This window comes from Pinus tabuliformis, chromosome 7 (assembly GCF_031772625.1).
Source record: "Pinus tabuliformis cultivar Carrire ecotype Pingquan chromosome 7, CPIR1, whole genome shotgun sequence".
Classification (NCBI taxonomy): domain Eukaryota; kingdom Viridiplantae; phylum Streptophyta; class Pinopsida; order Pinales; family Pinaceae; genus Pinus; species Pinus tabuliformis.
In genome coordinates, this window is record NC_142293.1 from 1,590,807,592 (window position 1) to 1,590,879,680 (window position 72,089).

Sequence of the window (72,089 nt, forward strand, 5' to 3'; positions counted from 1 at the left end):
TATCTTTCCTGGTTTCCCTGCAATACCCCTTAATTCAACTTCATTTCCTTCCGTAGAAAATTTGATGAAAAGTTCTTGAAAATTAAAAGCTATTGTACCCAAGGATTGTAGCCATTGGACTCCTAGTACAACATCCGCACCTCCCATTGGAATGGAAAGCATTGGGCTAGTCAATACATATTCTCCCATGGATAGCTTGATATTATGGCACTTTCCAGAGCAATTTATTGTTCCTCCATTTGCAATCATCACTTGACACTCTGGTACTGGATATAGGAAGCAATTCAATTCTTTTGCTACCCTACAATTAATAAAATTGTGGGTGCTTCGAGATTCAATCAACACTATTACCTTTTTCTTCTTGATTTGTCCTTCTATCTTGATGGTTTGAGGAGTGGTAATTCCCGCCAATGCATTACAAGATATGGTCAGATTTATTTGTTCTTCATCTAGGCTTTGTTCCTGGACTATATCTTCTTCGTTTGACCTTTCTTGCTCCTTTTCTTCTTCCTCTTCAAAATCTATGTAGAATAATTTCTTCTCAGCACACTTATGACCTTTAGTGTATTTGCTATCACAACTGTAACAAAGCCCTTTTGCTCTTTTTTCTTCCAATTGTTGTGGTGTCAACCTTATAGGTTCTGGAAGACTAGGGGCAACAACACTTCCATCTTTATAGTTGTGAGTGGTATGCTTCCTAGTTGCCATAATTTTGTTTTCCATTTTTCTTGCTAACTTGAATGCCTTCTCTAATGAATCAGGTTCCCAAAGGCAAACATCATGTTGGATATTATCCTTTAAAGACCCTATGAACACATCAATCCTATGCTCCTCTGGAATATCTTTTACCCTTATGTTCAATTTTTGGAACTCCTCAATGTGCTCCATTACTAAACCCTTTTGTTTGAGATTTATCAATTGGCTAAAAAAAGTGTTGCTTTTTGTATCTTCATAATGTGCTATCAATTCTTCCGTAAAAATTGCCCAAGTGATAAATTGTTTACGAGAGCAAAGCCATTGATACCATACAAACTGATTTGGTTCCAAATATACAGTTGCCATACGTACCTTTTGTGCGTTTTGCACATTATTGAGATCGAAGAATTGCTCCATCTGTAATATCCATGTGGCGGGATCCTTGCCATCAAACTTCCTCATATCGATTTTTGGAATATGGTGATTCTTCGATCCAACATTAGCGTCTATGGAATCATGATTAACATTTCTTTTGTTCTCATCATGAGTTTCCTTTACTACCTTTTCACCATTAGTGACCCTTTCTTGTAGCAACTTCTTCAATTCTTCCATGTCTGTCTTCAAATCTATCTTCAAATCATCCATCTTAGCTTCCATGCCCTTCATCTTAGATTCCATGCCATTTATCTTAGATTCCACGCCACTTATCTTAGCTTCTGTTAGCTTTTGTGAGTGTGACATTTGTTGCACTTGTTCTTGTAATTTTGATATATCATGTAGCATTTCTTCCTCTTCTTCATGAGTCATGCTAGAGCTTTCAGGTTCCTTACTAGGTGTTTGCATTTTCTTTCCTCGGGGCATCAGTTACCAATAATAATGCTTTACTATGCCCTTTGAATTCCGTTAAACCAAGCTTACACAAAAATTTAAAAAAAAACTTCACACCTTTTTTCACTTTATAGAAGCCTGATATTGAATCTAATGTATCTCTGTAATTTCAGATCATCTAGTTCTGAAATTGCTACCTGTAGTAGCCTTCTGCGTCCTCTTTCTAATGCCACAAGTCTGAGCCAAATTGGATTCTCCAAGGAAGCGTTATGTGAAATCTCCCACAGTGACTTGCTTTTAGACTGTTTCAGTAGAGCGAACTTGTACGACGTGCCACGAGTCACTGTTTCAACCTTTGAATCTGAAACACACATACAAGAAACTACAGTCCGTCCTATTTCTATAGCTTCTTATGAAATTTCAATCCGATCCCCAGAGAGAAAGTTATGACGATTTTCCCCAGGTCACCTGTTTTGAATGTAATTCAGGAATCTGCAAAAAGACCAACTTCCTCAGATCATATCTCCGCAAATATCACACGAAAAGCTCTGAAATTTGGACCCAAGGTTCAACGCGATTTCTTCTCAAACGGGTTTTTCTTGCGACTTCTGAAACGTCACAGAAAAAATTTATAGCGAAAATGCCACGATGACCTGTTTGGAGCAACGAAACCCTAGAATCCAAAGCTCTGATACCAAATGTTATGAAACCAGCTCAAGAAAAGATAGAAAAGATAGATCAACGCCTTAGAATTCAGCCTCTTCGAGGGGGAAACCTCCTTTACATTACATAAATGAACAATTCTTGGATGATACAAATGACAAAACCTCCTTTCTATATATAGGAGTCTAAGGAGTCACAATATAATCCAGCCGACCTAACAATAATAATATAGAGCCACAAAAATAACAATAGAGGGATTCTATGGGGCACAAAAATAACAATATGGGGGTAATAGGGGCACAACAATATAAATAAGGGGTATAACTACAATAGTAATGGGGTAATCACTAGTATTATAGGGACCCAACAAGTTATGTATTGAATTTTATTCAGAACAATCGTGATACCTTAGAAGAAGTTGGGCTTCTTGTGAAGAGAGGTCTAGCGAGGGTGAATCTACAAGAGGCTTCTAACCTATTGAGGGTTAGTTATTATAATAACGACGAGGGCATTAAGGCAGTGATAAGCTTTGAGAAGCTCATGAGGGAATTCGTTAAGTAGGTGCAGCGAGCTCGCTATGAGGAGTTTGTATTAACTCTTGCTCATGCATACGAAGGGTATAGATTTTATTTGCCGGCGTTCATGGACTTCCGCGGTAGAATCTACCGTGCCGGTGTATTGCATTTTCACGAGAGAGATTTGGCTCGAAGTTTAATAGTATTTGCATCAGAAGGGGAGGAGGCTTCTCTCAGAACGCGAGTAGCCAATGCTTCAGAAGGGGATCTCAGAGTGTGAGTAGCCAGTGATTCAGAAGGGGATCTCACAGCGCGAGTAGCCAGTGCTGCTGCATTCAAATTTAAGAAATTCGTATCTATAGACAAATCTATTAGCTGGTATAGCAAACACCAGAAGGAACTGATAGAATCATCAGTCAAGAAGTTTATTGACTTCGCATAGTCCGCGAGTGACCCATTTCAGTTCATGGCCCTGATTCTGTGTAACAGAAGGGAGGGTGCCACCGATAGCTTTCGTGATTTGAATGGGGTTCCAGTTACTCAAGATGCTTCTACGTCTACTTATCAAATCATGAGTTATCTATTGCTGAACCAAGAAATGGCTAGGCTCACGAATCTTCTTCCGTCTCCTTCAAGGGAAATACAGGATTTGTATGTCTATTTGAGAGAGGAACTTCGTTTCTTCTTTCGGAACAAATTGGATATTAATGATCATAAGTTTGCTATCGTAGAGTCTCGTTTAACAAGAAAGCTTGTTAAACGACTCTTCATGCCTTTGATCTATGGGAAGAATGTGATAACCATGGCTGGTGATATTCGTGAGTGTTTTGGGTCATTGCTCAATATCAAGGAATCCTACCACATTTCTCACCTTTGCCGTGACTTTTGGATAAAGAAATATCATGATATTTCTAATTTAATGAGGTTAATGAACCTCATTGGGTGGTTTTGTGCCTTCTCGGAGAAACCAGTTAAGTATTGCATACCGTTATTTACCACCATACAGGATTATATGCATAGCGAAGCTGTTCAAATTATGGTCTATGATAGGCGAGCAGATAAGAAACGTCGGGTGACTCTCAGAGTGCCTACGCATGATAGGGATAAGTGAAAGGCTCTAGTGGCTACCTGCGTCAACTTTATTCATCAGAAGGATGTCTTTATTGCGATGAAAGTGGTGGAGCATTTGACTGTTATGAATGCTCGTGTATATACGGTACACGATAATTTTATCACCACAGCTGATTCTGCGGCAGGGGTTCCTCCTATTTATACCAAAGTTTTTATGGAAATGGATCATCCACTTCGGATCATCAATTCATTTATACTGCTGAATTTGGTTAATGACTCATTCCATTTGGGTACTGACTGGGGGAATGAGCCTATTCCCGAGAAGGTTCTTAGAGAGCTATTAATAGCTATGTTGCCTGAGGATAAAAGAATAGATATGGCAAAATGGGAGAAAATATTAGAAGAAACTATTGCATGTTACGAGGTATATGTGCTTACAGTAGGCGGGATGCGTCATGCAGAGAAGTGGAATGACTTTCATTCAGCTCTCAAGAGCTGGGAGTATTTAGGGTGCAACTACAGTGTTCAGAATTAGGATGAAGGCCTTTTTCTTCAACAGATCATCATTCTCTTTAAGACTCTTCATATTATTCTCAAGCATCTCCTCATTCATCTTAATCAGACGATCTATCTGCTCATCCTTCTCTTTAAGATTCTTAAGGAGAATCTCCTTCTCTTTATTCTTATTCTCAACCATATCCTCATAAGTCTTAATTAGACGATCTATCTGCTCATCCTTCTTCTTAAACAGATCATCATTCTCTTTAAGACTCTTAAGGAGAATCTCCTTCCCTTTATTATTATTTTCAAACATCTCCTCATAAGTCTTAATTTTATCAAACAGATCCTTATTAATTTTCATTAGGCTATCCATCTACTCATTATGAAGCATTAATTCATATTTTAGAATAGTATCCCCTTGACCTTCGAAGTCCATGACATCTTTAGGTTGTGTGTGGACCAAAACATTGTTATTATCAAATAAAGGGTCCCTTTTGGACCCCATCTTGGTTCCTAGGGTCACATGCTTCACCTTCCTTTCAATCTCGAGAGTGTGCCAATTGATACTGAAGTTGCATTCCACGGTGAGATGCATAGTGAGAGAGAGATCAGCATATTAGGATTTGAACCACTCATAATCGACCAAGTGTTTACCCAGACCCTTATGCCTAATGATATACTCACCATCTGCGTCTATGCCATAAATTTTTGGTGCTAAGAAGATACCTTCCTTAACAAAGTGCTCCAGCTTTAGGTTACCCAATTCCATGGATATTTCCTCTTCTCGAAGAGGGCTTCCTAGAATGGCTGAGTCAGTATCAGTGTAATAACAGTCTTCTCTAGAAATGTATTTGTACATATGAATACGAGAACAAGCCGTAATAGCAGCGGAAATTTGTACAAAAGAGATCTTAGGAGGATTCCAATCAAGGTCCGAAACATGTGAAGCATTGCAAAGGTAATTGACTATATAGGTATGATCGCTTAGTTTATCACCCCATATAAAATTGTCTTTCTGATTCAATTCATCATATCTGGCTCTATCGCAGACCTCAGTAGTAGTACTTTTGGGATTAATCCCAAATCTACCATACAACGAGTTCATAAGGATCTTGTAAACGTAGGCCATTGCATCATTTCCACCTTTCTTTGCCTCTTGTCTCTTGGAGAAGAGGGTAGATACAAAGCTAGCGAAAGGACTTAGTTTTCCCTCGAACAAGTAGCCCCTTAGGGGTATAATCCTATAGCCCAAGTCCTGGGAAAATTTCAATTCTTCGCTAAAATATACCCCTATGAACAGCCATTCTAGGAAGCCCTCCAAGCATAGTATAAGCTCATATTATGGAAATACAAGCATTGTTAGTAACTCTAATACAGTAAGCTTAAGTATCTGTATAATAATACATGTAACCTATAAGCTTAGAGTAAGTACCATAACCTTTGATTACTCGTATCATTGGGATTACTCTATTCATTACGTATAATGTCTGAAGTAAGTTCCATAATTTAGAGAAAGAATATATAAAAATACTTGTATCCATGAGAAGGCTAACTACTGCTAATATGATCACACAACTAGTACACTATGATTACCCTTATATTCCATAATATTGCTAACATCACCTGTATTATTAATACAAACAGGTTTCACTAATCATTACCTGCATCATGATTCAGAGTTATTGAATACATATAGATTGTTACTAGTATTTAACATAATCAAAACAGCTCAAACTAATCACAGCTTATCTGCCTAACTAATATGGATATGCTTTCTAACTTTTACCTATATTACTAGTAATCACTCTTTAGTAATGGAATCAACAGATGTCTATGGTTATAAAAGCTCACCTGTTAACAATGATGTAAAGCTTAAGATAACACGTACATAACTCTAATATGATACCTATGTAACTATAACATACGTATTGCACTCATTCCTCTTTATAACTATACCCTAATAAATAACTTAGAGATATAAGAGACTAGTACTCATTTCACTTGTAACAAGTTGTGGTCATATTGAGTGAATGGTTCTACTTCTACTAGCTTGGTCCAACAATCCTTACATGCTTTTAGGTAATGATATTTACTGTATATAAAAGCACAACTTTCTTCATATTCAATACATGGGATAGCTAAACAAGTTGGAGTGATACGAGCTCTAAAAGTTCCTCAGTAAGATCTAATAGTATTCACGGGTGAGTTCATGGACTTCCGCGGTAGAATCTATCATGCCAGTGTATTATATTTTCACGAGAGAGATTTGGCTCGAAGTATAATAGTATTTGCATCAGAAGGGGAGGAGGTTTCTCTCAGAACTCAAGTAGCCAGTGCTTCAGAAGGGGATATCAGAGCACGAGTAGCCAGTGCTACTGCATTCAAATTTAAGAAATTCATATCTATAGACAAATCTATTAGCTGGTATAGCAAGCGCCAGAAGGAACTGATAGAATCATCAGACAAGAAGTTTATTGACTTCGCACAATCCACGAGTGACCCATTTCAGTTCATGGCCCTGATTCTATGTAACAGAAGAGAGGGTGCCACCGATAGCTTTCGTGATTTGAATGGGGTTCCAATTACTCAAGATGCTTCTGCATCTGCTTATCAAATCATGAGTTATCTGTTGCTGAACCAAGAAATGGCTAGGCTCACGAATATTCTTTTGTCTCCTTCAAGGAAAATACAGGATTTGTATGTCTATTTGAGAGAGGAACTTCGTTTCTTCTTTCCAAACAAATTGGATATTAATGATCATAAGTTTGCTATCATAGAGTCTCGTTTAACAAGAAAGCTTGTTAAACGACTCTTTATGCCTTTGATCTATGGGAAGAATGTGATAACCATGGATGGTGATATTCGTGAGTGTTTTGGGTCATTGCTCAATATCAAGGAATCCTACCACATTGCTCACCTTTTCCGTGACTTTTGGATAAAGAAATATCTTGATATTGCTAATTTAATGAGGTTAATGAACCTCATTGGGTGGTTCTATGCCTTCTAAGAGAAACCAGTTAAGTATAGCATACTGTTATTTACCACCGTATAGGATTATATGCGTAGCGAAGCTGTTCAAATTATGGTGTATGATAGGCGAGCAGATAAGAAACGTCGGGTGACTCTCAGAGTGCCTACGCATGATAGGGATAAGCGCAAGACTCTAGTGGCTACCTGTGTCAACTTTATTCATCAGAAGGATGCCTTTATTGCGATGAAAGTGGTGGAGCGTTTGACTGTTATGAATGCTTGTGTATATATGATACATGATAATTTCATCACCAGAGCTGATTCCATGGCAGGGGTTCCTCCTATTTATACCAAAGTGTTTATGGAAATGGATCATCCAATTCGGATCATCAATTCATTTATACTGCTGAATTTGGTTAATGACTCATTCCATTGGGGTACTGACTGGGGGAATGAGCCTATAGTAATTTCATGCACCCTTTAGGATATCATTTGTTATAAACCTCTTGGTATAAAGCTCTTGGATTAAGTCATCCTAAAGTCTTGGATCCAGGAGTGATCGAGTTACAGTCTCTAATAGAATGATGTTCATCTATAAGGGTAAGGTCAGACTATTGTAGGTGGCAACTGTAACCACGAGTAATCGGGTTACAGTCTTTGATAAGATGATGTTATCTGTAAGGAGAAGGTTAGACTATTGGAGGTGGCAACTGTATTACTTAGGTGCCATTGCAAGTCAAGAATATTTGCATGTCAGGAATATTTTTGCATTTCAGGAGTTAAGGTTTTGGCGGGGTTAAGTGTTTTTTTTTTGGATGTTGGCGGGGTTAAGGGCTGTTGGCGAGGTTCATTAGGTTATCCATCTGCTCATTATGAAGCATTAATTCATATTTTAGAATAGTGTCCCCTTGACCTCCGAATTCCATGACATCTTTAGGTTGTGTGTGGACCCAAACATTGTTATTATCAAATAAAGGGTCCCTTTTGGACACCATCTTGGTTCCTAGGGTCACATGCTTCACCTTCCTTTCAATCTCGAGAGTGTGCCAATTGATACTGAAGTTGCGTTCCATGTTGAGATGCATAGTGTGAGAGAGATCAGCGTATTGGGATTTGAACCACTCATAATCGACCAAGTGTTTACCCAGACCCTTATGCTTAACGATATACTCACCATCTGCGTCTATGCCATAACTTTTTGGTGCTAAGAAGATACCTTCCTTGACAAAGTGCTCCAGCTTTAGCTTACCCAATTCCATGGATATTTCCTCTTCTGGAAGAGGGCTTCCTAGAATGGCTAAGTCAGTATCAGTGTAATAACAGTCTTCTCTGGAAATGTATTTGTACATATGAATACGAGAACAAGTCGTAATAGCAGCGGACATTTGTACAGCAGAGATCTTAGGAGGATTCCAATCAAGGTCTGAAACATGTGAAGCATTGCAAAGGTAACTGACTATACCCACCAACAGCCCTTAATGCTGCCAACATCCAAAAAAAAGACACTTAACCCTGCCAAAACCTTAACTCCTGAAATGCAAAAATATTCCTGACATGCAAATATTCCTTACTTGCAAAGGCACCTAAGTAATACAATTTCCACCTCCAATAGTCTAACCTTCTCCTTATAGATAACATCATCCTATCAAAGACTATAACCCGATTACTCGTGGTTACAGTTGCTACCTACAATAGTCTGACCTTACCCTTACAAATGAACATCATTCTATAAGAGACTGTAACCCGATCACTCCTGGATCCAAGACTTTAGGATGACTTAATCCAAGAGCCTTATACCAAGATGTTTTTACAAAATGATATCCTAAAGGGTGCATGAAATTACTAATGACTTTTTTTTGGAGGGCTTTGTGGGATGTTTTGTTGGAAGGTGGGGTGATGGGGCACCATCAAGGCTGGCCGAAGGCTCAAGGCTCAAGGCTCAAGGCTGGCCGAAGGTTGGTCGAAGGCTCAAGGCTGGATGAAGGCTCATTTGAGCCTGCCTTGCTTTCAAATGGGGTTAGAATTACCCTCGAATCCCCATCACCCGGCAAGGCAGGATCAAATGAACCTTCAGCCAGCCTTGATGGTGCCCCATCACCCCACCTTCCAACCAAACCTCCCTCAGAGCCCTCCAAGAACCTTATCTTTTTATAGATGAGACATGTAGACTTCAACACTCAACCCAATCCTTTACCCTCCAACAGCCCTTAACCCCGCCAACATCCAAAAAAACACTTAACCCCGCCAAAACCTTAACTCCTGACATGCAAAAATATTCCTGACATGCAAATATTCCTGACTTGCAAAGGCACCTAAGTAATATAGTTGCCACCTCCAATAGTTTAACCTTCTCCTTATAGATAACATCATCCTATCAAAGACTGTAACCCGATTACTCATGGTTACAGTTTCCACCTACAATAGTCTGACCTTACCCTTACAGATGAACATCATTCTATTAGAGACTGTAACCTGATCACTCCTAGATCCAAGACTTTAGGATGACTTAATCCAAGAGATTTATACCAAGAGGTTTTTACCAAGAGACCTGTAATGACCATGTCTTAGTGGTATACCACCAAATACTATTAGATCTTCCAAGGCTATCACATAAAGCTTACCTGTACTAACTAAGCTCAAGATTACTACCCTTTTGTTACTGTATACCCATATTGAATCAAACCACATTACCTTTATATCATAGGGCATAAGTATCACCAAGCTGGTTATAAGGGTTAACCTTTACTCGGCTTAATATGTAACGCTAGTAGTAATACCATGATTAAGCTCTATGTAATATGATGCTATCTGTATAAGTAATGCCGAGTGTAACCAATACAGTAATGAATATGATGGATCTATTACTCTTATTACGTATTACTAACACCTCTTGTTACACGTTACAGAGCTATAACTAGTATAGGATGTTTATAAAATGAAGCTATGTTGAACTATGAATACCATTGGTCTCTATTCCAATACAGTACTGTTTCCATTCACTTGATATGATGTAATAACAGGAATAGCTGTAATATTGATACAAGCTAACCATATTTGCATAATTAGAGTGACTCTGGTTCATCATGCTTTATTCATTACAAAGAGAAGCTGGTTATAGCTTAAGAGTGATAAGCCATGTTGTATACATGATCCTTGGATACTAGTAAGCTTACCTTATATTCATAACAGCTTAAACACATGAACTCAGTAGTTCCAGTATAGGAAAGACTTGAATTTCTCAAATTTATGCTGTTGAGATACAATGAAAGACTAATCTATCACCCTTGTTCACTGCTTCTTCCATCCCAGCTGTCAATTTTTCTGATTACCAGTTTCTACCCTCCACAAAGGCCATCCACAGAGGGTTTTCCTATCTACAACATTCCAAAGATATCAAATATTTAAGGGTGTGCGGTAGGTTTATACCATCAAATTGCTTTGCTATGTGCAACTTTGATCCCAGTATTCTTCCGATAAAATTCAATCTTCCCATGGTTTGCAAGCTGTTGCCTTGGAATTCTAAGGTAGCTAACCCTTCAACTTTAGAATATATTGAAGGTGGGTACTTAAGCGGACTCACAGGAGACATATATAATAGATTTCGTATCTTCTCTTCTAAGAGCCTTACGCATTTCTATATTAAATTGCATTATCCACAACAGATGTACGATGTATTGAATAGAATGCAGTTACAATGCTTTGAGGTCAATAGTTATGTATTGAATTTTATTCATAACAATCGTGCTACCTTAGAAGAAGTTGGCCTTCTTGTGAAGAGAGTTCTAGCGAGGGTGAATCTACAAGAGGCTTCTAACCTATTGAGGGTTAGTTACTATTAGATCCAATAAGAATAGGTGAGGTTTTTAACATTGATTTGAGGGGTCTTAGTGGTGCTTCGGGGTTGATTGAGTCGGCGTTCTGGAATAATTTATACAAACTTATAGATGAGTTCGGCTCTGGTTATCAAGCTTCTAAGGTTAATCTCTATCACGATGAGGTCATCGAAGTATTGATGGTATATAAATCAACAACTGTTAAAGGGAGCTTTGAGGAGGATTTGGTTGGTTTACAGATGAAAATAGAGAATCTCACTCTTAATTATGATGAGGAGACTTTGTTCTGAAGTGTTCCATTTTTACTCAAACACTTAATAGGTACAGATATGATTACTGCTAAGTTATATCTAATTGAGATGTGTTGCCTGTCTGAAAAGGATTTAACTTATATTGAGAAGTTTGGGACTTATACATTAGAAGTTATCATGATTCATGTACTAGGGTTGGTGTTCAACTGTGTCCAGAGTTTACCTATCGTTAGGGTCTCTACTTTGATCCAACAGCTTGAATCTGCAGTACGAGTTCAAGCTTATCATCTGGGAATGCCGAAAGCTGCGGATCATACCAAAAGAGGGACAAAGGATCATACCAAAAAAGGGACAAAACGCAAAGTGACAAGGAGTCATTATGCTATCTAGGCTAGCTTGGTTGAATTATTAGTTGAGTGCAAATTGATTACTCTTAACACAACATTGAGCTGTACGGATGACTTCCCTGTTTCGAATAATAAGGGTAGGTTTATACCATCAAATTTCTTTGCTATGTGCAACTTTGATCCCAGTATTCTTCCGACAAAATTCAATCTTCCCATGGTTTGTGAGCCGTTGCCTTGGAATTCTATGGTAGCTAACCCTTCAACTTTTGAAGATATTGAAGGTGGGTACTTAAGTGGACTCACAGGGGACATATATAATAGATTTCGTATCTTCTCTTCTAAGAGCCTTACCCATTTCTATATTAAATTGCATTATCCATAGAAGATGTGCGATGTATTGAATAGAATGCAGTTACAATGCTTTGAGGTCAATAGTTATGTATTGAATTTTATTCAGAACAATCGTGATACCTTAGAAGAAGTTGGTCTTCTTGTGAAGAGAGGTCTAGCGAGGGTGAATCTAGAAGAGGCTTCTAACCTATTGAGGGTTAGTTACTATAATAACGACGAGGGCATTAAGGCAGTGATAAGCTTTGAGAAGCTCATGAGGGAATTCGTTAAGCGGGTGCAGCGAGCTCGCTATTCCTTGTATTTGTTGGTCGACTTGACAACTTTAGCTTCACTGTGGGGTAATTATTGTTGGGTCGCCCCCTGTCCCAGAGGTGTGGGAGTTTGGATCTGTGAACCTCGGATAAGAATCTTTTAGTAACGTCCTACCACCCCTTAGAGAAATGCGTGGGGAGCAACTTACCACTGCTAATCGAGCCAATGGGATACCGATACTTATTACTTTTCATGCCAAGAGTTGATGCATTCGATGGCTTATGGTGAGTTTGTTAACCGATGCACTTGTTTCGGGATGTTGCCGAGACAACTAGTGTATAATAGCATATATAATGCAAAATGAAAAACTGGTCCATCTTAGAAGAAAAGCGTTCCCAACATTCCCCTAGTACGACTTATGCATTCCGTTCAATCCGCAACTGCTCACATCCAAGAAAGGCATTCCCACCAAACACTGCCCCATCTTACGGAGGAAACATTGATTTATAGTCTTTTCTCAAACTAATTAGGATTCCGAGTTGGCTGGCCAGTAAGGAGTGGCCAAAAGAAACTGATGAGTATTCTGGATAGGGGCCGTTATACAACCGCCACATCTTCTGGGAGAGGTGTTCCAACCGAACCTTCTGCCCTAGTCTTAAACCTTTCACCTCTAGCATTGATAGGTTCACTTTCGATCCAATATGATCTTGACAAGGAGGGGGAGGGGCCCTAAGAAAATAGAGGAACATATTTCATGGTAAATTCACTATGGTAGGATGGTAAGATGGCCGGTATGCTGGGATGGATGGCTAGTTTCACAAGCTGGATGTATTGATTGGGAAAGAACGTTAGATGCACCCAGCTAGGGGAGGGAAAGTGAGTTAGGCAAGCAAGCCCAGAGAACTAACGTTAAGCAAGTGAGATACTATTAGACTGTGAATTCTAAGAGATATGGTCCTACCTTGAGAGCCAAAGGCTCAAGGGTAAAGGATGGGTGTGTTAGGCCACGAACAGCTTGGCGGAGGTTTTTCAAGATTTACCTAATAATTAGGCCCCACGAGGAGGGCGGAGGTTTTTCTTCCTTGATGCTTCCCTCTCAAATAAGTCACTAAGGTCGGAATGAGTGAGCGACCCCTCTCCTTGACAGTCGAGCCGATGGCAGCCTTAAGAGTCGAGCATGCTTACGCATCTTGCCCGTCCTATCCTTATCAGTATATCTTGCTTAAGCATCCTTGCTCCAGGCGTACAAGACTTGATAGCAAGCTCATAAGCCAGCCTATGCCAGCCAGCCTATGTTGCAGTAGTTTCTAGAGGCATGCATTGAGAGCCCCGTGGAATATTGTCTGAAAGGCCATTTGCGTGCGTTTTTATGGCTACTTGACACACCCAAGCTAGGGTACCAGCGTAGACCTAAGAAATAGTCTAAAAGGCCATTTACGTACGTTTTACGGCTACTTGACACACCCAAGCTGGGGAACTAGCTTAGCGGTAGAGCCAATAAGTATTCCATCTGATTCCTGGAAATTACTACTACTGAGATCTGCGATAGAGCCATATATGATGAATTGACTCAAAAAGACAATTTTATATGGGGTGATAAACTAAGCGATCATACCTATATAGTCAGTTACCTTTGCAATGCTTCACATGTTTCGGACCTTGATTGGAATCCTCCTAAGATCTCTGCTGTACAAATGTCTGCTGCTATTACGGCTTGTTCTCGTTTTCATATGTACAAATACATTTCCAGAGAAGACTGTTATTACACTGATACTGACTCAGCCATTCTAGGAAGCCCTCTTCCAGAAGAGGAAATATCCATGGAATTGGGTAAGCTAAAGCTGGAGCACTTTGTCCAGGAAGGTATCTTCTTAGCACCAAAAAGTTATGGCATAGATGCAGATGGTGAGTATATCGTTAAGCATAAGGGTCTGGGTAAACACTTGGTCGATTATGAGTGGTTCAAATCCCAATACGCTGATCTCTCTCGCACTATGCATCTCACCGTGGAACGCAACTTCAGTGTCATTTGGCACACTCTCGAGATTGAAAGGAAGGTGAAGCATGTGACCCTAGGAACCAAGATGGGGTCCAAAAGGGACCCTTTATTTGATAATAACAATTTTTGGGTCCACACACAACCTAAAGATGTCATGGACTGCGGAGGTCAAGGGGATACTATTCTAAAATATGAATTAATGCTTCATAATGAGCAGATGGATAACCTAAAGAAAATTAATAAGGAGATTTTTGATAAAATTAAGACTTATGAGGAGATGTTTGAAAATAATAATAAAGAGAAGGAGATTCTCCTTAAGAGTCTTAAAGAGAATGATGATCTGTTGAAGAAGAAGGATGAGAAGATAGATCGTCTGATTAAGACTTATGAGGATATGGATATGGTAAGCTAAAGCGTGTACATATTGATTTCTTCACTCACCCGAATCGATGGGACCTCCCGATCGACCAGGGACAATGAACGAATAGAGGAACTAGGAGTACCGGGGTATAGAGAAGTCATATCTCACACCTCCCTACCCACCTGAGCTTCTGTCCGCTTATGGCTATGGCACCCTCACGAGCAAGCAAGCTCCTCCGCCCCAACCGGGTGACAATAATGGATTCATCACCGACATTCATTGCTTGCGAGATGGTAAGCACCTAGCAGGGGCACGGATCCATCAGAGATAAAGAAGCAAGGTCGAGTGAAAGCAATCATGAAGAGGGGTCGACTGTCTATTAAGGTCCCTTTAGTCCCTTCGGATCCAGCTAATTAGTTGTTTCAATCAATCCTATTGTAGGGAGGGCCCCTGCTATTCGTTGGGCATGAAACCGGGTCGAAATGAATCACCCCGAGGATCCTTTAGTGAATTGTGTCCGATAGAACTATAGATGGTCGACGCGACCCCATCCCATATAGTATCATAAACATAAAGTTAAAAACATTAAATAACAACACACAACCTTGGCTATCATAATTTATAATCATAAAATATAAATTATGCAAATTCTAATTATTTAAAAACATATTCTCAAATAACGACAAATAAAAAACATGCTCCCAACCATGAATATAAAGATAAAGTTAAAACATCTAATAACACTACATGACCCTACTTTGGATGGGTTCAATATGGTTTTGCGTAAAGCTAAAGAGATTGATAACAAAAAGAAAACTTTATTCTGAATGGATTTAATGTTGTTTCGAGACTAGTTTTTCAATTATAAATATATTTCTATAATATATAAATTTTGTTATAATATTTAGTTTTTTTTTTAAATAATAATCATTATATTAAAGAAATGAGTTTATAATTTTTTATTATAATTTTTTTTGAATAAAATATAATTAATCATCACAATTAACCAAAATTAAAGATATTTTTTCTTAAATATTTTATTTAAACTTAATGAAAGTCTAAAAAGTTAAAAACATATTTCAAAATTATATATTGTTAATATAATGTATTAATCTAATCCTTATTATATTTTATTAAAATAATGATACCATGCTAATCTCTACTTGAGCGTCATTTATAGGGAATTTTCGCATAAATTAATTAATCTAAAACCAAAAAACGAATGAAGAATTATTGGAGCATCTGGACCTTATTCATATTCTTTAATGAATCATGGTGAAGTAAAAAACATTACATCCTAACAAACGTATCTTTTATTTCTATTTTCATAGTAATCTTCATGTTTTTAAAAATTAATCTCCATGGTGAGAGAGTTTACTTTTATCTCATTTAAACCTTGTATATCAGTAATGGATTAAATTAATATTTTTAATTTAAATTTTTGTTTATTACCGTTAACCTTGTATATTAAGGAAAGTAATATTTTTACTTTAAATTTTTGTTTATTATGGTTGGCTTAAAAGAATTTTGTAATTTTGGGTTTTTAAAAATAAAAAGATAATTAAATTAATTAAAAATATTAAGCTATTAAAATATAACAATTTTTTTATAAAATTATATTTAATTTAAAATATTATGCTTTAAAATAAAATATTATAATTTTATTTGGCTTGACTTATAAAGGATTTGAAAGTTGAATTTTATGGTTTACATAATACTTCATACACAATGGTTCACCGGGTCTTGGATAGATGGTGATCAACTGCTCTGTTAAGACACTCCTTGATGTGAAGTCATTGGTTAAATTCCTCGCCCCAATTAAAGTGATATATTGGACATGATGAAGATGTAGTCATGGCAATATTTAAAAAAAAAATTACTTCATATGCAATGACCCTAATGGGGGTTGATGAAAGGATTAATGAGGGACATGAAGACATGCCTCATCATTGCCATGTGATCGCAACCTAGAACTTTCATGATGGGTGGCATTAAATATATATGTGTGCGGGTAGGTGAATTGATGTTGTTATTGAGTCTCAGCATGGGTGGATGTGACCGTCATAGAGGGAGTGAAGCATTTGTGCAAGCCGCCAATCTATGCAAAATTCTTCAATTGAGGTTCATAGGGATAAAAATTGATGTCTCCAAGCAAGGTTGTTCTTGGTGCATCATGTGTGGTTAACGACATCTAGTTTGGGACCCTAGAGAGATTTGTAGCTAGAATTTTTGTTGGAGAGGAATCTCGCATACTTGGATTATAGGATCCATAAAACTACCTTGGTGCTCAGCTCCAATCAACCATATAGGTCTTCAAAACAAATACTTCTATACTGTGTTGTAGCAGTGTATCTGGAAGGTGGTGTGTTGTAGTAGTGTATTTGGAAGGTGGTGTTCATTAGTCAGAATGTCTTCAGGATTTAAATTTTTAGGCTAAGAGTAGCCGAGGATTACAAGAAGACCATACCCTGTGTAGTGAAATTGGTGGGTTAGTTTCTTTTGTGTGGAATTTGGGCTCTATATATTCACAGTGGGAGGATAGTCAGGGATTTAAGGGTCATTTAGACATGTTAAGTAATAGTGGGGGGCGAGACTGCTAGTGTGGAAGTCCCAAATTTATTTTAGTGAAACATTTATGTTCCAAAGCTGTGCGAGGGAGTGGTTTAACACGGTATTTCGTTGGTGGACTGAGTCTTTGTCTTTGTTCATGGAAATTTGAAATTAGTAAGGTATCTCTAGGGCTTTGTGAACTATAACTATGTTTTAAAAACGAAGTTGTCAGGACTGGGGGCAAAATCATCAGAGGAGGGTCATTGTCGTTTGTTGGTGATAATAAGGTAGTGAATTTAGGTGATCACCTTGACTGGAGGTGGTAGCCCACCACTGAGTGACTTTAGAAGTGTCATAATTCTACAGTGGGATGTTAGGGATTGGTTATGTCTTGGGCTTATGGTGTAGTGGAGGAGGACTAGTGTCGAGAATAGTGGGTTGGAGGGGTGGTGAATATGATTAAATAGAGGGGCTAAGAGATAAAAGGGACAATATGAAGAGGGTAGGGAGTGAAGCATAAAATATAATTCATGGCAGTGGAGGGAGAGGAAGTACAAGATATAGAGTTGGATGAGGGGGAAACCAAGAACTTAGATCAGTCACCCCGACATGATTTTCTTCCTGCCTCCCTAGACACCTTTATTAAAGCACAACTGTGGCAAGTCATTACACTACTAGAATAGTTGACTCAAGACATGAATGATGATCATAATGAAATGATAAATTTCATGAACAATCTACAGCATAATCAATGGAATATGCAGGATCACCTATCGCCACTCTGTAATGACCAAAGATGATTAGCTGAGCATATGGAGCAACTTGAGGGGTTGTTAGCACATGTAGAATTCCATGTCCATGGGGAATTCAAACATCCATATCCTCTGGATAATGGTCTTTATCATCCTCCTATTCACTAATGTTTTGTGGGAATCTTTTTTATCATAGGAGTAATTTGAGCATTCTAGTGTTTCTCATTCTCAGTTTTAAGAAAATTCTGACATTTTTTAAATAATTTTTGTATGGTTCTTTTGGCCAATAAATCGAATCAAAGTGAAGCTCAAAGAATATTGTTTTTTGAACAAACATTTTGTAATCTTTTAGCAACTTAATAGAATTATTTGGTTGAAACAAATACTTCAAAATAATAGCCAATTAAGTTACCCTATATGAACCATTGTTTTATAAATTTTAATTAAATTAATGTGATAAATTTTTTTTTAATTTTATCAAAACTAATATTATATTAAAACAAAAATAAACTTAAAAATTAAAAAAAATATATTACAATAAAAGTAATATTATTATGTTTATTATTTGTGTTGTATTTTCATTATTTATAAATATAGATTTAATATACTTTTATTTTTAATATTATTTAACTTTAAAAATAAAAATTTATTTATTATACAAAGAATAATAAATAAAATTTATTTTTCATAAAATTAATGAATATATTATTATTAAAACTATTTAATTTTACATTTATTTAATTTTATTTCTTTAATCAATTATTTGAAATATAATATATTATTTTTATAAAAATTATAATATTATTTTTCATAATATTTTTATAATAAAATAAACATTAATTTTCATTATAAACAAATAAATATTTAATAGAAACTTAATTTAGGAAAAGTCTTATTTAATATTTAGGTCGATAGACCTTTTTTTGAATTAGTTGATCATCTACACTTCTCATATCTGTGTAATAATTGTATACACTTTTTTAGGCCACACTGCTCTCCGCTTGACATCTACGCGCTTTTTACATTCTTGTATCTATTTGAGAACTATGCACACTTCACTTTTTTAGGCCACACGAAAACCGCTCTCATAACACTTGCTAAAAATAAGCCTCCAAGTTGTTGCGCTGAATAATGCCTGCTAAAAATAGGCCTCCAAGTTGTTGTGCTAAATAATGCCTGCTAAAAATAGGACTCCAAGTTAAATAATCGTCATGCACAAGGGACATGGTCATGGTCATGGAAGAATTGATGTATTATTCCAATAAGTTTGGACGACATGGTATTCAAGCTCCAATTTTCCAAACATAGTGGATGTGATCCGGATTTAAGCAGGAACGCAATAGATTACAGAGATAACCATAAATACAGAGATGTGATAACCATAAAAACAGAGATGCAGCGGAAATAATACTTCATTTCATTAATGGAGAATATTGAAATATGCTTACAAATAGAAATAACCCAGCGAGGGCGATGGTAGCTTATCTCTGAGAAGATATGTGTCGGCTACATGCCTCTGAACTGTTTCGAACTGTGTTACAATGAGGCTCAAGCGCCTATTTATTGTTGAGAAACAATGGAAAACCCTTCACATTCCAAAACCTAACCCTAGAAGATGAAACGCAAAATTGTGGGCCCCGTTTTTTGGGTAATTTGGTACATCAACTTCCCGGGGTCGCGAATTGGTCGTACTATCTCCGTTTGATGCGCATGATAACCCGTTGGAAAGATCTCTTCGAGGAATATGACGGAAAAGACGATTTTTAGACAGAAAAATCGCTGGCAGTGGATTTCCCAAACAAAAAACGTCGTTTAGGGCCTCAAAAGGGCTCCGGAAGTTTAGGACCCGAAAAACTGCTAAAAATAGTAAACTGTGCTATAATTAAGGAAACAGAAAAAACTGAAAGAGACAGTTGTGGGGGTCCAAATGGGATAGGTGGGTGGCCACCAACATCCACCTGGATCATTCCTCCCCCCTTAGGAGGCAATGGTCTCCATTGCATTGAGTTCCTCCCTGAGATGAGGAAGCTTCTATAGAGCTGGGTCTCTGGTGAGCTGTTCTGCAATCTCTGATGTGTCCAGAAATGGTGGGGAGCATGGTCAGCGACGGTCCACATTGAACACTTGGTGCAAGCGAAGGAATGGAGGAATGTTGTGCTTCAAAACATTGTTTCCCGTAGCCTTGTTACTAGTGTAAGGACCATGTCGAAGTAGTCTGAGTTTCTGATGGGTTCTGGTAAGGCGCTCCCTCTGCAAATGTAACCAAACTTTGTCGCCCCCCTGAAACTTGTGTGGTACCCCTCCGGGTAAGCAGAAGTTGTTCCTGTGTTCTGTCATGACCGTATCCCTCTGTTGATGCTGCTGTGTGGAGGAACCCCTTGCGGGGGTCATGGATGTAGCAACGATCTTCCCCTTACTTTGGGAGCGAACCAGACAGAAAATAAATTTCCTAGTCTGTGAGATGAGCTTGCTACCTTTCTTAGCAGTGATCAAAGAGGTGGCAGTAGGTGGGGCTACCTCCGGTATCATGTATAATGAATTATCCAAAGAAATGATGACAGCGCGAGGCCTTGACTCATACACAGCATGTCGCCTCCACAAGTATGGCTGGCCTAATAGTACATCACAAACATCCAGAGGTGTAACATCACACAATACCTCGTCTGTGAAGGGCTTGATGCTGTAGGTAAGGCGGCACTACTGGCGAACTTTGAGATCTCGTCCTTCGTGAAGCCAACCGATACTGTACGGCTGTGGGTGTGGTGTAGTTGGTAGGCCCAACCGCTTCACGACCTCTGCTGAAATGAGGTTCTTTTGGCTGCCACTGTCGACAATGAATTGCAGCGGTGAACCCTTCACCCACATTTGTGAGTGGAAAAGACGTTCCCCCTCCTCAAGATCTTCGGGCTCATTTTTCTGGATCTTGGCAGTAGCAACAGTGGCGCTGGGATCCACATCAATGATCTGCTTCCCTTTGTCATTCCCCTTGTCGGGTTCTGACTCAGAGTCTGAACATGCATCTGATTCGGAAGCCTTCAACTCGGCCACTAGCGACTGCTTGGTCCGACACTCACTTGTGTTATGAGTGGGACTCTTGTGGAACTCACACCACTTTCCTGTGTCCTTCTTCGGCTTCGTGGTGTTGTTCTTTTCTTGCGTCTTCGACAGGTTGTCTTCGGTCACCCCGCCTTGGCTTTGTCCTTTGGGTTTTGGATTTGCAGATCCAAAGCCTCGCTTCTTCTGTTTGAACTTTTGCTCGATTTTGACAGCATATCGGTATGCTGTGCCGAGTGAGGAGATGTTCAAGAACTCCATCTCTTCCTGGATGTATCTGTGTAGGCAGCCGCGGTATTTGAGTACCAGCTGCAGCTCAGAATCTTTGATACCCAATTGTGTGCGAAGGGTATGAAAAATGTTTATGAACTCCAACACATCTTGGTCTCGTCCCTGTCGCAGTGTGGTCCATTTGATGTATTTTTCCTCATAGCTTTTGACAGGGTAGTACTGCTCCTTGATGGCATCCCGGAAGTCATTCCAAGTGGGTGCGGCTGAAAACAGTGAGCCTGTACTTTCATACTTCTGTTCGCAGTATGTTTCCCACCAGTCCTTGACGTGGGGGGCTGCTTTGAGAAGAGCGAAAACAATCTTTTCCCGACTTGAAAATTCATGAACAGAAAAATACCCATCTAGCAGATTTAACCATTTATCTACGGCATTTGCGTTTATTTTACCCTCGAAGATGGGGATTTCAAAATTAACTTGTACCTTAAACGGTGTGGCGTTTCCAGAGTAGTTGTTGGAAGCCGATGCGTCACCTCTGGGTAGCCGCTGAAGGATCTGCGCAAAGCTATCCATCATCGCGTTCCTTTGCCACTCGAGGGCTTCTTCGAGCAAGATTCTGATAGGATCTCCAGCTCCCTCATCTTTCTTCTCATCCGCCATGGGAGGTCGTCGAGATTTGCGAGGCTAGTCTTGCAAAGGTTCGACCAATTCAAGCCTTAACTCCTTATATCCCGACCTCGTTGGCGACATGCAAAGAAAAACAGAGAAAAAGCAAACCTCTCTGATACCACTGATCTAGATTTAAGCAGGAACGCAATAGATTACAGAGATAACCATAAATACAGAGATGCAATAACCATAAAAACAGAGATGCAGCGGAAATAATACTTCATTTCATTAATGGAGAATACTGAAATATGCTTACAAATAGAAATAACCCAGCTAGGGCGATGGTAGCTTATCTCTGAGAAGAGATGTGTCGGCTACATGCCCTTGAACTGTTTCGAACTATGTTACAATGAGGCTCGAGGGCCTATTTATTGTTGAGAAACAATGGAAAACCCTTCACATTCCAAAACCTAACCCTAGAAGATGAAACGCGAAATTGTCGGCCCCGTTTTTTGGGTAAGTTGGTACATCAACTTCTCGGGGTCGCGAATTGGTCGTACTATCTCCGTTTGATGCGCGTGATAGCCCGTTGGAAAGATCTCTCCGAGGACTACGACGAAAAAGACGATTTTTAGACAGAAAAATCACTGGCGGTGGATTTCCCAAATGAAAAACGTCGTTTAGGGCCTCAAAATGTCTCCGAAAGTTTAGGACCCGAAAAACTACTAAAAATAGTAAACTGTGCTATAATTAAGGAAACAGAAAAAACTGAAAGAGACAGTTGTGGGGGTCCAAATGGGATAGGTGGGTGGTCACCAACATCCACCTAGATCATTCCTCCCCCCTTAGGAAGAAATGGTCTCAATTGCGTTGAGTTCCTCGCTGAGATGAGGAAGCTTCTACAGAGCTGGGTCGCTGGTGAGCTGTTCTGCAATCTCTGATGTGTCCAGAAATGGTGGTGAGCATGGTCGGCGATGGTCCACATTGAACACTTGGTGCAAGTGAAGGAATGGAGGAATGCTGTGCTTCAAAACATTGTTTCCCGTAGCCTTGTTACTAGTGTAAGTACCATGTCGAAGTGGTCTAAGTTTCTGATGGGTTCTGGTAAGGCGCTCCCTCTGCAAATGTAACCAAACTTTGTCGCCCCCCTGAAACTTGTGTGGTACCCCTCCGGGTAAGGAGAAGTTGTTCCTGTGTTCTGTCACGACTGTATCCCTCTGTTGCTGCTGCTGTGTGGAGGAACCCCTCGCGGGGGTCATGGATGTAGCAACGATCTTCCCCTTACTTTGGGAGTGAACCAGACAGAAAATAAATTTCCTAGTCTGTGAGATGAGCTTGCTGCCTTTCTTAGCAGTGATCAAAGAGGTGGCGATAGGTGGGGCTACCTCTGGTATCCTGTATAATGAATTATCCAAAGAAATGATGACAGTGCGAGGCCTTGACTCATACACAGCATGTCGCCTCCACAAATATGGTTGGCCTAATAGTACATCACAAACATCCAGAGGTGTAACATCACACAATACCTCGTCTGTGAAGGACTTGATGCTGTAGGGAAGGCAGCACTACTGGCGAACTTTGAGATCTCGTCCTTCGTGAAGCCAACCGATACTGTACGGCTGTGGGTGTGGTGTAGTTGGTAGGCCCAACCGCTTCACGACCTTTGTTGAAATGAGGTTCTTTTGGCTGCCACTGTCGATAATGAATTGCAGCGGCGAACCCTTCACCCACATCTGTGAGTGGAAAAGACGTTCCCCCTCCTCTGGATCTTCGGGCTCATTTTTCTGGATCTTGGCAGTAGCAACAGTGGCGCTGGGATCCGCATCAATGATCTGCTTCCCTTTGGCATTCCCCTTGTCGGGTTCTGACTCAGAGTCTGAACATGCATCTGATTCAGAAGCCTTCAACTCGGCCACCAGCAACTGCTTGGTCCGACACTCACTTGTGTTATGAGTGGGACTCTTGTGGAACTCACACCACTTTCCTGTGTCCTTCTTCGGCTTCGTGGTGTTGTTCTTTTCTTTCGGCTTCGACGGGTTGTCTTGGGTCACCCCGCCTTGGCTTTGTCCTTTGGTCTTTGGATTTGCAGATCCAAAGCCTCGCTTCTTCTGTTTGAACTTTTGCTCAATTTTGACAGCATATCGATATGCTGTGCCGAGTGAGGAGATGTTCAAGAACTCCATCTCTTCCTGGATGTATCTGTGTAGGCAGCCGCGGTATTTGAGTACCAGATGCAGCTCAGAATCTTTGATACCCAATTGTGTATGAAGGGTATGAAAAATGTTTGTGAACTCCGGCACATCTTGGTCTCGTCCCTGCCGCAGTGTTGTCCATTTGATGTATTTGTCCTCATAGCTTTTGACAAGGTAGTACTGCTCCTTGATGGCATCCTGGAAGTCATTCCAAGTGTTTGCGGTTGAAAACAATGAGCCTGTACTTTCATCCTTCTGTTCGCAGTATGTTTCCCACTAGTCCTTGACATGGGGGGCTGCTTTGAGAAGAGCGAAAACAATCTTTTCCCGACTTGAAAATTCATGAACAGAAAAATACCCATCTATCAGATTTAACCATTTATCTACGACATCTGCGTCTATTTGACCCTCGAAGATGGGGATTTCAAAATTAACTTGTACCTTAAACGGTGTGGCGTTTCCAGAGTAGTTGTTGGAAGCCGATGCGTCGCCTCTGGGTAGCCGCTGAAGGATCTGCGCTAAGCTATCCATCATCACATTTCTGATAGGATCTCCTGCCCCCTCGCCTTTCTTCTCATCCGCCATGGGAGGTCATCGAGATTTGCGAGGCTGGTCTTGCAAAGGTTCGACCAATTCAAGCCCTAACTCCTTATATCCCGAGCTCGTTGGGGACATGGAAAGAAAAACAGAGAAAAAGCAAACCGCTCTGATACCAATGATCTAGATTTAAGCAGGAACGCAATAGATTACAGAGATAACCATAAATACAGAGATGCGATAACCATAAAAACAGAGATGCAGCGGAAATAATACTTCATTTCATTAATGGAGAATACTGAAATATGCTTACAAATAGAAATAACCCAGCTAGGGCGATGGTAGCTTATCTCTGAGAAGAGATGTGTAAGCTACATGCCTCTGAACTGTGTTACAATGAGGCTCGAGGGCCTATTTATTGTTGAGAAACAATGGAAAACCCTTCACATTCCAAAACCTAACCCTAGAAGATGAAACGCGAAATTGTGGGCCCCGTTTTTTGGGTAAGTTGGTACATCAACTTCCCGGGGTCGCGAATTGGTTGTACTATCTCCGTTTGACGCGCATGATAGCCCGTTGGAAAGATCTCTCCGAGGAATACGACGGAAAAGATGATTTTTAGATAGAAAAATCGCTGGCGGTGGATTTCCCAAACAAAAAACGTCGTTTAGGGCCTCAAAATGGCTCCGGAAGTTTAGGACCCGAAAAACTGCTAAAAATAGTAAACTGTGCTATAATTAAGGAAACAGAAAAAACTGAAAGAGACAGTTGTGGGGGTCCAAATGGGATAGGTGGGTGGCCACCAACATCCACCTGGATCATTCCTCCCCCCTTAGGAAGCAATGGTCTCCATTGCGTTGAGTTCCTCCCTGAGATGAGGAAGCTTCTACAGAGCTGGGTCTCTGGTGAGCTGTTCTGCAATCTCTGATGTGTCCAGAAATGGTGGGGAGCATGGTCGGCGACGGTCCACATTGAACACTTGGTGCAAGCGAAGGAATGGAGGAATGTTGTGCTTCAAAACATTGTTTCCCGTAGCCTTGTTACTAGTGTAAGGACCATGTCAAAGTGGTCTGAGTTTCTGATGGGTTCTGGTAAGGCGCTCCCTCTGCAAATGTAACCAAACTTTGTCGCCCCCCTGAAACTTGTGTGGTACCCCTCCAGGTAAGGAGAAGTTGTTCCTGTGTTCTGTCATGACTGTATCCCTCTGTTGCTGCTGCTGTGTGGAGGAACCCCTCGCGGGGGTCATGGATGTAGCAACGATCTTCCCCTTACTTTGGGAGCGAACCAGACAGAAAATAAATTTCCTAGTCTGTGAGATGAGCTTGCTGCCTTTCTTAGCAGTGATCAAAGAGGTGGCAGTAGGTGGGGCTACCTCCGGTATCCTGTATAATGAATTATCCAAAGAAATGATGACAGCGCGAGGCCTTGACTCATACACAACATGTCGCCTCCACAAGTATGGCTGCCCTAATAGTACATCACAAACATCCAGAGGTGTAACATCACACAATACCTCGTCTGTGAAGGGCTTGATGCTGTAGGGAAGGCGGCACTGCTGGCGAACTTTGAGATCTCGTCCTTCGTGAAGCCAACCGATACTGTACGGCTGTGGGTGTGGTGTAGTTGGTAGGCCCAACCGCTTCACGACCTCTGCTGAAATGAGGTTCTTTTGGCTGCCACTGTCGACAATGAATTGCAGCGGCGAACCCTTCACCCACATCTGTGAGTGGAAAAGACGTTCCCCCTCCTCTGGATCTTCGGGCTCATTTTTCTGGATCTTGGCAGTAGCAACAGTGGCGCTGGGATCCGCATCAATGATCTGCTTCCCTTTGTCATTCCCCTTGTCGGGTTCTGACTCAGAGTCTGAACATGCATCTGATTTGGAAGCCTTCAACTCGGCCACCAGCGACTGCTTGGTCCGACACTCACTTGTGTTATGAGTGGGACTCTTGTGGAACTCACACCACTTTCCTGTGTCCTTCTTCGGCTTCGTGGTGTTGTTCTTTTCTTGCGGCTTCGATGGGTTGTCTTGGGTCACCCTGCCTTGGCTTTGTCCTTTGGGCTTTGGATTTGCAGATCCAAAGCCTCGCTTCTTCTGTTTGAACTTTTGCTCGATTTTGACAGCATATCGGTATGCTGTGCCGAGTGAGGAGATGTTCAAGAACTCCATCTCTTCCTGGATGTATCTGTGTAGGCAGCCGCGGTATTTGAGTACCAGATGCAGCTCAGAATCTTTGATACCCAATTGTGTGCAAAGGGTATGAAAAATGTTTGTGAACTCCGGCACATCTTGGTCTCGTCCCTGCCGCAGTGTGGTCCATTTGATGTATTTGTCCTCATAGCTTTTGACAGGGTAGTACTGCTCCTTGATGGCATCCCGGAAGTCATTCCAAGTGGGTGCGGCTGAAAACAGTGAGCCTGTACTTTCATCCTTCTGTTCGCAGTATGTTTCCCACCAGTCCTTGACGTGGGGGGCTGCTTTGAGAAGAGCGAAAACAATCTTTTCCCGACTTGAAAATTCATGAACAGAAAAATACCCATCTAGCAGATTTAACCATTTATCTACGGCATCTGCGTCTATTTGACCCTCGAAGATGGGGATTTCAAAATTAACTTGTACCTTAAACGGTGTGGCGTTTCCAGAGTAGCTGTTGGAAGCCGATGCGTCGCCTCTGGGTAGCCGCTGAAGGATCTGCGCAAAGCTATCCATCATCGCGTTCCTTTGCCGCTCGAGGGCTTCTTCGAGCAAGATTCTGATAGGATCTCCTGCCCCCTCATCTTTCTTCTCATCCGCCATGGGAGGTCGTCGAGATTTGCGAGGCTGGTCTTGCAAAGGTTCGACCAATTCAAGCCCTAACTCCTTATATCCCGACCTCGTTGGGGACATGCAAAGAAAAACAGAGAAAAAGCAAACCGCTCCGATACCACTGATCCAGATTTAAGCAGGAATGCAATGGATTACAGAGATAACCATAAATACAGAGATGCGATAACCATAAAAACAGAGATGCAGCGAAAATAATACTTCATTTCATTAATGGAGAATACTAAAATATGCTTAAAAATAGAAATAACCGAGCTAGGGCGATGGTAGCTTATCTCTGAGAAGAGATGTGTCAGCTACATGCCTCTGAACTGTGTTGCAATGAGGCTCAAGGGCCCATTTATTGTTGAGAAACAATGGAAATCCCTTCACATTCAAAAATCTAACCCTAGAAGATGAAACGCGAAATTTTGGGCCCCGTTTTTTGGGTAAGTTGGTACATCAACTTCCCGGGGTCGCGAATTGGTCGTACTATCTTCGTTTGACGCGCATGATAGCCCGTTGGAAAGATCTCTCCGAGGACTACGACGGAAAAGATGATTTTTAGACAGAAAAATCGCTGGCGGTGGATTTCCCAAACAAAAAACGTCGTTTAGGGCCTCAAAATGGCTCCGGAAGTTTAGGACCTGAAAAACTGCTAAAAATAGTAAACTGTGCTATAATTAAGGAAACAGAAAAAACTGAAAGAGACAGTTGTGGGGGTCCAAATGGGATAGGTGGGTGGCCACCAACATCCACCTGGATCATTCCTCCCCCCTTAGGAAGCAATGGTCTCCATTGCGTTGAGTTCCTTCCTGAGATGAGGAAGCTTCTATAGAGCTGGGTCTCTGGTGAGCTGTTCTGCAATCTCTGATGTGTCCAGAAATGGTGGGGAGCATGGTCGGCGATGGTCCACATTGAACACTTGGTGCAAGCGAAGGAATGGAGGAATGCTGTGCTTCAAAACATTGTTTCCCGTAGCCTTGTTACTAGTGTAAGGACCATGTCAAAGTGGTCTGAGTTTCTGATGGGTTCTGGTAAGGCGCTCCCTCTGTAAATGTAACCAAACTTTTTCGCTCCCCTGAAACTTGTGTGGTACCCCTCCGGGTAAGGATAAGTTGTTCCTGTGTTCTGTCATGACTGTATCCCTCTGTTGCTGCTGTTGTGTGGAGGAACCCCTCGCAGGGGTCATGGATGTAGCAACGATCTTCCCCTTACTTTGGGAGCGAACCAGACAGAAAATAAATTTCCTAGTCTGTGAGATGAGCTTGCTGCCTTTCTTAGCAGTGATCAAAGAGGTGGCAGTAGGTGGGGCTACCTCCGGTATCCTGTATAATGAATTATCCAAAGAAATGATGACAGCGCGAGGCCTTGACTCATACACAGCATGTCGCCTCCACAAGTTTGGCTGGCCTAATAGTACATCACAAACATCCAGAGGTGTAACATCACACAATACCTCGTCTGTGAAGGGCTTGATGCTGTAGGGAAGGCGGCACATCTCGCGAACTTTGAGATCTCGTCCTTCGTGAAGCCAACCGATACTGTATGGCTGTGGGTGTGGTATAGTTGGTAGGCCCAACCGCTTCACGACCTCTGCTCAAATGAGGTTCTTTTGGCTGCCACTGTCGACAATGAATTGCAGCGGCGTACCCTTCACCCACATCTGTGAGTGGAAAAGACGTTCCCCCTCCTCTGGATCTTCGGGCTCATTTTTCTGGATCTTGGCAGTAGCAACAGTGGCACTGGGATCCACATCAATGATCTGCTTCCCTTTGTTATTCCCCTTGTCGGGTTCTGACTCAGAGTCTGAACATGCATCTGATTCGGAAGCCTTCAACTCGGCCACCAGGGACTGCTTGGTCCGACACTCACTTGTGTTATGAGTGGGACTCTTGTGGAACTCACACCACTTTCCTGTGTCCTTCGTCGGCTTCGTGGTGTTGTTCTTTTCTTGCGGCTTTGACGGGTTGTCTTGGGTCACCCCGCCTTGGCTTTGTCCTTTGGGCTTTGGATTTGCAGATCCAAAGCATCAATTCTTCTGTTTGAACTTTTGCTCAATTTTGACAGCATATCGGTATGTTGTGCCGAGTGAGGAGATGTTCAAGAACTCCATCTCTTCCTGGATGTATCTGTGTAGGCAGCCGCGGTATTTGAGTACCAGATGCAGCTCAGAATCTTTGATACCCAATTGTGTGCGAAGGGTATGAAAAATGTTTGTGAACTCCGGCACATCTTGGTCTCGTCCCTGCCGCAGTGTGGTCCATTTGATGTATTTGTCCTCATAGCTATTGAAACGGTAGTACTGCTCCTTGATGGCATCCCGGAAGTCATTCCAAGTGGGTACGGCTGAAAACAGTGAGCCTGTACTTTCATCCTTCTGTTCGCAGTATGTTTCCCACCAGTCCTTGACATGGGGGGCTGCTTTGAGAAGAGCGAAAACAATCTTTTCCCGACTTGAAAATTCATGAACAGAAAAATACCCATCTAGCAGATTTAACCACTTATCTACGACATCTGCGTCTATTTGACCCTCGAAGATGGGGATTTCAAAATTAACTTGTACCTTAAACGGTGTGGCGTTTCCAGAGTAGCTGTTGGAAGCCGATGCGTCGCCTCTGGGTAGCCGCTGAAGGATCTGCGCAAAGCTATCCATCATCGCGTTCCTTTGCCGCTTGAGGGCTTCTTCGAGCAAGATTCTGATAGGATCTCCTGCCCCCTCGTCTTTCTTCTCATCCGCCATGGGAGGTCGTCGAGATTTGCGAGGCTGGTCTTGCAAAGGTTCGACCAATTCAAGCCCTAACTCCTTATATCCCGACCTCGTTGGGGACATGCAAAGAAAAACAGAGAAAAAGCAAACCGCTCAGATACCACTGATCCAGATTTAAGCAGCAATGCAATAGATTACAGAGATAACCATAAATACAGAGATGCGATAACCATAAAAACAGAGATGCAGCGGAAAAAATACTTCATTTCATTAATGGAGAATACTGAAATATGCTTACAAATAGAAATAACCCAGCTAGGGCGATGGTAGCTTATCTCTTAGAAGAGATGTGTCGGCTACATGCCTCTGAACTGTGTAACAATGAGGCTCGAGGGCCTATTTATTGTTGAGAAACAATGGAAAACCCTTCACATTCAAAAACCTAACCCTAGAAGATGAAACGCGAAATTGTGGGCCCCGTTTTTTGGGTAAGTTGGTACATCAACTTCCCGGGGTCGCGAATTGGTTGTACTATCTCCGTTTGACGCGCATGATAGCCCGTTGGAAAGATCTCTCTGAGGAAAACGACGGAAAAGACGATTTTTAGATAGAAAAATCACTGGCTGTGGATTTACCAAACAAAAAACGTCGTTTAGGGCCTCAAAATGGCTTCGTAAGTTTAGGACCCGAAAAACTGCTAAAAATAGTAAACTATGCTATAATTAAGGAAACAGAAAAAACTGAAAGAGACAGTTGTGGGGGTCCAAATGGGATAGGTGGGTGGCCACCAACATCCACCTGGATCATTCCTCCCCCCTTAGGAAGCAATGGTCTCCATTGCGTTGAGTTCCTCCCTGAGATGAGGAAGCTTCTACAGAGCTGGGTCTCTGGTGAGGTGTTCTGCAATCTCTGATGTGTCCAGAAATGGTGGGGAGCATGGTCGGCAACGGTCCACATTGAACACTTGGTGCAAGCGAAGGAATGGAGGAATGCTGTGCTTCAAAACATTGTTTCCCGTAGCCTTGTTACTAGTGTAAGGACCATGTCGAAGTGGTCTGAGTTTCTGATGGGTTTTGGTAAGGCGCTCCCTCTGCAAATGTAACCAAACTTTGTCGCCCCCCTAAAACTTGTGTGGTACCCCTCCAGGTAAGGAGAAGTTGTTCCTGTGTTCTGTCATGACTGTATCCCTCTGTTGCTGCTGTTGTGTGGAGGAATCCCTCGCGGGGGTCATGGATGTAGCAACGATCTTCCCCTTACTTTGGGAGCGAACCAGACAGAAAATAAATTTCCTAGTCTGTGAGATGAGCTTGCTGCCTTTCTTAGCAGTGATCAAAGAGGTGGCAGTCTACCTCCGGTATCCTGTATAATGAATTATCCAAAGAAATGATGACAGCGCGAGGCCTTGACTCATACACAGCATGTCGCCTCCACAAGTATGGCTGGCCTAATAGTACATCACAAACATCCAGAGGTGTAACATCACACAATACCTCGTCTGTGAAGGGCTTGATGCTGTAGGGAAGGCGGCACTGCTGGCGAACTTTGAGATCTCGTCCTTCGTGAAGCCAACCGATACTGTACGGCTGTGGATGCCCAACCGCTTCACGACCTCTGCTGAAATGAGGTTCTTTTGGCTGCCACTGTCGACAATGAATTGCAGCGGCGAACCCTTCACCCACATCTGTGAGTGGAAAAGACGTTCCCCCTCCTCTGGATCTTCGGGCTCATTTTTCTGGATCTTGGCAGTAGCAACAGTGGCGCTGGGATCCGCATCAATGATCTGCTTCCCTTTGTCATTCCCCTTGTCGGGTTCTGACTCAGAGTCTGAACATGCATCTGATTCGGAAGCCTTCAACTCGGCCACCAGCGACTGCTTGGTCCGACACTCACTTGTGTTATGAGTGGGACTCTTGTGGAACTCACACCACTTTCCTGTGTCCTTCTTCGGCTTCGTGGTGTTGTTCTTTTCTTGCGGCTTCGACGGGTTGTCTTGGGTCACCCCGCCTTGGCTTTGTCCTTTGGGCTTTGGATTTGCAGATCCAAATTTTGCTGATGATGTTCTTGACTCGTGTGCAAAATGTGCTGACAGCCTAATAGTTCACGTGCGGGGCTGCTTTGAGAAGAGCGAAAACAATCTTTTCCCAACTTGAAAATTCATGAACAGAAAAATACCCATCTAGCATATTTAACCATTTCTCTACGGCATCTGCGTCTTTTTGACCCTCGAAGATGGGGATTTAAAAATTAACTTGTACCTTAAATGGTGTGGCGTTTCCAGAGTAGCTGTTGAAGCCGATGCGTCGCCTCTGGGTAGCCGCTAAAGGATCTGCGCAAAGCTATCCATTATCGCGTTCCTTTGCCGCTCGAGGGCTTCTTTGAGCAAGATTCTGATAGGATCTCCTACTCCCTCGTCTTTCTTCTCATCCGCCATGGGAGGTCGTCGAGATTTTCGAGGCTGGTCTTGCAAAGGTTCGACCAATTCAAGCCCTAACTCCTTATATCCCGACCTCGTTGGGGACATGCAAAGAAAAACAGAGAAAAAGCAAACCGCTCTGATACCACTGAACCGGATTTAAGCAGGAACGCAATAGATTACAGAGATAAACATAAATACAGAGATGCGATAACCATAAAAACAGAGATGCAACAGAAATAATACTTCATTTCATTAATGGAGAATACTGAAATATGCTTACAAATAGAAATAACCCAGCTAGGGCGATGGTAGCTTATCTCTGAGAAGAGATGTGTCGGCTACATGCTTCTGAACTGTTTCGAACTATGTTACAATGACGCTCGAGGGCCTATTTATTGTTGAGAAACAATGGAAAACCCTTCACATTCCAAAACCTAACCCTAGAAGATGAAACACGAAATTGTGGGCCCCGTTTTTTGGGTAAGTTGGTACATCAAGTTCCCGGGGTCATGAATTGGTCGTACTATCTCCGTTTGACGCGCATGATAGCCCGTTGGAAAGATCTCTCTGAGGACTATGACGAAAAAGACGATATTTAGACAGAAAAATGACTGGCGGTGAATTTCCCGAACAAAAGATGTCGTTTAGGGCCTCAAAATGGCTCCAGAAGTTTAGGACCCGAAAAACTGCTAAAAATAGTAAACTGTGCTATAATTAAGGAAACAGAAAAAACTGAAAGAGACAGTTTTGGGGGTCCAAATGGGATAGGTGGGTGGCCACCAACATCCACCTGGATCATTCCTCCCCCCTTAGGAAGCAATGGTCTCCATTGCGTTGAGTTCCTCCCTGAGATGAGGAAGCTTCTATAGAGCTGGGTCTCTGGTGAGCTGTTCTGCAATCTCTGATGTGTCCAGAAATGGTGGGGAGCATGGTCAGCGACGGTCCACATTGAACACTTGGTGCAAGCAAAGGAATGGAGGAATGTTGTGCTTCAAAACATTTTTTCCCGTAGCCTTGTTACTAGTGTAAGGACCATGTCGAAGTGGTCTGAGTTTCTGATGGGTTCTGGTAAGGCTCTCCCTCTGCAAATGTAACCAAACTTTGTCGCACCCCTGAAACTTGTGTGGTACCCCTCCGGGTAAGGAGAAGTTGTTCCTGTGTTCTGTCACGACTGTATCACTCTGTTGCTGCTGCTGTGTGGAGGAACCCCTCGCGGGGGTCATGGATGTAGCAACGATCTTCCCCTTACTTTGGGAGCGAACCAGACAGAAAATAAATTTCCTAGTCTGTGAGATGAGCTTGCTGCCTTTCTTAGCAGTGATCAAAGAGGTGGCGGTAGGTGGGGCTACCTCCGATATCCTGTATAATGAATTATCCAAAGAAATGATGATAGCGCGAGGCCTTGACTCATACACAGCATGTCGCCTCCACAAGTATGGCTGGCCTAATAGTACATCACAAACATTCAGAGGTGTAACATCACACAATACCTCGTCTGTGAAGGGCTTGATGCTGTAGGGAAGGCGGAACTGCTGGCGAACTTTGAGATCTCATCCTTCATGAAGCCAACCGATACTGTACGGCTGTGGGTGTGGTGTAGTTGGTAGGCCCAACCGCTTCACGACCTCTGCTGAAATGAGGTTCTTTTGGCTGCCACTGTCGACAATGAATTGCAGCGGCGAACCCTTCACCCACATCTGTGAGTGGAAAAGACGTTCCCCCTCCTCTGGATCTTCAGGCTCATTTTTCTGGATCTTGGCAGTAGCAACAGTGGCGCTGGGATCCGCATCAATGATCTACTTCCCTTTATCATTCCCCTTGTCGGGGTCTGACTCAGAGTCTGAACATGCATCTGATTCGGAAGCCTTCAACTCGGCCACCAGCGACTGCTTGGTCCGACACTCACTTGTGTTATGAGTGGGACCCTTGTGGAACTCACACCACTTTCCTGTGTCCTTCTTCGGCTTCGTGGTGTTTTTCTTTTCTTGCGGCTTCGACGGGTTATCTTGGGTCACCCCGCCTTGGCTTTGTCCTTTAGGCTTTGGATTTGCAGATCCAAAGCCTCGCTTCTTCTGTTTCAACTTTTGCTCGATTTTGACAGCATATCGGTATGCTGTGCCGAGTGAGGAGATGTTCAAGAACTCCATCTATTCCTGGATGTATCTGTGTAGGCAGCCACGGTATTTAAGTACCAGATGCAACTCAGAATCTTTGATACCCAATTGTGTGCGAAGGGTATGAAAAATGTTTGTGAACTCCGACACATCTTGGTCTCGTCCCTGCCACAGTGTGGTCCATTTGATGTATTTGTCCTCATAGCTTTTGACAGGGTAGTACTGCTCCTTGATGGCATCCTGGAAGTCATTCCAAGTGGGTGCGACTTAAAACAGTGAGCCTGTACTTTCATCCTTCTTTTCGCAGTATGTTTCCCACCAGTCCTTGACGTGGGGGGCTGCTTTGAGAAGAGCGAAAACAATTTTTTCCCGACTTGAAAATTCATGAACAGAAAAATACCCATCTAGCAGATTTAACCATTTATCTACGGCATCTGCGTCTATTTGACCCTCGAAAATGGGGATTTCAAAATTAACTTGTACCTTAAACGGTGTGGCGTTTCCAGAGTAGCTGTTCGAAGCCGATGCGTCGCCTCTGGGTAGCCAATGAAGGATCTGCGCAAAGTTATCCGTCATCGCGTTCCTTTGCCGTTCGAGGGCTTCTTCGAGCAAGATTCTGATAGGATCTCCTGCCCCCTCGTCTTTCTTCTCATCCGCCATGGAAGGTCGTCGAGATTTGCGAGGCTGGTCTTGCAAAGGTTCGACCAATTCAAGCCCTAACTCCTTATATCCCGACCTCGTTGGGGACATGCAAAGAAAAACAGAGAAAAAGCAAACCTCTCTGATACCAATGATCCGGATTTAAGCAGGAACACAATAGATTACAGAGATAACCATAAATACAGAGATGCAATAACCATAAAAACAGAGATGCAGCGGAAATAATACTTCATTTCATTAATGGAGAATACTGAAAAATGCTTACAAATAGAAATAACCCAGCTAGGGCGATGGTAGCTTATCTCTTAGAAGAGATGTGTCGGCTACATGCCTCTGAACTGTTTCGAACTATGTTACAATGAGGCTCGAGGGCCTATTTATTGTTGAGAAACAATGGAAAACCCTTCACATTCAAAAACCTAACCCTAGAAGATGAAACGCGATATTGTGGGCCCTGTTTTTTGAGTAAGTTGGTACATCAACTTCCCGCGGTCGCGAATTGGTCGTACTATCTCTGTTTGATGTGCATGATAGCCTGTTGGAAAGATCTCTCCGAGGACTACGACAGAAAAGATGATTTTTAGACAAAAAAATTGCTGGCGGTGGATTTCACAAACAAAAAACGTCGTTTATGGCCTCAAAATTGCTCCGGAAGTTTAGGACCCGAAAAACTTCTAAAAATAGTAAACTGTGCTATAATTAAGGAAACAGAAAAAACTGAAAGAGACAGTTGTGGGGGTCCAAATGGGATAGGTGGTTGGCCACCAACATCCACCTGGATCATTCCTCCCCCCTTAGGAAGCAATGGTCTCCATTGCGTTGAGTTCCTCCCTGAGATGAGGAAGCTTCTACAGAGCTGGGTCTCTGGTGAGCTGTTCTACAATCTCTGATGTGTCCAGAAATGGTGGGGAGCATGGTCGGCAACGGTCCACATTGAACACTTGGTGCAAGCGAAGGAATGGAGGAATGCTGTGCTTCAAAACATTGTTTCCCGTAGCCTTGTTACTAGTGTAAGGACCATGTCGAAGTGGTCTGAGTTTCTGATGGGTTCTGGTAAGGCGCTCCCTCTGCAAACGTAACCAAACTTTGTCGCCCCCCTGAAACTTGTGTGGTACCCCTCCGGGTAAGGAGAAGTTGTTCCTGTGTTCTGTCACGACTGTATCCCTCTGTTGCTGCTGCTATGTGGAGAAAACCCCTCGCGGGGGTCATGGATGTAGCAACGATCTTCCCCTTACTTTGGGAGCGAACCAGACAGAAAATAAATTTCCTAGTCTGTGAGATGAGCTTGCTGCCTTTCTTAGCAGTGATCAAAGAGGTGGCGATAGGTGGGGCTACCTCCGTTATCCTCTATAATGAATTATCCAAAGAAATGATGACAGCGCGAGGCCTTGACTCATACACAGAATGTCGCCTCCACAAGTATGGCTGGCCTAATAGTACATCACAAACATCCAGAGGTGTAACATCACACAATACCTCGTCTGTGAAGGGCTTGATGCTGTAGGGAAGGCGGCACTGCTGGCGAACTTTGAGATCTCGTCCTTCGTGAAGCCAACCGATATTGTATAGCTGTGGGTGTGGTGTAGCTGGTAGGCCCAACCGCTTCACGACCTCTGCTGAAATGAGGTTCTTTTGGCTGCCAGTGTCGACGATGAATTGCTGCAGTGAACCCTTCACCCACATCTGTGAGTGGAAAAGACGTTCCCCCTCCTCTGGATCTTCGGGCTCATTTTTATGGATCTTGGCAGTAGCAACAGTGGCGCTGGGATCCACATCAATGATCTGCTTCCCTTTGTCATTCCCCTTGTCGGGTTCTGACTCAGAGTCTGAACATGCATCTGATTTGGAAGCCTTCAACTCGGCCACCAGCGACTGCTTGGTCCGACACTCACTTGTGTTATGAGTGGGACTCTTGTGGAACTCACACCACTTTCCTGTGTCCTTCTTCGGCTTCGTGGTGTTGTTCTTTTCTTGCGGCTTCGACGGGTTGTCTTGGGTCACCCCGCCTTGGCTTTGTCCTTTGGGCTTTGGATTTGCAGATCCAAAGCCTCGCTTCTTTTGTTTGAACTTTTGCTCGATTTTGATAGCATACCGGTATGCCGTGCCGAGTGAGGAGATGTTCAAGAACTCCATCTCTTCCTGGATGTATCTCTGTAGGCAGTCGCAGTATTTGAGTACCAGATGCAGCTCAGAATCTTTGATACCCAATTGTGTGTGAAGGGTATGAAAAATGTTTGTGAACTCCGGCACATCTTGGTCTCGTCCCTGCCGCAGTGTGGTCCATTTGATGTATTTGTCCTCATAGCTTTTGACAGGGTTGTACTGCTCCTTGATGGCATCCCGGAAGTCATTCCAAGTGGGTGCGGCTGAAAACAGTGAGCCTATACTTTCATCCTTCTGTTCGCAGTATGTTTCCCACCAGTCCTTGACTTGGGGGGCTGCTTTGAGAAGAGCGAAAACAATCTTTTCCCGACTTGAAAATTCATGAACAGAAAAATACCCATCTAGCAGATTTAACCATTTATCTACGGCATCTGCATCTATTTGACCCTCGAAGATGGGGATTTCAAAATTAACTTGTACCTTAAACGGTGTGGCGTTTCTAGAGTAGCTGTTGGAAGCCGATGCGTCACCTCTGGGTAGCCGCTGAAGGATCTGCGCAAAGCTATCCATCATCGCGTTCCTTTGCCGCTCTAGGGCTTCTTCGAGCAAGATTTTGATAGGATCTCCTGCCCCCGCGTCTTTCTTCTCATCCGCCATGGGAGGTCGTCGAGATTTGCGAGGCTGGTCTTGCAAAGGTTCGACCAATTCAAGCCCTAACTCCTTATATCCGGACCTCGTTGGGGACATGCAAAGAAAAAGAGAGAAAAAGAAAATCGCTCTGATACCACTGATCCGGATTTAAGCAGGAACGCAATAGATTACAGAGATAACCATAAATACAAAGATGCGATAACCATAAAAACAGAGATGCAGCGGAAATAATACTTCATTTCATTAATGGAGAATACTGAAATATGCTTACAAATAGAAATAACCCGGCTAGGGCGATGGTAGCTTATCTCTGAGAACAGATGTGTCGGCTACATGCCTCTGAACTGTTTCGAACTGTGTTAAAATGAGGCTCGAGGGCCTATTTATTGTTGAGAAAAAATGGAAAACCCTTCACATTCCAAAACCTAACCCTAGAAGATGAAACGCGAAATTGTGGGCCCGTTTTTTGGGTAAGTTGGTACATCAACTTCCCGGGGTCGCGAATTGGTCGTACTATCTCCGTTTGACGCGCATGATAACCCGTTGGAAAGATCTCTCCGAGGAATACGACGGAAAATACGATTTTTAGACAGAAATATCACTGGCGGTGGATTTCCCAAACAAAAAACGTCGTTTAGGGCCTCAAAATGGCTCCGGAAGTTTAGGACCCGAAAAACTGCTAAAAATAGTAAACTGTGCTATAATTAAGGAAACAAAAAAAATTGAAAGAGACAGTTGTGGGGGTCCAAATGGGATAGGTGGGTGGCCACCAACATCCACCTGGATCATTCCTCCCCCCTTAGGAAGCAATGGTCTGCATTGCGTTGAGTTCCTCCCTGAGATGAGGAAGCTTCTATAGAGCTGGGTCTCTGGTGAGCTATTCTGCAATCTCTGATGTGTCCAGAAATGGTGTGGAGCATGGTCGGCGACGGTCCACATTGAAAACTTGGTGCAAGCGAAGGAATGGAGGAATGTTGTGCTTCAAAACATTGTTTCCCGTAGCCTTGTTACTAGTGTAAGGACCATGTCGAAGTGGTCTGAGTTTCTGATGGGTTCTGGTAAGGCGCTCCCTCTGCAAATGTAACCAAACTTTTTCACCCCCCTGAAACTTGTGTGGTACCCCTCCGGGTAAGGAGAAGTTGTTCCTGTGTTCTGTCACGACTGTATCTCTCTGTTGCTGCTGCTGTGTGGAGGAACCCCTCACAGGGGTCATGGATGTAGCAACGATCTTCCCCTTACTTTGGGAGCGAACCAGACAAAAAATAAATTTCCTAGTCTATGAGATGAGCTTGCTGCCTTTCTTAGCAGTGATCAAAGAGGTGGCGGTAGGAGGGGCTACCTCCGTATCCTGTATAATGAATTATCCAAAGAAATGATGATAGCGCGAGGCCTTGACTCATACACAACATGTCACCTCCACAAGTATGGCTGGCCTAATAGTACATCACAAACATCCATAGGTGTAACATCACACAATACCTCGTCCGTGAAGGGCTTGATGTTGTAGGGAAGGCGGCACTGCTGGCGAACTGTACGGCTGTGGGTGTGGTGTAGTTGGTAGACCCAACCGCTTCATGACCTTTGCTGAAATGAGGTTCTTTTGGCTGCCACTGTCGACGATGAATTGCAGCGGCGAACCCTTCACCCACATATGTGAGTGGAAAAGGCGTTCCCCCTCCTCTGGATCTTCAGGCTCATTTTTCTGGATCTTGGCAGTAGCAAGAGTGGCGCTGGGATCCGCATCAATGATCTGCTTCCCTTTGTCATTCCCCTTGTTGGGTTCTGACTCAGAGTCTGAACATGCATCTGATTCAGAAGCCTTCAACTCAGCCACCAGCGACTGCTTGGTCCGACACTCACTTGTGTTATGAGTGGGACTGTTGTGGAACTCACACCACTTTCCTGTGTCCTTCTTCGGCTTCGTGGTGTTGTTCTTTTCTTGCGGCTTCGACGGGTTGTCTTGGGTCACCCCGTCTTGGCTTTGTCCTTTGGGCTTTGGATTTGCAGATCCAAAACCTCGCTTCTTCTGTTTGAACTTTTGCTCGATTTTGACAGCATATCGGTATGCTGTGCCGAGTGAGGAGATGTTCAAGAACTCCATCTCTTCCTAGATGTATCTGTGTAGGCAGCCGTGGTATTTGAGTACCAGATGCAGCTCAGAATCTTTGATACCCAATTATGTGTGAAGGGTATGAAAAATGTTTGTGAACTCTGGCACATCTTGGTCTCGTCCCTGCCGCAGTGTGGTCCATTTTATGTATTTGTCCTCATAGCTTTTGACAGGGTAGTACTGCTCCTTGATGGCATCCCGAAAGTCATTGCAAGTGGGTGCGGCTGAAAACAATGAGCCTGTACTTTCATCCTTCTGTTCGCAGTATATTTCCCACCAGTCCTTGACGTGGGGGGCTGCTTTGAGAAGAGCGAAAACAACCTTTTCCCGACTTGAAAATTCATGAACAGAAAAATACCCATCTAGCAGATTTAACCATTTATCTACGGCATCTGCGTCTATTTGACCCTCGAAGATGGGGATTTCAAAATTAACTTGTACCTTAAACGGTGTGGCGTTTCCAGAGTAGCTGTTGGAAGTCGATGCGTCGCCTCTAGGTAGCCGCTGAAGGATCTGCGCAAAGCTATCCATCATCGCGTTCCTTTGCCGCTTGACGGCTTCTTCGAGCAAGATTTTGATAGGATCTCCTGCCCCCTCGTCTTTCTTCTCATCCGCCATGGGAGGTCGTCGAGATTTTCGAGGCTGGTCTTGCAAAGCTTCAACCAATTCAAGCCCTAACTCCTTATATCCCGACCTCGTTGGGGACATGCAAAGAAAAGCAGAGAAAAAGAAAACTGCTCTGATACCACTGATCCGGATTTAAGCAGGAACGCAATAGCTTACAGAGATAACCATAAATACAGAGATGCGATAACCATAAAAACAGAGATGCAGCGGAAATAATACTTCATTTCATTAATGGAGAATACTGAAATATGCTTACAAATAGAAATAACACAGCTAAGGCGATGGTAGCTTATCTCTAAGAAGAGATGTGTCAGCTACATGCCTCTGAACTATTTCGAACTGTGTTACAATGAGGCTCGAGGGCCTATTTATTGTTGAGAAACAATGGAAACCCTTCACATTCCAAAACCTAACCCTAGAAGATGAAACGCGAAATTGTGGGCCCCGTTTTTTGGGTAAGTTGGTACATCAACTTCCCGGGGTCGCGAATTGGTCGTACTATCTCCGTTTGACGCGCATGATAGCCTGTTGGAAAGATCTCTCCGAGGACTATGATGGAAAAGATGATTTTTAGAGAGAAAATTCATTGGCGATGGATTTCCCAAACAAAAAACATCGTTTAGGGCCTCAAAATGGCTCCGAAAGTTTAGGACCCGAAAAACTGCTAAAAATAGTAAACTGTGCTATAATTAAGGAAACAGAAAAAACTGAAAGAGACAGTTGTGGGGGTCCAAATGGGATAGGTGGATGGCCACCAACATCCACCTGGATCATTCCTCCCCCCTTAGGAAGCAATGGTCTCCATTACGTTGAGTTCCTCCCTGAGATGAGGAAGCTTCTACAAAGCTGGGTCTCTGGTGAGCTGTTTTGCAATCTCTGATGTGTCTAGAAATGGTGGGGAGCATGGTCAGCGACGGTCCACATTGAACACTTGGTGCAAGCGAAGGAATGGAGGAATGCTGTGCTTCAAAACATTGTTTCCCGTAGCCTTGTTACTAGTGTAAGGACCATGTCGAAGTGGTCTGAGTTTCTGATGGGTTCTGGTAAGGCGCTCCCTCTGCAAATGTAACCAAAATTTGTCGCCCCCATGAAACTTGTGTGGTACCCCTCCGGGTAAGGAGAAGTTGTTCCTATGTTTTGTCACGTTTGTATCCCTCTGTTGCTGCTGCTATGTGGAGGAACCCCTCGCGGGGCTCATGGATGTAGCAACGATCTTCCCCTTACTTTGGGAGCGAACCAGACAGAAAATAAATTTCCTAGTCTGTGAGATGAGCTTGCTGCCTTTCTTAGCAGTGATCAAAGAGGTGGTGGTAGCTGGGGCTACCTCCAGTATCCTGTATAATGAATTATCCAAAGAAATGATGACAGCGCGAGGCCTTGACTCATACACAGCATGTCGCCTCCACAAGTATGGCTGGCCTAATAGTACATCACAAACATCCAGAGGTGTAACATCACACAATACCTCGTCTGTGAAGGGCTTGATGCTGTAGGGAAGGTGGCACTGCTGGCGAACTTTGAGATCTCGTCCTTCGTGAAGCCAACCGATACTGTACGGCTGTGGGTGTGGTGTAGTTGGTAGGCCCAACCGCTTCACGAACTCTGCTGAAATGAGGTTCTTTTGGCTGCCACTATCGATAATGAATTGCAGCGGTGAACCCTTCACCCACATATGTGAGTGGAAAAGACGTTCCCCCTCCTCTGGATCTTCGGGCTCATTTTTCTAGATCTTGGCAGTAGCAACAGTGGCGCTGGGATCCGCATCAATGATGTGCTTCCCTTTGTCATTCCCCTTGTCAGGTTCTGACTCAGAGTCTGAACATGCATCTGATTCGGAAGCCTTCAACTTGGCCACCAGCGACTGCTTGGTCCGACACTCACTTGTGTTATGAGTGGGACTCTTGTGGAACTCACACCACTGTCCTGTGTCCTTATTCGGCTTCGTGGTGTTGTTCTTTTCTTGCGGCTTCGACGGTTTGTCTTGGGTCACCCCGCCTTGGCTTTGTCCTTTGGGCTTTGGATTTGCAGATCCAAAGCCTCGCTTCTTCTGTTTGAACTTTTGCTCGATTTTTACAGCATATCGGTATGCTGTGCTGAGTGAGGAGATGTTCAAGAACTCCATCTCTTCCTGGATGTATCTGTGTAGGCAGCCGCGGTATTTGAGTACCAGATGCAGCTCAGAATCTTTGATACCCAATTGTGTGCGAAGGGTATGAAAAATGTTTGTGAACTCCGGCACATCTTGGTCTCGTCCCTGCCACAGTGTGGTCCATTTGATGTATTTGTCCCCATAGCTTTTGACAGGGTAGTACTGCTCCTTGATGGCATCCCGGAAGTCATTCCAAGTGGGTGCGGCCGAAAACAGTGAGCCTGTACTTTCATCCTTCTGTTCGCAGTATGTTTCCCACCAGTCCTTGACGTGGGGGGCTGTTTTGAGAAGAGCGAAAACAATCTTTTCCCGACTTGAAAATTCATGAATAGAAAAATACCCATCTAGCAGATTTAACCATTTATCTACGACATCTGTGTCTATTTGACCCTCGAAGATGGGGATTTCAAAATTAACTTGTACCTTAAACGGTGTGGCGTTTCCAGAGTAGCTGTTGGAAGCCGATGCGTCGCCTCTGGGTAGCCGCTGAAGGATCTGCGCAAAGCTATCCATCATCGCGTTCCTTTGCCACTCGAGGGCTTCTTCGAGCAAGATTCTGATAGGATCTCCTGCCCCCTCATCTTTCTTCTCATCCGCCATGGGAGGTCGTCGAGATTTGCGAGGCTAGTCTTGCAAAGGTTCGACCAATTCAAGCCCTAACTCCTTATATCCCGACCTCGTTGGGGACATGCAAAGAAAAACAGAGAAAAAGCAAACCGCTCTGATACCACTGATCCAGATTTAAGCAGGAACACAATAGATTACAGAGATAACCATAAATACAGAGATGCGATAACCATAAAAACAGAGATGCAGCGGAAATAATACTTCATTTCATTAATGGAGAATACTGAAATATGCTTACAAATAGAAATAACCCAGCTAGGGCGATGGTAGCTTATCTCTGAGAAGAGATGTGTCGGCTACATGCCTCTGAACTGTTTCGAACTGTGTTACAATGAGGCTCGAGGGCCTATTTATTGTTGAGAAATAATGGAAAACCCTTCACTTTCAAAAACCTAACCCTAGAAGATGAAACGCGAAATTGTGGGCCCTGTTTTTTGGGTAAGTTGGTACATCAACTTCCCGAGGTCGCGAATTGGTCGTACTATCTCCGGTTGAGGCGCATGATAGCCCTTTGGAAAGATATCTCCAAGGACTACGACGAAAAAGACGATTTTTAGACAGAAAAATCGCTGGCGGTGGATTTCCCAAACAAAAAACGTCGTTTAGGGCCTCAAAATGGTTCCGAAAGTTTAGGACCCGAAAAACTGCTAAAAATACTAAACTGTGCTATAATTAAGGAAACAGAAAAAACTGAAAGAGACAGTTGTGGGGGTCCAAATGGGATAGGTGGGTGGCCACCAACATCCACCTGGATCAGGATGAGAAGTGAGGGACGCTTTTATTCTTGTACAATAATATCCACTTGTTGTATAGATAATATCCACATGTATTCATCATACTCAAATGAATTAAAATTCTTTCTCCTTGCCTATTTAAATTATTTGTCGTGTTCTTAGTTTTAGTAAGCATCTGGTCATTTGTCGATGATTGATTTTTATTTTTTTTTAATAATAAGCGGGTTGGACAAGTTATTTCTTGAGGATTTCAGTTTTTATGGGCATTTACGTTATGGCATGAGAAGCCAAGCATATTGATTTGGCAATCCAGGGCTATCCTTTTCAGACCCACCATGTCATAATGCAAATTATTAATGGGATTTTGACTTGGATCGAGCCATGGACATGGAAGCATGGGTGATTACTGAATGTTGGAACAATAATGACAGTACAAAGATAGAAGCTCTAATTGCAGATACTGTTAATTTTGCTGACTCCTACTCTCTCTCTCTCTCATCTGCGGATCGATCCTTTTGGCATTAACATTCATGTCTTGTTCCTCCTACTGCTATTGATTAACTAGCCCTCTGGATCATTCTGTAAAGGGGATGATGGAATAGCCATCACACTTCACAAAAATGAAGATGAAGAGTCTCTCCATGCAGGATTCATGCAGGAGGATGTCCAAGCTTCGAACTTGGACAAAGGATATGAGAAACTCGCCAAGATGGTGGAAGCCACCAAGGATTGAGCCCCAGTGTTGAAGCTCGGTGTGAATCATGGCCATGGAAAGATGACCGAGGGAAAGGAAAGCATCATGAGTTTCTTTACACTCGCAGCTTTGGGGGTTATTAAGTGAAATTCTCCTTGGGCACTCCAGCACATTCGAGGGTTATTCAGTCAAATTCTCCTTGGGCACCCCAACACGGGATTTGTCACTAATCAAGGACATGTGCAGCAATGTGGTGTGGGTACCATGCACAATAAATTACACTTGTATCAATTGCCCTGTGGACAGCACCTCCAATGGAGTTTTTTTTTCGAGGATGTCATTTTCTCTCTACCTTGTAACCTATGTTGATCCAAACTTTGAAACAATTTTTAGGCACAACAAATAGCTGTTAAGCTCCCTCTCCCATAATGGTTGTCAAATATTTGGAACATATCTGCTGCCAAGTTAGCTCCCCTTACCACCAATCTATTATGGAAACTGTCTACCAACTGATTCCATTAATTCAGGAAACTATGTGCAGTTAAATTAATTTCTAGTTGGGAGCTCCTAGAGTGGTCCATTACTCCCTCTGCAGTTCTCCACCATGATCTATGGAACACTTGACACATAGTCATCAAAAGCTTAATGGAATCTTGGCTATAAATTCTTCTATTTGGTCCAAAATATTACATCTCAATCACCTTCAATTTTACACCATCAAGTTGAGAGAGCAGAGCTTTGGAAGTGCCTTCAGTTTTTTAGAATTATGTGCTCAAGTGAGCTTCGTACAATTACCTTCTCAGATCTAAGGAGTGAGCCCGTATATGGTTTTTTCTGTTGGTCTGCATTTTCAACAGAGAAGTATCACCGATCAACAATCAAAATTTTTCCATATTGCTTTTTTTTATTGTCTGAGAGTGTTTGTTGTCGAGCTTTCAATCCGCAATTGGTTTCTTTAAGTTCTTATTGTAGCTACATCATGTCTAAATCTAATCTAACTGTCTTATGTTGAATCTCAATTCCTTGCCATGAGCAAGCGTTCCAGGCTCTTATTGTAGCATGCACTGTTTGGTAGGCTACATGTTTTAAAAGAAGAAGCTGAACAATTCAATCCATAATCAGGATAGAAGACTCAGTTTTGGCTGTTTGATTCTCTGCATGGAAATAAGTTCTGAGCTTAAATTATAAATAGTAGAGGGAGAAACAGTGACAGATTAAAAGTAACATCAATGGCAGGAGGTATTTTTCTTGAGAATTAAAGTTTATTCCGCATTAAAGTTCAGATTTAACATTGTTAAAGTTTTTAGAATCATTATTTACATTCTAGCATTTGGTATTAGAGCCCATATTTTATCTCTGCCTTGGTGTTATAGACATATTGGCCTAACGCCTGGTTGAATTCTCTGCATTTCACATGCTGCCATCCTTATCCATGGCCATTTTTTTCATTATCTTTTGGTCCTCCAAAGCTACAAAAGGCATCAATTTAACTACAATAATAATGTTTTGAAAACATATAAGCTAGTGAGTGAAACAGATAAATAACATTTATATATTTATGTTATTACTCTAAGAAAGAAATGCAGTTGTGGAAATATGGTCGGCGAGAATTTAATTGTTAAAATTGCGATTGAATTTAGATGATTCAACCCAATAACCCTATTTCTGGGTTTTTTGTCATTTTCACTTATTCCTTTCACGAAAAATTATTTTTACTCTGGTTAAGATTTGTTTATAATCTTATAAGTGAATTTTAAGTGCTTCGTGTGAGTGTTTCCATTTTTTGTATTTTTAATTGCTTCATATTAAACTGTGTATACGCCATTTCACGTAGCATGAAATGTGAAGTACTGTGTATAGTTTTGTTTATGCAATTTATGTAAGAAATAATGTCTATTGATCCATATAATTTTAATTGATTAGAGAATAGCCATAACATCTCTAATTAAATAATATTATATATTAAGTCTGATTAGGATCACATAAAGATTATTTAGACATTAATTGTAATTAATTATACTAAATATAATAAATTCTATCCCACAAGAATTTTTATTATATTTATATAATTAATTAGGATAAAATATTCATAACTTACCCACTGGAATTATGAATTAATAGTTTTATCATAAAGTTCAAATCTAAGATAGAATTTATATCAAATTGTAATCATAATATACCCTTTAGAATTATGAATTAAGTGAATAATTTGATAAATTCTATCATAAAGAATAATTGAATTTGCTTGAATTGAAAATTTAGCCCACAACCAATTTTTATAGATTCAATTTTAAGCATGATTTACATTGGTAAAGCATGAAATTTTCTTTAGGCCTCAATTTTAACATAAGCATGTGATCTTTAATTTTGATGCAGTTGTACAACCTGCAAAAATCTCTTAAATTCGTTGTGATATCCCTGAACTTAAGGGAGATAACTATAAATTCTGGAAGGAGAGGGTTCTCCTTCATTTGGGGTGGATGGACATAGACTATGCTATTAGGAAAGATGAACCATCAGCACTCACTAATACCAGCACTGCAGCGGACATCAAGCTTTATGAACAATGGAAGATATCTAATCGCCTAAGCATGATGTTCATTAAGACTAAAATTTCAGCTGGTATTTGTGGTTCTATTGATCAGCATGAAAAGGTCTGAGACTTGTTAAAAGCCATTGATGATCAATTCGTCACTTCAGATAAGGCACTAGCAAGCACCCTAATCATGAAGTTCTCATCCCTAAGGCTCACTAGTGTGAAAGGTGTGCGCAAGCGCATTATGCATATGAGGGACATTGTGGCTCAATTGAAGCAACTTGAGGTTGAAATATCAGAGTCTTTTCTAGTGCACTACATCCTAAACACCCTTTTGCACCAATATGGACCCTTCAAAACCTCATACAACACACATAAGGATAAATTGCCAATTAATGAACTCATGACCATGTGTGTTCAAGAGGGAGAGAGATTGGTGATGGAACTGGGAGAAAGTGCAATGATGGAAACATGTGGAAAGGGAAAATCTCAAGCCAATCGGAAAGGGAAAGGTAAAGTACCTCCCCAAGCCGATATCAAAAAGGATTCCAAGTGTTTCTTCTGTAAAAAGAAGGGACACATGAAGAAGGAATGCGCCAATTTCAAAAATGGCTTGCGGACAAAGGTAATCCAATATCGTTTGTTTGTTATGAATATAATATGGTTAATGTCAATATTAACACCTGATGGATTAGTTCTGGATCAAAAAATTCACATTTCAAATTCCTTGCAGGGTTTGCAAAACCTAAGGAAGCCAGTGGGAAGTGAGCAAAGCATCTTATCAAGAAACAAGATGGGCTCGCATGTGGAAGCTATAGGAACATGCTATTTAACTTTAAGTAGTGGCTTTTTTTTAGAATTAGGAAAGACCTTTTATGTTCCAAGTTTTTCTAGAAACTTGATTTCAGTTTCAAGACTTGTACCTTTTGGATATTCCTTTAATTTTTCAGAAACATCCTTCAATTTATTTTATAAATCTGATTGTGTTGGGAATGGTATCTTGTCTAATGGTCTTTACTGCATTAATTTACAAAACAATGTCACTTATGATTCAATGCATGTTCACACTGGCACTAAAATATTAATGAGAATTCCTCTAAATTATGGCACCGGAGACTAGTTCATATCTCCATAGAAAGAATTAAAAGATTGGAAAATGAAGGGGTACTTAATACTCTGGATTTTACTGATTTTGAGACTTGTGTGGACTGCATAAAGGGAAAGCAGACCAACCAGTCAAAGAAAGGTGCCAATAGGAGTTCGGACATATTAGAGATCATACATACTCATATATGTAGTCCAGACATGCACTCACATGGTGAGAGATACTTCATCTCCTTTATAGTTGATTGCTCACAATATATGTATCTCTACATGCTTCATAAAAAGAGAGAAGCATTAGATGCCTTTAAGATCTTTAAGGCTGAAGTAGAGAAACAATGCGACAAGCAAATTAAGATCGTGAGATCAAATAGAGGTGGAGAATATTATGGTAGATACACAGAGGATGGACAAGCACTTGGACCATTCACTAAATTTCTTCAAGAGCATGGGATTGTTGCCCAATACACCATGCCTGGTTCACCCGACCAGAACGGTGTAGTAGAAAGAAGAAACTGAACATTATTGGACATGGTGTGGATTATGCTTAGCAGCTCCAATCTTCCTAAATTCTTGTGGACTGAATCACTTAAGACGATAGTGTATATATTAAACCGAGTTTCAACCAAGGCTCTTCCTAAAATGTCATTTGAATTATGGAAAGGTTGGAAACCGAGTTTGCGACATATGCGCATTTGGGGATGCCCATCTGAAGTGAGAATTTATAATCCACAAGAGAAGAAGCTAGACCGAAGGACCATTAATGGGTATTTCAATGGATATGTTGAAAGGTCTAAAGGTTACAGATTTTTTTGTCCATCTCACAGCACTAGGATTGTGGAATCAAGAAATACAAAGTTTCTTGAAAATGACTTGATCAATGGGAGCGATCAAACCAGGAACATAGTTTCTGAGAAGGATCATTCAAAGTTTCAACGTTCCACCTCAAGTAATAAATTGGTCATTGTTCATAGCACCCCTCAAGTACAAACTCGTGTTGAAAAACAAACTATTGAAGCTCCACAAGCTGCTGACAACATTCCAGTAGATCAAGTAGTTCAAGAGTTGCCAAGAAATTTTGAACAACGAGTTGAACCACATGCTTCTCAGGAAGATGATGGTACAACATTAAGAAGATCTACTATACCAAAGAGATCAGCAATTTCTGATGATTATGTTGTGTATCTGCAAGAATCTGACTACAACATTGGAGCCGAAAATGATCCCGAGTCCTTTTCACAAGCCATGAGCTGCAAAGAATCAGAATTATGGTATGATTCCATGAAGGAAGAGGTGAATTCTATGAAGAGTAATGAAGTCTGGGATCTTGTTGAGTTGCCTAATGGTGAAAAAGTCATTGGATGTAAATGGGTCTTTAAGACAAAGAAAAACTCATTAGGCAACATTGAGAGATATAAGGCAAGACTTGTTTCTAAGGGATTCACTTAGAAAGAAGGAATCGACTACATGGAAACTTTCTCTGCTGTATCTAAGAAAGATTCCTTGCACATTATTATGGCATTAGTAGCCCATTTTGACTTGGAGTTGCATCAAATGGATGTGAAAACAACATTTCTCAATGGAGATCTAGAGGAGGTTTACATGAAACAACCTGAAGGATTCCTCTCTAGTGATGGTGAGCAATTGGTTTGCAAGGTCAAGAAATCCTTATACGGTTTAAAACAAGCATCCTGCCAATGGTATTTGAAATATTATGGATCAATGTATATACCTGAAAGTCAGTGGGAGTAAAATTTGTTTTCTTGTTTTATATGTGGATGACATTTTGCTAGCAACCAATGATAAGGGTTTGTTGGATGAGGTGAAACAATTCCTCTCTAAAAATTTCGATATGAAGGATATGGGTGAGGCATCTTATGTCATTGGCATTAAGATCCATAGAGACTGATTCTGGGGCATCTTGGGTTTGTCTCAGGAAACCTATATTAATAAAATTTTAGAGAGATTTCGAATGAAGGATTGTTCACCAAGTGTAGCTCCCATTGTGAAGGGTGATAGGTTCAATTGGAACAAATACCTAAAGAATGACTTTGAAAGGGAACAAATGAAGAACATTCCATATGCTTATGTTGTCGGAAGCTTAATGTATGCTCAGGTCTGCACAAGATTTGGCATTGCATTTGTTGTGGGAATGATGGGATGATATCAGAGTGATCCAGGTTTAGACCACTGGAGAGTTGCAAAGAAAGTAATGAGGTACCTTCAAGGAACCAAAACTACATGCCTATGTATAGACGAACAGACAATTTGGAAGTAATTGGTTACTCCGATTCTGACTTTGCTGGATGTGTTGATTCATGCAAATCAACATCAGGATACATTTTTATGATGGTCGGTGGAGCTGTATCATGGAGGAGTGCCAAGCAGACCTTGATTGCCACTTCCACTATGGAAGCCGAGTTTTTCTCCTATTTTGAGACTACTTTACATGGTGTATGGCTAAAGAGTTTCATTTGTAGGCTTAGAATTATGGATTCTATCTCTAAGACATTGAGAATATATTGCGACAATTCAGCTGCTGTTTTTATGGCTAAAAACAACAAAAGTGGGAGTCGAAATAAACACATCGACATTAAGTATTTAGCTATAAGGGAACGTATTAAAGACAAGAAAGTGGTCATTGAGCACATTAGCACTAAGTTGATGATAGCCGATCCTTTCACTAAGAACATGCCACCATTTAAATTCAAGGATCATGTAATGAATATGGGACTTGGTTCCATTATGTAGTTTCTCATTGTATGGACAATATTATTTTAATAAAATTATTAATTATTGTGATGTTTTCCTCATATTTATGTGCACCTTAATTTGATTTGAGAGAATTCATCTATGTAGGACCAAGAATAAACATAAGGTTTATTCATTAAGAAATTGTTGCCACATAAATTATAATAAGAATAAATACATAGTAATAAATGGAAGATAATACTTGTCATTAGAGGACTTATCGCCATGATTCATGTATCTATTACTTAATACAGATTATCAATGGGTTTTAAGATGAGACATTAAGATTGGAAGTATGGACCAAGTGGGAGAATGTTAAGCTCCCTCTCCCATAACGGCCGCCGACTATCTGGAATCTGTCTACCACCGAGTTAGCTACCCTTACTGCCAATTTATTATGGAAACCGTCTGCCCACTGATTCCATTAATTTAGGAAACTATGTGCAGTTAAATTAATTTCTGGTTGGGAGCTCCTGGAGTGATCCATTACTCCCTCTGTAGTTCTCCACCATGATCTGTGGAACACTTGACACATAGCCATCAGAAGCTTGATGAAAGCTTGCCTATAAATTCTTCTGTTTGGTCCCCAAGCTTACATCTCAATCCCCTTCAGTTTTATACTATCAAATTGAGAGAGCAGAGCTTTGGAAGTGCCTTCAGATTTTTAGAATTTTGTCCTCAAGTGAGCTTCATACCGTTACCTTCTTAGATCTAAGGAGTGAGCCCATATATGGTTTTTGCCGTTGGTTTGCGTTTTGAACAGAGTAGTATCATCAATCGACAATCAAAATCTTTCCATATTGCTTTGTTTTATTGTCTTAGAGTGTTTGTTGTCGAGCTTTCAATCTGCAATCAGTTTCTTTAAGTTCTTATTGTAGCTACAACGTGTCTGAATCTAATCTAACAGTCCTCTGTTGAATCTCAATTCCTTGCCATGAGCAAGCATTCCAGGCTCTTACTGTAGCATGCACTATTTGGTAGGCTGTGTGTTTTAAAAGAAGTTGAACAATTCAATCCATAATCAGGATAGAAGACTCAGTTTTGGCTGTTTGATTCTCTGCATGGAAATAAGTCCAGAGCTTGGATTATAAATAGTAGAGGGAGAAATAGTGACAGATTAAAAGTAGCATCAATGGCCGGAGGTATTTTTCTTGGGAATTAAAGTTTATTCCACATTAAAGTTCAGATTTAACATTGTTAAAGCTTTTAGAATTGTTATTTACATTCTAACAATAGCTTCTGTGTCAGAATTGCATAGGAAGCCTCAAAAATTTCTTTGAGAGTTGCCTAACCAATGGGACTCAAGATGGCGAGGGAATTACCCCGGGGCTTGTCTTGACAAAGACTTTGAATTTATGATTGCAAATGCAAAAAGGGGCACGAGAAATAACAAATTTTTTAGTGGGATGTTCAATAGTTTCATCTCAACAACCTTCTGGTATTGCAGGATTTGGCAAAGGAGTTTTTTCTATGCCTTCCTAGCTTGGTGAACACATTGGCAAAGATAAATTTTCATATTACCTTCAAAGCCACCGATTCAATGAAGAAAAATAGAAAAGCCTCATGGTTCTCGATGACAAGGCATTCCCCAATTACATCCCTCTCAATTACACTATACAAAACACCCATTCTTGCACTTGACCCTAACTTCTTATTCATGACTCTGCAGAAATTAAATCCTGGTGGGCGACCTGACATTGACATGCTAGTGTCTTCATCACTGAACCATTATATCTCCACTAGAATAATTTCGTATAATTAATGAATAGATTTGCAAGGCATGCTTAGTATTATGTAGGCATTCAAATATTTTCATGTCTCTTTATCTATTACCTGTTGATAGTGGGAGCATATCATTTATTTTTTGCAACTGGAATATTCGTCTAATTTATGTTTGCATTATACATCTCGTACACTTTGGTGAATTGGATCATATATTTAGTCTTTACTATTTTATAGCCCCTTTGCGTTTTTACATTGTAGAAGACTGATGGGTTTGCTGTCATGAGATTTCATGCCTTATGCTGAAGAATTCAACTCTACAATTTTATGGCAAAGCATGGGCACTGGAATCTTATTGGAAGGAAAACATGTAATACTCAACACCTCCTTCAATGAAAACAAACAAGAATACAAATACTCTAAATACGGTCAAATCAATGCCTAAGATGTCAATTCTTTCCCACAAAAGACCACCCATCTTATTTATAACCATACAAACTATCACTTCAAACAGCAACACTAAACTCCCTGGAATAACAAATAAATCGAACCTGAATTAGAATGAAGTGCGTGCTTGTGAGGTGATGATATGCAACTCCTATCCATGCAATTCTCAATCTGATTTAGATAGTTCATTCATCTTTTAGTGCAGCTGGGTTGAGACTGTTTTCACGGGATTTAGCCTTACAAATTTCAACATGCACCATTCAACAACTGTTGATAACTCTAGAAATCTCCAAGTATGACTGTAGACCTGAACATGTACAAAGTATTTCTATAGGGGTGTTCGACTTAGGTGATCCTTATCTATAAGAAAATCCATAAAAAAAAATGAGTTTAACTACTGCAGGCAATTTAAGAATTTCAAAAAAAAACTAAACATTAAGCATGCCTAATATACTCTCATGGCAATACATGTTTTGTGGAAAATGTGACACAACTAAGCCTTTAAATAAGCTCCCAAGGACTAGATACAAACACAAACTTTATCCATAATATTAAAAAGATACATTAAACAAAATTAAAAAAACAAAACAAAAAACAAAAAAAACAAAAACAAAAATAAGAAATTAGATTATTAAAAAGAAAATGAATACACCACACGAATTTTAAAAATAATTAAAAATAACAAGGGCTATATAGTAGTTAATAATTATAATTTAGCTTAAATAGAACTGAATTAAATTTAAAAAATTAATAAAGACAAAATTTTCAAAATTTGAATGTCATCACCAAAAAATTAAGAAATATGATTAGCTAATATTATTTATATTAACATATATACACTTTAATTTATGTTTAATATATGTACACTTTAATATGTTTAATATATGTGTGTGTGGGGCACTTCAAAAAAAAGAATGCATTCCATTCTTATATTCATATTTCATTCAATATATGTGTGTGTGGCACCTCATAAAAAAATGCATTCCATTCTCACACTCAGAGTCCATTATAGTTTTCAGTCTTAGAAAGTCTTCCATAAAACTAAAATATGTATATAGAATTTAAATTTGCCAATACATATAGCATACATATCTACAAATTCTTTCCTTATACCATATTTCCAATTTAAAAAATTTATTGGCCTATCTTTACACCTTTTAGAGCAATTGCTGGTATATACTAAGTATCTATTTTCTCACCCTTACCTTCATCATCACTTTCAACTTCTTCATGCTTAAACCGGGTTAAAAGGCACATCCAACTTCTTTAGGTTTAGAACTCTTTAAAAATCACTATATTATTTAGTAAACATTGTGTTCACATTTTTGTTGTCCAGCAAGGTTATTGTCCATTCAAGTTATTATAATTTCAAAGTTCTTAATGATTTTTTTAAATTTGTATTATTATTATGATTTTGAGGGGGGAGGGGTTATTTTGATTTTTCTAGAACGTGGGAGTGGTTCTTTACGCTGAATTTGTATTATTATTTTTTTGAGGTGGGGGGGTGTTATTTTGATTTTTCTAAAACGTGGGAGTGGTTCTTTACGCTGAATTTGTATTATTATTATTTTGAGGTGGGGGGGCGTTATTTTGATTTTTCTAAAACGTGGGAGTGGTTCTTTACGCTGAGTACATGTCGTATAAACTTTTATCTTAAAGTTTTAAAATATAATAATAATAAATTATTATGTGTTATAAAGGTTATCGATATAAATTTATTTTATTTACAATTATCAAATACCGAAATGGAACACATTCCTTGAAGTGGGAGCTTTTTCCAAGAATTAAAATTTCTCTAAACTTTTATATATAGTTTTTCATTATTTATATTATTTTTTTTAATGTATAAAGTATTCAATGTTTTGAAATTTTTTTTTAAGGGTTTTTTGGTTTTCTAAATTATATAGTTTAATGTGATGTTATCAAAAAATTTAATTATTTTAATTTTATTGTAGTAAAATAAAAAATGGATTTTATTATTATTAATTGAATTTATGTATTTACATTTTTATAATTATGAATAAAACAAATATGGAATGTTAACAAATCTTGTAACTCTTTCATATCAAGAAGTTAGGATAGGTAGTTATTTAACCCTAACTACTTCCCTGGTTATGAATTCTCCAAGAAAGGATCAAGAGGGTAATTCTTGAGTATTTGAGAGAACAAAAGGAGAATACAGGGAATGTCTTCCGTGCTCGAAGGTCATACGATTCGAGAGCTAAGTCTGATGGTGACAAGATAGCTTTCGATGTTGTGACTTTTAAGTCTTGCAAGAAAGCATCTATCTTGTGAGTAAAAGTTCGGGGGTTGGGGGGTTTGGACTTAAAGGCAAGTGTCATGGTTGGGAGGTTAAATCTGATAAATCATAGTTGTGACTTCAACAACTGACTGTCGTGAAGACTAAAACCAGTAAGTATTTAAATTACCATGTTTATTTTGGCTGTGAAACAATACAAGTAGAAATTAAAGGTTGAAAAATATTAAACACTTGAACGAGTTAAAGATGTGGCCGATGGGCACTAGTAAGGACTGTGTTTTATCACATATATATTATAAGGAAACAAAAAACAATTCTGTGGACAATAAAGAATGAAAATAGTACAACTTTTAGCGCTAGAAAAAAGTAAGTGAGAGATTAAGAGAGGAAGTCTTTACTTTAAAAAAAATAACTTTTATTTATTTACAAAACAAAAAGAAATCAGACTGCTTTTGTGCATTCAGAAATGGAAAGTTAAATGTAATTGTTCAACTAGAATAAACTTACTCCCAAATTGGAGAACATTATATCAAGCAGGCTAATCATTTAGTGGGTCGGGCACAGTAGCCTCAAACCCTGTAATTTCCAACTGAAAATAAATAATCAGAGAACTATATTGATTCCATTATAGGTACGAGGCGGGTCGCCAGGATTGGAGTACACAAAATAACATAACAGTCTTATGTACCATAGCCTAAGAGGTTGAAACCCTCAGGGCTTAACACCCATGTAAATAAGGACAACAACACTAGGTACGAGGAAAAAAATTTGTCGCCATCGCAAGTATTTTCCCGCACGACGGAGCTCGGGCCCAGAATAGACCCTTGTCCAACTTTGCAAAGAAAACTAAACTGATAATTTCCAAGGAAATTCGACAAGAGAAAAATGCAAGAACCAAAAAGACGGTTTTATTGACTATGATTATTTTTAATTTCAAAACAAAGTAAGCTAGTAGTACATCAAGACTCAAATGCATCGAATGAGTTCACTTAGGGCCTGAGCCGAACTTAATATCTCCACGGGTAAACCTAAAGTAAAATTAGAAATGGAAAATTCGTCGACTGCACAAACAAAATTGCAATGAAGAATCTCGAGCTAAGATTATTAACTGTACATGCGAAATTATAGAGAAAATTTAGTACTGGTAAAATATAGATGTTAAGAGATAAATAACAAGTTCAGCTAGGGTTTGGAACCCCATCAAAGCAACCTCAAGGGGTTTAATAGAAAAACAACTTCACCATGATACTAATGAAAAACCCATGTTGCTATTACAGTAAATATAGTTAAACATCAACAAAGGTTTTCCCAGAAGGGCGAAGTTACTCCAAATAACCAGATAAACTAACCGAACAAACCTCATTAAGAATTTGAAAACTGTAATTACTAGGCTTGAAATCGGCGTAGATGTTGAAATATTAATTTCAACCGCATTTACTGCAACGTGGTTTGGCAAAACCACCCAGACTTCCCCGCACCACCATTCGCAAAAGGTCGTTTCCGTGAGGAGGGCTCCGACACAATCAGCATGAGGCACGCGTCCAGCGTACAACCATGAAACCACCATCTCCCCAGACGTTAAATGTCGTTTGAGTTGTGTGAGGTTGGTGTGCGAATTGCGTCCGATCGGGTCAACGCATGTGGACTCACTCCAACCTGCCAGAACGTTAATCTTACTCTTACCGTCGGCTTCTAATTAATGCATTTAATGCTTGGTCATAGTTTTAGGTGAAATTTTTAAAGTTTTGCATACGGCACGTAATATTAAATTTGTTTTGCTAACACATAAAAATATATGTTTTGTGTATGCGTTGACTTAGTATAGTATGGTATTGTATTGCACACGGGAGGAGGTGAAACAAGTGGTGTGCTGCAGCGAAAAGAAACCAGAGGGTGTATGCACAGCAGTGCAAAGATATGCATCTTTGTATTTTGTAATGTTTTGTTTTTGTGGTGTTGATCGTTTGTAATGCAATGGTGAAATCGCACAGCAGTGCGAAGGTGAAACAAGAGCAGAGCATGTAATGCTTTATGTGCTGGAAGTTTTGTAATATGCATGTGTGTATAATGAAATTGTTTTACAGCAGTAAATTTATGTAAATTTTTATTCTTCAGCAGTAAATGTAAAAGCTTCTTTTACAGCAGTAAAAGTGTATGAAGATTTTACACAGCAATGTAAAAATCATTTTTGTAAAAGAGAGACAATGTATTTTGTTTTGGTGAAAGTTCTTGTGTAAATCCCTCTCAGCTAAGAGGATGAATATGTATCTGGCAATTTTATTTTAATGAATACAAGCATTTTATGGTGATGTAATACTCTGTTCTCAGATAAATTTTTAAAGCTTCCCTGTGCACAAAAGATCATGGAGTAAAGGAAACAGAGCATTGCCTCTGTGTGTTTGAATTGTTTGTTTTTGGGATTTTACCAGAAAAATCCCCAACAGTGGTATCAGAGCAGGTCCAGGCTCTTTAAAGAAGTTAAAGAAGCTGAAGGGAGAAGGTTGTTGCTGCAGCAAAACTTCTCAGGCAGACAGACAACGAAGGATTCAGGTATTCTTCATAGCTATCTTGTTTGTTACTGTTGGAACAGTTAGTGTTTATACACACAGTCAAGGTTTTAAAGCCTTAGTTAAAAATGCAAGGAATGACAAGCACAAGCATGGGTATGTTTAACACCCAGCTCCCACAGTTTAATGGGAAGAACTATGACTACTGGTCAATAACCATGAGAGCATTATTTATCTCTCAAGATCTATGGGAACTAGTTGAATATGGGTTTGCAGAACCAACAGATGAAAATGCATTTAATAACTTAACTCAGGGAGAGAAGGACCTATTGAAGAGCAATAGGAAGAAGGATGCAAAAGCCATTGTATTGTTGTATCAAGCAGTGGACCAGAGTATATTTCCAAGGATAGCAGCAGCTACATCATCACATAAAGCATGGCAAACCCTCAAGACAGCATATCAAGGCATGGAGAGAGTGAAGACAGCAAAACTACAATTGCTGAGGAAAGATTTTGAGAACCTATGCATGAAGGAGTCAGACAATATTGACTCATTCTTCACTCAAGTAATTGGCCTGGTCACACAAATAAGATCTCATGGAGAGACACTTGAAGAAAGGAGGATTGTGGAGAAACTATTGAGGTGCCTACCCTCAAGGTTCCATGTGATTGTCACCACCATAGAAGAGACAAAGGATCTCTCAAACTTCTCAGTTGATGAGCTTCATGCATCACTGATCACACATGAGCAGAGGTTGAGTAGAAATGAAAACTCATCTCTAGAGAAAGCCTTCAAGACCCAGATGTCCTTTGGAAGAGGAAGAGGTCAAGGCAGAGGAAACAAGAGAGGAAGAGGCAGAAGCCAAAACAGAGGTGGAAGGAACAGTCCAGCAAATGCTCAAGGAAGAAGCAGCGATCCAAATCAGAACCAAGGTCAAGGCAGCAGCCAACAAAGTGGACAACATCATGCTCAAGGACAAAGGTATGAAAAATCCAATGTCCAATGTTATTATTGTAAAAAATATGGGCATTATGCCAGTGAATGTAGGAAGAAGCAGCATGATGTGAGTAATAGATCTAGTGCAAATATCACTAGAGAAAATATCAGCCAAGATAATGTATTGTTAGCTTGTAATATGGCTGAAGCAAATAGTGAAGACATATGGTTTTTAGACACAGGTTGCAACAACCATATGACAGGAAACATAGCCTTCTTTTCTGCCTTAGATAAGAATGTGAAATCAGAAGTCACACTAGGAACTGATAGTAAAATCTCTGTTATGGGAAAAGGTGAAGTTAAAATATTTACAAAACAAGGTGTAAAGAAAACCATAGCAGATGTCTATTATGTTCCTGGAATGAGATGTAACCTCTTGAGTATGGGACAACTTGTTCAAAAGGGTTACAATGTTTTCTTTGAGAATGATGTATGCACCATCATGGATATTCCACCCAGCAAGTGATGCATTGCTGAAGTGAGGATGACGAGGAACAGGATGTTCCCTCTTAGACTAAGAGAAGATCTGAAAAATAAAGAATAAATTGCAGCAGTTACCCAAGAGGCCTTCCAAAGTGTGTCAAAGGATGAAAATTGGTTGTGGCATTTGAGATTTGGACATCTCAATTTTGGAGGTCTAAACTTGTTGAACAGGATAGGAATGGTAAGAGGATTACCATTGATAGAGAAGCCGGACAGTCTTTGTGAAGGTTGTATATTGGGCAAACAACATAGAGAAAGTTTTCCATCAGGGAAAAGCATAAGGGCAAAGGCACCCTTAGAGATCATCCACTCAGATTTATGTGGACCGATGCAAGCTCCATCATTAGCAGGCAGCCTATATTTCTTAACATTCATTGATGACTTTACAAGAAAAACTTGGGCATATTTCCTTAAAAACAAAAGTGAAGTGTTTGAGAAATTCCAAAATTTCAAAGCACTTGTGGAGAACCAAAGCGGGCTGCATATAAAAGTTTTGAGAACTGATAGAGGAGGTGAGTATATCTCCAATGAATTCCTAAAGTTTTGTAGAGAAAATGGAATTCATAAACAGTTTACAACTCGGTACACCCCACAACAAAATGGAGTTGCTGAAAGGAAGAACAGAACCATCATGGAGATGGCAAGGAGCATGTTGAAGGCAAAGCATTTGCCAAATGAGTATTGGGCTGAAGCTGTAAATTGTGTTGTATATATCTTGAACAGGTGTCCTACAAAAGCTGTGATGAACAAAGTGCCGGAAGAAGCATGGAGTGGGAGAAAGCAAGGAGTCACCCACATGAGAGTTTTTGGATGTGTGGCCTATGCACACATTCCAGATAAGCTAAGGAAGAAGTTGGACAGTAAAGGGGAGAAATGTATCCTTGTTGGATATAGTGATGAATCCAAAGCCTACAGGCTGTATATCCCATCTACCAAGAAATTTTTTGTAAGCAGGGATGTTCAATTCATTGAGGAAGAAGCTTGGGATGGAAGCATAGAGAAAACAGTGAATGTTAAAAACTGTTTGTCTCATGATGAGGATGAAGAGGAGGTGGCTGAAATGAATCCCCAAACAGCAGCACCAACACAAGAACAACAAGGTACACCATTGAGGATCAACGAGAGTGCTTCTCCAAGCACACCACAAGGAGGAAATTCAAGTGCATCTTCAAGCACTTGCACACCAAATGAAAGAGGTACAAAGTTTAGAAATTTAAGTGAAATTTATGATGAAGGAATGAATTCCTTATTTGCCTTGTATTGTCATGTTGATGATCCTATTCATTTCGAAGATGCAATTAAAGATAAGAAATGGATAGAAGCTATGGATGAGGAGATGAATGCCATAGAGAGAAACAAAACATGGGATTTGGTAGAGCTACCAAAAGGTAAAGAGGTCATAGGAGTTAAATGGGTTTACAATACCAAGAGCAATGCTGAAGGTAAAATAGAAAGACATAAGGCAAGGCTGGTTGTCAAAGGGTACAAGCAGCAATATGGGAGAGACTATGAGGAGACTTTCGCACCGGTTGCAAGAATGGAAACAGTGAGAGCAGTGCTGTCCATAGCAGCTCAAAACAAATGGAAAGTCTACCAAATGGATGTGAAATCAACATTCCTAAATGGAGTGTTAATGGAAGAGGTTTATGTGGAACAGCCTCTCGGATATGAGAAGAAAGGAGAAGAGCACAAAGTGTGCAAATTGAAGAAAGCTCTTTATGGGTTGAAGCAAGCGCCAAGAGCATGGTACAGCAGGATAGATTCATATCTATTGGACAATGAATTTGACAAATGTGAAGGAGAACCCACAGTCTACATCAAGGAAAAGGATGGTAAAATTTTGATTGTTGTCTTATATGTTGATGATGTTATTTTCACAGGTAATGATGATCAGCTCATTGAGAATTTTAAATCAGTCATGAAGGATGAATTTGAAATGACTGACATGGGTTTGTTGAGATACTTCTTAGGCATAGAAGTAGATCAAAATGAAAAAGGAATTTTTATCTCACAAGCAAGATATGTAAATCAAGTATTGGGCACATTTAACATGCAAGAATGAAAAGCAGCGATCACTCCCACAGTAATGGGATTAAAACTCAGCAGAGAGGACATCAACAAGGATTTTGATCCTAGTTTGTACAAGAGTATTGTTGGCAGCCTTATGTATTTAACAGCAACTAGGCCTGACATTATGTTGGCTGTTAGTTTAATTTCCAGATTCATGGAGAGGCCAAAGGAGGCACATTGGCAGGCAACAAAGAGAATTTTGAGGTATGTCAAAGGTACCAAAATGTTTGGAATTTTATATCATGCCTCAGAACATTCAGATTTGGTTGGATACACTGATAGCGATTGGGCTGGAAGTGTAGATGATCGGAAAAGCACTTCTGGTTATATTTTTCACATGGGTTCAGGAGCCATTTCATGGGCTTCTAAGAAGCAGTCCATTGTAGCATTATCTACAACAGAGGCTGAATATGTGGTAGCGACAGCAACAGCATGTCAGGCAGTTTGGATGAGAAGGATGTTGAGAAGCTTAGGCCAAGAGCAGGCAAAAGCGACAGTGATTTTTTGTGACAATAGCTCAGCTATTGCATTGTCAAAGAATTCAGTGTTTCATAAGAGAACAAAACACATTGATACAAGGTTTCACTACATCAGAGAATTGGTGAACAATGGAGAAATTGTCCTAGAACATTGCAGGACTCAAGAACAGGTAGCAGACATCTTAACAAAGCCATTGGATCAGAAAAGCTTTGAATTTTTGAGGAAGTGTCTGGGTATGACCGAATGTCCAGCAGTTGAAATTAAAGGGGAGTGTTGAAATATTAATTTCAACCGCATTTACTGCAGCGTGGTTTGGCAAAACCACCCAGACTTCCCCGCACCACCATTCTCAAAAGGTCGTTTCCGTGAGGAGGGCTCCGACACAATCAGCATGAGACACACGTCCAGTGTACAACCATGAAACCACCATCTCCCCGGACGTTAAATGTCATTTGAGTTGTGTGAGGTTGGTGTGCGAATTGCGTCCGATCGGGTCAACGCATGTGGACTCACTCCAACCTGCCAGAACGTTAATCTTACTCTTACCGTCAGCTTCTAATTAATGCATTTAATGCTTGGTCATAGTTTTAGGTGAAATTTTTAAAGTTTTGCATACGACACGTAATATTAAATTTGTTTTGCTAACACATAAAAATATATGTTTTGTGTATGCATTGACTTGGTATGGTATGGTATTGTATTGCACACGGGAGGAGGTGAAACAAGTGGTGCGCTGCAGCGAAAAGAAACCAGAGGGTGTATGCACAGCAGTGCAAAGATATGCATCTTTGTATTTTGTAATGTTTTGTTTTTGTGGTGTTGATCGTTTGTAATGCAATGGTGAAATCGCACAGCAATGCGAAGGTGAAACAAGAGCAAATCATGTAATGCTTTATGTGCTGGAAGTTTTGTAATATGCATGTGTGTATAATGAAATTGTTTTACAGCAGTAAATTTATGTAAATTTTTATTCTTCAGCAGTAAATGTAAAAGCTTCTTTTACAGCAGTAAAAGTGTATGAAGATTTTACACAACAGTGTAAAAATCATTTTTGTAAAAGAGAGACAGCGTATTTTGTTTTGGTGAAAGTTCTTGTGTAAATCCCTCTCAGCTAAGAGGATGAATATGTATCTGGCAATTTTATTTTAATGAATACAAGAATTTTATGGTGATGTAATACTCTGTTCTCAGATAAATTTTTAAAGCTTCCCTGTGCACAAAAGATCCTGGAGTAAAGGAAACAGAGCATTGCCTCTGTGTGTTTGAATTGTTTGCTTTTGGGATTTTACCAGAAAAATCCCCAACAGTAGAGTGCTCAGAAAGAGTCCAAAACTTAACATAAAATCCATAACCATCTCCATTTACATTTTGTCGCCTATATGCTACAGAGGAAGAGAAGATTCCTTTCACATACCGGAAGAACAGCCTTTGGCCAGATCAAAAGCCATGACAAATTTCTGGAAGAGGCACCTTGTAAGACCAGCTTGAGTGCTAGGGTGCCTCTGGAGGGATCTGAATTGAAACAAACAAGAACAACAAAAAAAGTTACCCTCATAGCCAAATCATGAAATAACTGTTCACAAGGGTAAAGCATGATTGAAAGAAGGTAATACCTTCTTGATATGGATTGCCAATTTTTTTTTTGTAAACTTGATATGGATCACAGAAGCCTAAACTCTACTATAGAAAGTAATACCTATCACGACATGCAACGGGAGAAAGCTACAGAAGAGAGAGTCATCAAACCATTCTTTAGCTGTAGAAGCATAACACAGGGAAACTTGCAATGAATCCATGGAGTCAGCATGTCACTGCAAGGCCAAACCACGCACTGAAATGTTAACTGAACAATAAACCCTCACCAAAGAGGAGTCAAACCTATGAGAGAAAGAATATGTTGTTGGATGAAATCGAACACGCATAGCCGTCGATGGAGTGGAGTAGCTGAGGAGTGGAGGACAACTAGTGAGCAGTTGGAGAGAATCACGAGATATGCTCCCGCGAAAGCTCGAGAGGATAGAGGAGTTGTATCAATTAAATGAAATTACTGTAGATTAACAATAAAAACTCTAAACTGTGTACAGAACCATTCAATGCCATAGTTAATGAGTTCGTAGTGGAGTAGTGATTCATATGTGGTAATGTGATACATTTAAATGTGATATACAAAAGTACATGTATACAAACAATGTTATATAGTTTATCGTCGTGGGTCTGATATTTAAATTTTATTTTTATTTTTGATATTATGGGGAGACATGACATTTAAATTTTCAATTCCAACAAATATTTGCTTTATTTCAAAATTAATCACAAAATATACCCAAAAAGAAGCCAACATATATATTATTGAAATTACTTGAATTGATTTTATCATAAAATTTAGTTTTTCAATTACTTTATATAGTGCATACATAGTTACCTTATTTTTTTTAATCATATAATATACCTCAAAAGGGGTCAAAATGTAGAATAGTAAACTACTTGAAACAATAAAAATAGTTTTTTTTAATTTCTTATACCTTGAAAGGATCCAAAATATAAAATAGTGAAATTATTTGAAATGCTTTTATCATAAAAACTTTTTCAATTAGTTTATATAATATATACAAAAAAAAATTATATATATATATATATATATATATATATATATATATATATATCACATTGAAATGTCTTACAAAAATGTCTTACAAAATATGGACATGGAAATTGTTTTTATTAAATTGTTTTTATTTCTTACTAATATATTTTTATATACACATCAATATAAATATCTTATTTATAATTCACATTTTTTTTATGTATTATTAATATTTTTAAAATTTCATAAACAAATTTTATATTAATAATTGAATGGATTGCATATCTATTTTTTATTAAGAATTGTTTTCTTTACTTTCAATTACTTTTTCCTTTGAATATTTTATTTGATCAACATTGAAATATTTTATTTTTTACTCTTTCATATATATATAGATATATATAGGCCCAAGGGTTAGCTCAGCTGGTCAAAATGAGTGCCTTGCTAGTGGGCCGCGAGGCTAGATTCCTTCAGGGTTGATCAGCTCAGATTTTCCCATGGACGTAGTGACCACCCCTTGACTAAGGTGTTTGTGAACCACAACCACAACATATATATATATATATATATATATATATATATATATGTGGTTCATTGAACTTTATCCTCAAAATATTTGTACCAGGCAGTTCTATCTCAAGAGATCCTACAAGCTTAACCACAAATTGTCTTCTCAATAGCAAAAATGTTTTAACTATGGGAACTCGACCCATTAAACTAATAAATTCAATGATGGGAACTCAACCAATTAAACTAATATATTTAGATGGGAACACAATCAATTAAACTAACCTATTTTATCTCTCTTTATAACTAATATCAAATTATGTTACTTAACAATGACTTTATTTATGACTAAGAGTAAGAGCAAAATATTTTTACCACGTCTTTTTTAATCTGGGTTTTAATATCATCAATCAGCAACAATATGTATATTCATTTTTGTCTTTTAGTACAACATTGTTATTTTTATTTAGAAAATATTTTTATTTTCATTTTAAAACGGGCACATTTCAACTCCATATTAACCACTAATAGAATAAAAATCACCTTCATATCGAAATAAAGAATGAACATATATGTATAATTATATTTAATTCATATAGAGAAAAATTAAATAATTGATTTGTTCTATATTCTATGAATGTCCAAATTTCAATGAACATGAGTTTAAAATAATTTGTAATCAAAATAAATATGTGTTATATTTTCTCCATATAATCATATAAATAATGAACATTCAAAATAAATATGTGTTATATTTTCATATAATCATAAAATATATTCACAGCTAAGAATCTACATGTTCAAACAATATGAACTAAAATTAATAATTAATTTTATTCTATGGTTATTGGATATTAGAATTTCAATGAATATAAACTGGAAAAAAACATCTACAATCAAAATAAATATGATATCTTTGCTCCAAATTTTTTAAATAAAAAAATGTACCATCCATATAAACTCATAAATCAATATGCTATCTTGTCTCATATTCTTTTAATGAGAAAAACCTACCATTCACATCACATAAACTCATTAAAATGTGTAATCAAAATAATATTTTCTTTCTACATATTACATTAATATACCTACCATTCACACAAACTCATTAGAATTTGTAATCAAAATAATATTTTCTATACTTTAAATTTAAACATGTATTATTTCTAAATTCCTTGATATATATGATTCATACCAATCATTTACCACTTAATGCAGGATACTAGTGCATAATGCTTCTCATTTCCCGTTGCTTCCTATTTTAATCTAGTTTTATTTCCTATTTTCTTTCCCATTTAATCCAAATAAAATGAAAAACCGTTAATAATATATACCAATACTTTACTACTTAGTACATAATACTTACCATTTCTCATGTGCTTCCTTTTTTAATCTAGACATAATGAGGATCAACTTCATTGAATCACCTTTCATGATAATGCATTTTTCCCATCTGATTTACCTCAAAGGCACCTTTGGAGCCATATATCTCCTTCAAATTTCCATAACTTATATTCAACTTTAAACCGGTGTATAATAGCGAGTGTATAAAAACTCCATTGATTGGGATATACCATAATAAAATTCAACCCTTAAATTTTCTAAAATAAGAGTGGGACCAATTAAATGTTTGGGTTGCAAGAGATATATAACACACGAACCGATGAACGCAATTCAAGCGGACCGGGTAGTTAGATGAGGTCCGCATAGTTGTTAGATGAGGTCGGCATAGTTTAACAAGGTGGACGAGTTGCCATGAAAGTTATGAAAATTTTAGTAATATTTAGAGAAAATTTAGTAAGTATTTTTGTAAATCTAATTTATATTTATTAAAATTTAAAATTTGAGGTATTTTAGAAGTATTTGATGGTGTTGAATCCATTTTCACCATTTAAAACACGATACAAACAAAGTTTCTACAAGATTTTTGAAATTTTTTATCCAAATTCCAACTATTTTTTACCCTCCAACGATTCCTCTGCCTCATTAGAAAACTCCGATGAGGTCGAAAGAGTTGAGCCATAGCTAGTGCCAATTGTTAAGCTCCGTTAATTTTGCACAATTGCTGCCTACAATTATGGAATTTAAATTGTAGTCTTTCCTTAACTTATGGAAACCAACTGCAGTAGTTTCCTTAAGTTAAGAAAATCAACTGCAATTACTAAATTTATTATTGGGAGCTACTAAAGTGGTCCATTACTTTTATTCGAGTTCTCTGCCTTGATCTGTGGGACATCTAACACATAGCTATTAGAAGCTTGATGGAAGCTTAGCTATAAACTCATCTGTTTGGTCCCCAAGCTCTTATCTCAATCCCCTTCAGTTTTTCACACCATCTAGCTAAGATAGCAGAGCTTGGAAGTGCCTTCAGAATTTTTTGTATTCTTTTCTTTTTGCCTGGATTGAAGCTGGAGTGCTGAAGAAGAAGCAAGTGGACTGTGGCCTGCATCAAAACATCACCAATGGCTGGAGGTAATTCGTATCCCTGGGCATTAAGTTTTTACAACGATTCTTTCAGTTATTCGGCATGCAGAATCGTTGTCATGATTTTTTCTAACATTTAGTATCGGAGCCCTTTTATCTCTGCCTTGCTGTGTGTTGGCCAAGAAACTATGTCATGCATGCGTTATTGTTTTCATTTCCATTTGTTTGACTGGCATGCCCTCCACTCCATCTTATCCAAGTCTTTGCGGGATTTAAGTTAATGAGTTTTGTCAGCCGTGTCGATAGTTGAATTTTGCATGAACATATGTTTATCCGAGGTCTATGGCTTTGTAAAGACTGTAATTGAGCTTCTCCATTTTTTTAAGCTCAAAGTTTGGCATTGAAGTATACATAGTAAGCTTAATGTGATTCGCATGATAGTTGAGTTTTTGGTTTTTATCTGGAGTTTCCGCTGGGCCATGGAGTTCGAATCTTCGAAAATATCGAAGTTAAGGGTATCTGTGGTTTTATTATGTAGAAGAACTAAAGGCTCAGCATTGCATGATACCAATTTCTAAAAGCAAGGATATGTATATAGCATTGTCTCTTTGGTAACATCAATCTCTGTTTTGATGCCTATGGTGATGGTATAACGAGAGAAACCCGGTGGTCAGTATAGTTCTGAGCAATAAAACTACCATTACGGTTAGAAGTTGTAGCTAGGATTGTTTTGAGTAATAATTTTGGAGTTTAGGCTCGCATGAAATTTAAGGGCTCTTCTGAAATTTAAAGACCCATTTATCTTCAAGGTCAAGTCAAAACTACGTTGTAGTTGTATCCGTAGCCAAAGTCAAAACTGCATACGAAGGGAAACCCACCATAAACAGTAGTCGTGAATCAATCCATGGGCAAGTTTGAAAATGAAAATTTTGAGTTTTTTAAAAGGCTTTAACGTTATTTGAAAAGTTGATTTATAAGGTTTTAAAAGGCTATTCGAAACCTTGGAAGATTGTGGAGCTTTGAAGAAAGGTTTTTTTTTCTTTTTTTTTTTAATAAAAAAAAAGAAAAAGAAGAGCATTGTGGTGCGTTTTGAGAGAAAATGTATTGTCCAAGTCCTGTATCTGAGGAGATGAGCCAGGTTGCTATTTTTTTTGTTCATCATAAAATATATCAGGTTTCAACAATGCTATTCGAATTTGCCCATATTTGTATAAGAAATCTGTTATGATTTCTGTTAAGTTTAAAGTCAGGCAGTTTGGATAAAAGAACAAACATTTTGACCGTATCTTAAGGTAGGCTATGATCTGGTTCAATATTTTATTTTTCCTTTTTAATGTCTCTCATAATACAGTTGAGAAGCTATTTTAATTTAATCTATCCAGCCGTAACAGGGTAGAGTGAATGGCCATAGATAGCTTGATTGATCTAACGCCTCTTTCTCTGTTCACTTGGTGACTTCTGTTCATAACTAAACATTGTCTTTGGTCACATATGCAAACATTTGTTCAAACTAGTATCCCAGATTTAATATGCAGCCGAGCTCAACTCACTGAAGATTAATTTCGGATGCATGCCTGAAACGAATAGAGAATATACCTTCAAAACAAACATGAGAAGAGTGGATATTCTTCTCATGCGAACATATATGAACATTGATATAGCGATGATCTATGGAAAATTCGTGAAAAGGTATTTGAGTTTAAGAATGTTTGCAGAGTTAATGTATAGGGATATGATGACTAACATACCCACATCGTTGTTTATGCATTCTTAAATATTTTAATATTTCAATATTTGAAAATTTGAAATGGTTTAGTCTTTTGTTTTGAATATTTCAAATTTGTAGTTTTTGCAAATTATTTAAAGAAAATAGATGATGATGTGAGAATTGAATTCTTATGGGTATAAATTATTTTATTGTTTTGAAGTTATATATAATTGTGGAGGCTGGAGTTTAAATATGAGGTTTTTGTATTCATTTTATAAAATATTAGGGGAAATGAATATAGGGATTACCTTTGAAGTATTACTTGAAGAAAATAACTCCGAATTGTGAGAATCTTTATTTTGAACTCAAATGCAATTTGTAGTATTTGCGGCAATGCTGACTGCTTTAACCTCAATTTTGATTTTGCTAGAGTTATATGGAGTTTATTTAAAATGTCATTTTGACTTACTCCTTTCAGTAAACATTATTTTTCCTCTCTGCTTAAGTTTTGTTTATGCAACAAAATAATGTCTAGTGATCCATATAATTTTAATTAATTAGAGAATAGCCACAACATATTTAATTAAATAAAATTATATATTTTGATTGGTTAGATCACATAAAGATTATTTAGACATTAAATTGTAATTAATTACACTGAATATAATAAATTTTATCCCACAGGAATTTTTATTATATTCATGTAATTAATTAGGATAAAATTTCATAACCTACCCACAGGAGTTATGAATTAATAAGTTTTATCATAAAGTTTTATTGAATCTGTTTGAATTGAAAATTTAGCCCATAGGCAATTTTTATGTCATTTGATTCAATTTTTTTAGCATGATTTACATTGGTAAAACATGAAAGTTTATTAAGCCTCAATTTTAACATAAGCATGTGATTTTTTAATGCAGTAGTACAACCTGCAAATTTCTCTGAAATTCGTTGTGATATTCCCGAACTTAAGGAAGTAATCTCGTTTGTTTGTTATGAATCTAATATGGTTAACGTTAATATTAACACATGGTGGATTGATTCTAGATCAACAATTCACATTTCGAATTCCTTGCAAGGTTTGAAAAACCTAAGGAAGCCAGTGGGAAGTGAGCAAAGCATCTTATTAGGAAACAAGATGGGCTCGCATGTGGAAGCTATAGGAACATGTTATTTAACTTTAAGTAGTGGCTTTGTTTTGGAATTAGAAAAGACCTTTTATGTTCCAAGTTTTTCTAGAAACTTGATTTCAGTTTCAAGGCTTGTACCTTTTGGATATTCCTTAAACTTTTCAGAAAAATCTTTCAGTCTATTCTATAAATCTGATTATGTTGGGAATGGTATTTTGTCTAATGGTCTTTACTGCATTAATTTACAAAACAATGTCACTTATGATTCAATGCATGTTCACACTGGCACTAAAAGATGTGTTATTAATGAAGATTCCTCTAAATTATGGCACCGGAGACTAGGTCATATCTCCATAAATAGAATTAAAAGATTGGTAAATGAAGGAATACTTGATACTCTAGATTTTACTGATTTTGAGACTTGTGTGGACTGCATAAAGGGAAAGCAGACCAACAAGTCAAAGAAAGGTGCCAAAGGGAGTTCGGACATATTAGAGATCATACATACTGATATATGTAGCCTAGACATGGACTCACATGGTCAGAGATACTTCATCTCCTTTATAGATGATTACTCACGATATATGTATCTCTACATGCTTCATAAAAAGAGCGAAGTATTAGATGCCTTTAAGATCTTTAAGGCTGAAGTAGAGAAACAATGCGGCAAGCAAATTAAGATCGTGAGATCAGATAGATGTGGAGAATATTATGGTAGATACACAGAAGATGGACAAGCGCCTAGGCCATTTGCTAAATTTCTTCAAGAGCATGGGATTGTTGCCCAATACACCATGCCTGGTTCACCCGACCAGAATGGTGTAGCAGAAAGAAGAAATCGAACATTATTGGACATGGTGCGGAGTATGCTTAGCAGCTCCAATCTTCCTAAATCCTTGTGGACTGAAGCACTTAAGACGTCAGTGTATATATTAAACCGAGTTCCAACCAAGGTGGTTCCTAAAACGCCATTTGAATTATGGAAAGGTTGGAAACCGAGTTTGTGACATATGCGCGTTTGGGGATGCCCGTCTGAAGTGAGAATTTATAATCCACAAGAGAAGAAGCTACACCCAAGGACCATTAGTGGGTATTTCATTGGATATGCTGAAAGGTCTAAAGGTTACAGATTTTATTGTCCATCTCACAGCACTAGGATTGTGGAATCAAGAAATGCAAAGTTTCTTGAAAATGACTTGATCAGTGGGAGCGATCAAACTAGAAACATAGTTTCTGAGAAGGATCATTCAGAATCTCAACCTTCCACTTCAAGTGATAGATTGGTTATTGTTCATAGCACCCCTCAAGTACAAACTAGTGTTGAACAACTAATTGTTGAAGTTCCACAAGCTGCTGACGATATTCCAGTAGATCAAGGAGTTCAAGAGTTGCAAGGAACTTTTGAACAACAAGTTGAACCACAT